The sequence below is a fragment of the Salmo trutta genome, chromosome 35, assembly GCF_901001165.1.
Source record: "Salmo trutta chromosome 35, fSalTru1.1, whole genome shotgun sequence".
Lineage (NCBI taxonomy): Eukaryota > Metazoa > Chordata > Actinopteri > Salmoniformes > Salmonidae > Salmo > Salmo trutta.
Window position 1 is genome coordinate 7,250,300 of NC_042991.1, and position 60,948 is coordinate 7,311,247.

Consider the following 60,948-nt stretch of genomic DNA (forward strand, 5'->3'; position numbering starts at 1 on the left):
GGGTCTGAAGACTTTCCGAATGCACTGTATTTAGTAAACTCACCATTAAAAAGTACCATATTGAGTGTCCGTATAGCTAATACTGAGATGCACTGTCAATAATATTATGCTCCCAGCAGGTCCAGTTATTTTTTCTCGTAAGCTTACCTCCCCTTCGATTAGCTATTCCTCGCACGCCTAGAACACTTTAATAGCCTATAGATTTGTCGTTTTATTGTATTAGGCCTTTTCCTGTCTACCCAGACTCCTTGCTCCTACAACCAAGCCTAGTATAAGGTATGGAGGGATGTATTTTCTGTTTGTCGAGATTGACATTAGCCTAGTCTATTTGAATGTTGAAAACACAAACCATGATGTTGAAGTGCCCAAAGAAACCTGTTGGTGAAAGATTCGTTGCATATATTTTATATAACTATAAATATAACATAGAAATGAGTGCCCCCCTTTTGAAAAAAAAAAGACCCCCAGCTGATTATTGTCTGGTGCTGGGTCTGCATGTACGTGCTGATGTATCACCACGCAGGCTACAAGAACAAACGTCTCGAACATGGTGGAATGTGAATATGCCTCAGCCAATGAAAACGTGCGGTGGGCAGGGCCACAACCATCTCCACCCCGTTCCATGTGTGGCTGTGAGAGGTACTTGAGGCAACCAGCTGCAATAACATTTGAGTTTGCTCATCATTTGGGCAAATTTACCTACCCAACATAAATTCTCAAGTTTAATTGTATGTTCACTCAACCTTTCTACCTTATTTGCGTACTTATTTGCCTATTATTTGCATATTTCACATTGTGCCTTGCTTTTTGAGTGAATTGGAGTTACCACCCATGACGGAGACATAGTTGTTGTATTCAATGAATTTCAGTCGTGTAGGGTACACCAAGTGAGTGTTGAAATTAATAAGTTATCTTTAAAATGAAGCTCATTGTGACAGTACATTACATAGATCATAAGGCTGTTCGATGAGGGCTTAGTTACACCTTAACACAGTGGTCTGAAACTTGTCGCTTACAGACCACATCAAGCCTGCAAGTCACATTATGCTGAATTGCAAAGTGGTGTAATTCCTATTCGAATCCCGCCAGAGTGAGGATATCCAACAATTGAAACTTTTAATCGCCCGCAACCTGCATTGAGAATGACTCCCGGTTAGGGAAGGCTGATTATTGCATACGTGAATTTGTAATTTTACTCAACAAGCTTTTACAAATGCAGCTCACTTCGGGCGGAGTTTGTTGAGTAAACAAACTTTAACACATTAACTCAAATTCTTGTCCTTTGGAAGTCCACTTGATTAAGCAATTGGTTAAGTTGGCAATTTTACAGTGCATGAGAGTTATGTATTTGATTTATTAGTATGTTTGTGTATAAACTGCCACAGTATCACCAGCATTCGCGTCCTACTGTATGACATCTATCACCAGTAAAATAAGGAATATGGGTATTTAGGAAATTAGGAATTTTCTTCTGATAATTTGGTTTTCTGGACACGACATTGGTTTTGAACAGTGAGAATGCCTGTTTCAATTCTGCAATTGCATGCAAACATTCCAATATGCCCTCTTGCAGTGTGACGAATGCACTCCTTTGACCAGACCTACCCTAAACCAGAGATATACACAGTAGATTGAAAGTACCTCAATACACATCTCCCTCCCTCCCCAAACACACCCAATTACCAGTTCTGACTGATTAGGCGGCCGATATATTGTGTCTCTCTAAGTGAATTTGTCACCTCGTTAAAAGGCCCTCACGCATTCGTCCAAAGCCATAAACTCAAAACATATTACTTTACAAACATTTACAAGACCTTTGAGAATTTTTTGAAACGTCATGTTCCAATGTTATGTTCCAAATCCTGTGCTGAAATGGATACAAAATTGTGCAAGGTGGGTTAGGGACGGTTGTTTCTCTTCATTGTCTGTTTGAGTGTTGAAGCAGGGGTGCTGTGCTGTACTGTCCTGGCATGTGCATGCAGCTTCATGAGGGGCCAGTAGTGGGGGTTAAAACACCCCTGACCTGCTCTTCTCTCCCAGGTGCTGTCCTCGTTTGTCCCCTGCATTGGAACAGTTGGAACAGCACCACATGGAGCAGAGGGCAGAACGGGAAGAGAGCTGTAACAGTGGGGAGGGAACATACACACACAAACCTAACCTCAACCCTGACCCTCCATAGAGGGCGGAGCGGGCTACTTACTAGGTTTTTTTTTATCTCTCCTCTCAGGCAATGCAAGGTGAACAACCTATGCTACTTAACACACAAGCGTGCGGATGCACGCACGCATGTACACACACACACACACACACACACATACACACACACACACACACACCAACTCTGCCCCACAGATTTGCATTTATTTACCTTCCTGTGAATGATTGACAGGTGTCACATCATTACATCATCAGTGTCAGAAGCTGCCAGAGGTCAGGGGACAGCGAGTCAATACATGTCATACTACTGTAGAACAGAGCCACTCATATGGAATCTACCATCAGAACTAATGACCAGGGCCTCGAGTGACGACTAGGTCAAGAGTTTTTCCTGACCACATTTTTGCTGACCGCATTCACTAATCACCAAGTCTTAGTTTGGTTAGTTCAGTCAGGCATGTTAGTGCTGGGTTAGAACAAAACATGTGCACACCGTGGGGGATTAAGAAGCACTGGTTTACAAGACAACCCCCCCCCCCCCCCGCCTCATCCAGCTGTATGGTGAGTCAGTCATTGTGTCCTCTTTATGATGTTATTGATGATTAACCCATATAACTAGTGCCAAGAATTGCGCAACCCAATGACAGCTCCTATAGAGTTTACTGTGGGAGAAGAAACAGGGACAGAATGTGATGAACAGACTGAGACGTAACGTTGTTACTATAACTACTGTTCCCTGACGGAGTGCAATGAAGTACAACACATCTATGGGGAGTCGCACTCTCGCAAATTTGACTGAAGAACTAAAATCATGCCTGATAAGGTCAATGAAATATGCACCTCGCTGGAAGCCCTGCCTTCCACAGGTGATAAGCCCGAGGCTTGGATTCATTCCTTCAATTCAGTACCGCTCTTCACCGAGCCCAGAATTGGGCGGTGCAGAGCCAAACAGATGTTTTACCTCGTTTCCCTCCTTCAGGGAACTGTATAGTCATAACGTTACGTTCCCTTTCAGTCAGTATTCGCGGTGCAACTGAGAGTAATGAAATCCCACCTCAAGCCGGCCCTAACGGATACGAAAAGAAATGGCCCATGGCAGACCACCCAGCTCTCCACCCGTCAAGATGGAGCTGTCCCAGCTGTAAGCACACTGTGGGCTACACTGGGAGCAGTGACATCCAAGCGATAAAGCTGTAAAGCTTGTACACACACACACGCACGCACACACACACACACACACACCACACACACACACACACACACACAGGGCATGCAACCTCGAAAAGAAAAATAGCTCAAAAGCTAAAGACCCGTAAGACACAACCATGACAAAGGCCGCATTCGGACGCAATGTCCCCTTTCAGAGTCGCCTGGGGCAAACTTAGTATAGGAAAGGTGTTTCGGATAACGATTGGAATGGGCTCAACTGGTTTAGAAAGCGGTCGGAAACGGCGCACACCTTTTCAGGAACCGCACCGCCAGATGGCGCCATCAATTCCCACATGACACCCTGAAATATATATGCACTTTCAAAGTGGAGAATGAACGACTATGCTCGACAAGCTCCTGTAAAGACATTAAAATGTCCGCCTGAGCACTCTGGAAAAGAATAATTCATTTATTTTAGTAGCAGAGCTCCAACACCTGCCACTTATATGTGTCCAGCCTCCCATGGAGGGTGTGCTTGAGGACAAATAGTAGCAATCATGTTCGATGGTAAACATCTCACTGCAAGATTGGACCTCTCAGGGGACAAGTGCCACAGGACACCACCCAATAGGCAGATGATCTCTGTGAACCAAGGTTGATTGGGCCAACAGGGAGCCACATAAATCAACAAGCCCTTCAGGTATTTTTTATCTTACCATTACTTAACTAGGCAAGTCAGTTAAGAACAAATTCTTATTTTCAATGACAGCCTAGGAACAGAACAACAGATTTTTACCTTGTCAGCTCAGGGATTTGATCTTGCAACCTATTGGTTACTAGTCCAACACTCTAACCACTAGGCTACCTGCCTCCCCGTATATCTTCCCCAACGTGGGCTGAAGCAGCTCCATGGGGGAAATGCATAAAGGAGGGTCAGAGGCCACTGGTGCGCCAGGGCGTCCACTCCCAATGGAGTGCTTGGGTCCCTCAGATGACAATGCACGTTTTCTTGCAAAGTGCAAAGATCTACATCGCGCCTGCCGAACATTTCCCATTCCTGGAAAACCACTCAAGGGTCTAGCCTCCACTCCTGAGAGAAATTGCCCCACCTGGATAGAGAGCGAGCCAAGGTTAGGAGGGAGAGAGACAGTCTCTCCCCATCAGTTGATTGCCAACCTGGCAAAAGCAGGAGGAGGTGCCTGAGCGCCAGATACACTGTTAGAAGAACCAGGTAATTGATATGCAGTGCCCACCGTACCACTATCCATACCCCCCAAATCAAGTTGTTGTCGTACCTACTCCCACCACCCTCGGGGTGATGTCTGTCATGATTACCTTCCAGGATACAACTCAGCCCATGGGAGCACCCTGACAATAGCAGAGTGTCCCACCACTGTGTGACCCAGATGACATTTGGCTAAGCAAACAAATTGTAGCCCGTACCCCAACGTCACTGTTTGCATGATCCAGTGTGGCACTGCGCATGTGCGCCATTGGTCGGAGCAGCAAGTGAGTCTCCCTTGAAGTGCTCTCTGAATGGGGCGAGACGCCACCTTGTGGACTGGGAGAGACTGATTATTTTTCCATTTCCACGGCTCTTGACAACCGTGTCTGAACGTGGAGAAGGGACACTTTTAATTGAACTCACATGCGGAAGATGCAACACTTTTGACACCTGTGAACACTGTGGAACTAGAGGGTGAAAAAAACCGGTGTTTATGTGCCAAGGTTTGCCTAAAGCCCGGCCCATTCTGTGGTACAAGGGGTCCAGCGATCAGTGACGTATCCTGATTGGCAGTGCCACTTGAGGGTACTGTTGTCACAATGAGACTCACTCGGTTTAGGCGGTAAGATGTGTTCCGGTAACCGGCTGGCAACCAGCGCTGGACCAGACGCATTCAAAATAGACCCAGTGGGAGAAAAAAATATTATGGAGGTTACCCTACCGACCCGTCATAGTTACTGGCGACAAAGCTCCTTGTAACCTAGCTGGGAATGGGACAGACAACTCTGAAAAACAGACCCTTTATGTGGACAAGGGCAATTTGTAATTGAATCTATACTGAAGAAAAATATAAACGCAACATGTAAAGTGTTGGTCGTTTCATAAGCTGACATAAAAGATTCTAGATATTATCCATATGCACAAAAAGCTTATTTCTGTAAAATGTTGTGCACAAATTTGTTTACATCACTGCTAATGAGCATTTCTCCTTTACCAAGATAATCCATCCACCTGATAGGTGTGGCATATCAAGAAGCTGATTAAAGTGCATGATCACTACACAGGCGCACCTTGTGCTGGGGACAATAAAAGGGCACTCTAAAATGTGGAGTTTTGTCACACACAACACAATGCCACAGATGTCTGAAGTTTTGAGGGAGCGTGCAATTGGAATGCTGACAGCAGGAATGTCCACCAGAGCTGTTGCCAGTTAATTTAATGTTAATTTCTCTACCATAAGCCGCTTCCAACGTCGTTTTAGAGAATTTGGCAGTACGTCCAACCAGCCTCACAACCGCAGACCACTTGTAACCACGCCAGCCCAGGACCTCCACATCTGGCTTCTTCACCTACGGGATCGTCTGAGACCTGCCACCCGGACAGCTGATGAAACTGAGGAGTATTTATGTCTGTAATAAAGCCCTTTTGTGGGGAAAAACTCCTTCTGATCGGTGGGTGGGCCTGGATCCCAACTGGGTTGGTCTTTGCCCTACCAGGCTGCACCCTGGCCCAGTCAGGAGAAATTCATAGATTAGAGCCTAATGAATTAATTTCAATTGACTGATTTCCTTATATGAACTGTAACTCAGTAAAAAAAAAAATCATATGAACCACAAAGAGACTGTGTGTGGGATAATAGCATGGTCGTGTCTAACCCTGCTCATTCCCTTGACTCCACTACCAACAACCAATCACCTACAGAGCCCATAACCTGTATCACTAGACACCTCATAGGTACTAGTGAGCTACAGGCAGGCATCAACAATGAATCCCAGTAATGAGCCACCTATGAGGGAGGGGGTGGCCCCTTAAGGACAGAGAGCAAATCGGACAATTTCTTAGTCTGATATACTGTACGCTTTGAACCCTGTGAACACCATGGCCATAACCAAATGTGGGGGCACTGTTGTCACAGTAATGTTTTTGTGGAGGGGCGCACTGGTCACTTAGACCCGTACTATGGCCCCTCACTCTGGGGGTTACCTAAGCCTGTCACACCCTGATCGGTTTCACCTGTCTTTGTGCTTGTCTCTACCCCCCTCCAGGAATCGCCCATCTTCCCCATTATCCCCTGAGCATTTATACCTGTGTTGTCTGTTTGTCTGTTGCCAGTTCGTCTTGTCTTGTCAGGTCTTACCAGCGTGCTTTCCCGCTTTCCTGTTTCTCAAGTGTTTGTTTCTTAGTTTTCCTGGTTCTGACCATTCTGCCTGCTCTGACCCCGAGCCTGCCTGTCGTCTTGTACCTGCCTGACTCTGACCTGATTACAAACCTCTGCCTGTCCTCGACCTGCCCTTTGCCCCATGTTATAATAAATTATTGAGAACTCTACTATCCGCCTCCTGTGGCTGCATCTGGGTCATATCCTGAGATGTGATAGTACGAACTGGCTATGACTGACCCAGCAGACTCAGACCAGCTCCACAATGCTGTCTGCCAGCAAGAAGCCACTATTGGAAGTCACAAGGAGTTACTGCAATGCCTTATGGAGGGACTCCATACCCTGGCAGAACATCATGACCATGCGTTTGATACAATGCTGGAGCAATTCCAGGATTCCCTACAAGGCAGCAAGCCACCCCAGTAATTCCCCAGACTCTCAGCAACCCCGCAACCAGCGGCGTTTCTTCCCAGGCAGCCCCGGAACGTCTTCCAGCGGGCTTGAGAGAAGCCTCGGATCTCTCCGCCATTCCCGCGGAGTACCTGGACCTCCGGGAAGTCTTCAACAAGGCCTGCGCTACGTCTCTCCCTCCGCTTCGACCCTTCGACTGCGCCATTGACCTTCTCCTGGGCACTACACCCCCTCTGGGGTGGCTTTACTCCCTGTCGGGTCCGGAGACCAAGACTATTGAAAAGTATCACCGCTGCGCTTTCCTCTCCCATCATCTTACCCCTGCTGAGAGGAACTATGATGTGGGAAATCGAGAACTCGCCATCAAGATTGCGTTGGAAGAGTGGAGGCATTGGTTGGAACACCCATTCTTAGTGTGGACTGACCATAAGAATCTGGAATATCTCTGCATCGCCAAGCGCCTCAACTCTAGGCAGGCTTGTTGGTCCCTGTTATTCACCCATTTAAATTTCACTCTCTCCTACCGCCCGGGGTCTAAGAACGTGAAGCCTGATGCACTCTTGTATTGCCCCACTGCTACTCCGTCTGACCCCGAGACCATCCTCCCTACCTCCTGTCTAGCGGCTGCAGTTGTCTGGGGTATAGAGAGCCCAAGGGGTGTCCGGCTAACCGGATGTTTGTCCCGGACTCTGCATGCTCCCCGGTCATGGAATGGGCACATTCCTCGAGACTGACCTGCCATCCAGGCTCCCATCAAACCCTGGCTTTCGTCCGACGATGCTTTTGGTGGCCTTCCATGGTCCCGGATGTCTCCGCATTCATTGCCACCTGCACTGTGTGTGCACAAAATAAGACTCTGCGGCAAGCCCTGGCTGGCCTTCTTCAACCACTCCCTGTTCCTCACCGCCGCTGGTCCCATATATCCATGGACTTTATTACTGGGCTTCCCCCGTCAGACTGCAACACTACTATCCTGACGGTGGTGGACAGGTTTTCTAAAGCCGCCCATTTTATTCCCCTTCCCAAGTTACCAAGGAGACGGCTCAGCTCATGGTGCAGCACATCTCATCCTGGTTATATAAGGCGTTCTGCACCCTCTTTAGGTTGTCAGTCAGCTTGTCCTCGGGTTTCCACCCCCAATCTAACGGCCAGTCAGAGTGAGCAAATCAGGACCTGGAGATGGCCCTTCATTGCCTCATCTCCGCCAACCCCACCACCTGGAGCCAGCAACTCGTGTGGGTGGAATACGCCCGTAACACCCTTCCCTGCTCGGCCACTGGTCTCTTGCCCTTCGAGTGTTCCTTGGGATATCAGCCCCCGCTCTTCCCTGAGCAAGAAGAATAAGTCAGTATACCCTCTGCCCAGATGTTCATCCGCCGCTGTCGCCGTACCTGAAAGAGAGCCCGGACCTCTCTTTTGAAGACCACATCCAGGTATCGGTGACAAGCAGATCGTCACCGGACCCCTGCTCCCCGCTATCAGCTCGGGCAGTGGTTATGGCTTTCCAGTCCCGCAAACTTTCCCCCCGTTTCAATCGGCCCTTTCCCCATCTCTAAAATCCTTAGCCCCTCTGCTGTTCGTCTTCTGTTGCTCCGCACCCTCTGTATCCATCCTATGTTTCATGAGTCCAAGATAAAACCTGTGTCTCACTGTCCTTTGTCTTCTGTTTCCATGACCGCGAGCCTGCCTGCCGTCCTGTACTGCCTGTCTCTGACCTGATTACGAACCTCTGCCTGCCCTGACCCCAAGCCTGCCTGCCATCCTGTACCTGCCTGTCTCTGACCTGATTACGAACCTCTGCCTGTCCTCGACCTGCCCTTTTTTGCCCCGTGTTATAATAAATTATTGAGAACTGTAATATCCGCCTCCTGTGTCTGCATCTGAGTCATATCCTGAGACGTGATAGAGCCAAGTGCTCAAGTGCTGCTGCCTCATCGGAGGTGCACGCAAGATCCGCTTCCTCTACTCCCTCCAACTCTGGGAATTTGAAATAGGAATGGGGTTGCTATAACGCCGGGGGAAAGTTAGTAAGTTTCATTCACCGGAAGTTATGCATGCTAACCGACATTAGCCAGGAGGCTTTATAGTCTAAGCTAGGCTAGCTAACCTCTTTGTTCGCGGCATGTTCCATTTAGAAAAACCAAGTGACTTAACGCTACATATACTAAACAAGAGAGCTACCCAAGCAACTCCACTGTGGGGAGGCAGGAATAGCTAGTAGTATCTAGCTCACCTTGGCGAGTTAGCTAACTTGGCTAGCATACTATGGAGCGCTTGTTTAGCTAGCCTGGTCTCGGACATCTAGATAGGACCGGATCACCAAGGTGGGACCAGACCCTTCATTGACAAGTCTGGGAAGAGAGGCAAGCGGTGGCAGACACAGGCGGCAGGGGTTACCCACCTACCTGAATGCCCTCTCTTTTTGAGTAGCCTCCCATAACCTGTGACAGAGCGCACAGGTGTCGGGTTGAGCAGCTTCCACTTACATCATGTCCAGGCAGACAAGACATTTGCTCCGACCAAAAACCTGGGTGCATATAAATCTCTAGTCCAACATTTGGTTGATATATGCTAAATGTCATTCCTCTACCTCTCGTGTGGTGTGGTGTGTGTGTGTGTGTGTGTGTGTGTGTGTGTGTGTGTGTGTGTGTGTGTGTGTGTGTGTGTGTGTGTGTGTGTGTGTGTGTGTGTGTGTGCGTGCAGGCCTGCATGCATGCATGCATGTCTGTGTGTGTGTGTGTGCAAAGCTACATTCATGCTCTCTGATCTGTGAGTAGCCGACCTGAGCTGAACCCTCTACCATAGCGCAGCGTTTCCTCTCTACTCTTCTCTCTCTCCCTCGCTCTTTCTCTCTCTCTTTCTCTCCATATTTTCTCTCCCTATCTCTGTCCTCTCCTGTACCAGAGCTGTGGCCTGTCAGAGTGAGTGGGCGATCACAGATACCAACATCAAGGCTGCCGAGACATGCTCTCAGCACAGCGTGACAGACCCAGCCTCTCTCTCTCTTTATCCACTCTCTCTCTATCCACTCTATCTTTGCTCTACTCCCTCTCTTTTTCTCCACTCTGTTCTCATTATCCTCCCTCACACAAATGTCTCTATATCACTCTCCCCTCTCTCCCTCTCTTTAACTCTCCCTCTTTCTCTCACCCCCCCCCCCACACACACTTCTCTCTTTCTCTTAGCCTCTACCCAGGGGCCCTCAGGGCTCGTTGCTGTTGCAGCTGACGTTAGGAGCAATGAGCTCCCCACTGAGACACTGGATCTGCCGGAGAGGAACATTCATATTTACTGTTAATGTTAATATTTGGAGGTAATATTATTAAAATATTTGCTTTGAGGATATCAAGTGGAAGCCACGAGACTGACTGCTTATGCAACTGCCTCCTTAGATACATGTATAGTATACTCCAGGCTCTTACATCTAGCAGATTCAGTACCACCACGGATGGATGGATTTATCCAAGTGCTCCATTAGAGTTGTTGCTTTGTGTTCCTCCTAATCACGACACGGTAATAATGAACCAATCAATAAATCAATCAATCAAAGTGATTTGGAGTGTGTTTCTGGACTCCCTATACAATTCGCTACAAAAAATGTAAAAAGAAAGGAAGAGAAGAGAAAGGTATACATAGACACCGGATGAAAAATATATGATGTGAAGCTCTTCTGATTTGCCTTCCTTGATACGGGTCCGATATGGTTGTCTGTACATCTTGCTCTCTTTTCGTTGGCCCCACACGTTCAGCCCAGGCTAGCCTCTGTTATGCATTTAGCATGTCTCTCATGTGCTTAGACAGCTATAGAAACGATAGAAAACCAGAGACAGCATCTTATCCTCTGCAGAGCCCCAGCCTCCCAATCAGGCAGACAATTGTCAGCCTCCTCCTCTTTTTCGGCTTTCTCTCCTCTCCCCTAATCTCCTCTCTCCTCTCCAACATTTTCTCCTCTCCACCCCATCCCCCTCTGCTAGCTGTCATTTGCTCAGTGTATAGCATCTTCTCTTCTCTATTCTCTCCTATATTCTCTCTCCCTCATCCCTCTCTCCTGACTGTTATTCTCTCAGTGTCATCTGAGGTAAGAGGCCGGGGAGGTCGGAGCTGCAGATTTACCCAGCAGCACACGTCACCACCAGGGAAGCGCAGAGCGCCCAAAATAGCCCAAACAGCACAGGGTGAATGGGGACCTAAGTGGCGGTTACCGAGGACTGATTTTGACAACAAAATTTTACTTTTCAGAACGGATGTGAACAAGTGTCTGTCTCTCACCCCAGCCCCTTCAAATTATAACATATGTTCTATTGTGATGTGAGACAGCCAGCGATGTGACTGCACTGCAGAGGGAGGACCAATACGAAAAGTATGAAAATGTATGCACTCACTCCTGTTAGTCGCTCTGGATAAAAGTGTCTGCTACATGACTAAAATGTAAAAATGGAGGAGCGGAGAGGTGGTGTTCGGAAGAAATTACTGTATGAGTGTATTTAGTTGTATTTATTTATCAGTTTACAGAAATGTTGTCCAACCCTGAACAACATAAGTATTGTTGAATATAAATCGAAGATACATTCATGGGTGTGTTTATTTGAGCCCATGTATCACACTCTGCTGTTTAAAACAATGTCATACTATTGCAAGCAGGAACTTGTACACACTATTAGCTTAGTGCTGGGGTGTCAAACTCATTTTGCCCCGAGGGCTTCAACGAGGTCCAGAAGGCACACTGAATTTATTTATATATTCCTTACTGTCAAAATGTGACAAAAAATTGTCCTCTATTCATAGTTTATGACATTTTCGATGCTCCCTGATTGTCTAGTGATTATTAACGAGCTGGAAAGTCAAGAAACTGTATCCTGGATCCACTCAATGTGCACAGTGATTATTTGCAGACTGGACAATCAAGACACTGTATGAATATCGGTCCATGATCATTTCTACACAGTTTCGATTTGGTTTTTGTCATTTGAAAGTACACTATACATACAAAAGTATGTGGACACGCCTTCAAATTAGTAGATTCGACTATTTCAGCCACACCCGTTGCTGACAGGTGTATTAAATCGAGCACACAGCCATGCAATCGCCATAGTCAAACATTGGCAGTAGAATGGCCTTACTGAGGAGCTCAGTGACTTTCAATGTGACATTGTCATAGAATGCCACCTTTCCAACAACTCAATTCGTAAAATGTCTGCCCTGCTAGAGCTGCCCCGGTCAAATGTAAGTACTGTTATTGTGAAGTCAAAATGTCAGTGGCAATTTTAGCATGTAAATCTTGGTGGAGCAAATAACTTTTTTTATCCATGCCACTACACAACACAGCACTATACAATACATGTCACGACTTCCGCCGAAGTCGTCCCTTCTCCTTGTTCGGGCGGCGTTCGGCGGTCGACGTCACCGGCTTACTAGTCGCCACCGATCTATGTTTCCCTGTTCGTTTGGTTTTGTCTTAATTGTACACACCTGTTTATGATTCCCTGATTATGTTCATTATTTAACCCTCTGGCTTTCCTGTTTGTCTTGTCCGTGATTGTTTCCTGTTTTGTGGTTGTTGGAGGTGTTTCTCCCAACCATGTATTATTGCTGTGGGAGAAGTTTTATTATGGTTTTGAGTAAACACGTTTTGTTTGCACTCACCCCTGTGTCCTGCGCCTGACTCCGCTACTTCTCTAACGAAATCATTACAATAGATTAATTTCACTATAACGCATAAAGCTGTCCCAACAGCAGAGCTTTCTTTTCAGCACCATGGAGTCAATCCTTACCACTGCCATACCTGGCTATCAGCGGTGTCACGACTTCCGCCAAAGTCGGTCCCTCTCCTTGTTCGGGCGATGGTCGACGTCACCGGTCTTCTAGCCATCGCCGATCCACCTTTCATTTTCCATTTGTTTTGTCTTTGTTTTCTACACACCTGGTTTCATTCCCCAATTACATGTTAATGTATTTTACCCTCTGTTTCCCCCATGTTTTTGTGCGTGATTGTTTCTATGTTCATTCGGTAAGTTATGGCTGGTTTTCGACGGGTGCTGTTTTCACCCGTGCGTAATTGATTACCGTTTATTGTTGGTCAAGTGTATTGTTACCCTGTACTTTACTCAAAATAAAGGTATGTTGCTCACTCATTCTGCTCTTCTGCGCCTGACTTCATGCACCAGCTACACCCACCTTCTGACAAGCGGAGCCTTCTCTGGCAGTGAAACAGTTCATTCAGCCTCATTTACTGCCTTTTATAAAACCTAGCTGATATGGCTGACTTGCTTAAACAAATTTGGTTTCTACTGACAATTGAAATGTACAAACTATGGCATAAGGGGACGATGAGTGGATAAGAGGCAATACGTAATTTTGATTAAGACATTAATGAGCGAGATAGGCCGGACGTACTCAAAATAACTATTTGTTCATTACTTTTGAAATGTACAGCGACAGAATTCAGAACATGGGCCGTTCTTACAGTATTCTCCCCCCTGTACACCAAGTCAGAACTGTAGGATAAATAAAGGGGGCATATAAGCGGATAATGAAAGCTCTTATAATATTCGATAATCACATTTCTCTAAAACAGACTATATGTGCACCACCAAGTCAGAACAGTAGGCTAAGTTATGAGGGTGGACATGGACCAAATTATTAGGGTGAGGCACATGGGCTTACTACACAACATACACTTTATATTACATTCTTAGGCACAGTATACATATCTCCCTTGCTTTAAGGGTCCTGTGTGTAGCTGGGCAGCACCCCGTAGTGCTGGAAGACGTGTGTGAACAGGGCCTCCGCAGTCTGTAGGGCCGTAGGGAGACCGGGCAAAGGAAGGAGACGGCAGGACTTAGAAAACCGATCCACAATGACCAGGATTGTGGTGTTGCCTTGTGAGGGAGGAAGATCCGTCAGGAAGTCCACCAACAGGTGCGGCCACGGCCATTGTGGCACGGGTAGGGGTTGTAATTTCCCTCTGGGCAGGTGCCTGGGAGCCTTGCACTGGGCGCACACCGAGCAGGAGGAAACATAAACCCTCATGTCCTTGGCCAAGGTGGGCCACCAGTACTTCCCACTAAGGCAACGCACCGTCCGACCGATGCCAGGATGACCAGAGAAGGGTGACGTATGGGCCCAATAGATCAAACGGTTGCAGACAGCAGAAGGAACGTACAAGCGCCCAGCTGGACACTGGGGGGGAGTGGGCTCTGTGCGTAACGCCTGCTCGATGTTCGCGTCCAGCTCCCACACCACCGGTGCCACCAGGAAAGAGGCCAGAAGTATGGGAGTGTGATCCATGGACCGCTCCTCTGTGTCATACATCCGGGACAGTGCGTCTGCCTTAGCGTTCTGGGAACCTGGTCTGTAGGATAGAGTGAAAACAAACAGGTAAAGAACATAGCCCACCTTGCCGGGTGAGGGTTCAGTCTCCTCGCCGCCGGATGTACTCCAGATTGTGGTGGTCAGTCCAGATGAGAAAAGGGTGTTTAGCCCCCTCAAGCCAATGTCTCCACGCCTTCAGAGCCTTGACAACAGCCAACAGCTCCCGGTCCCCCACATCATAGTTTCGCTCCGCCGGGCTGAGTTTCTTCGAAAAGAAAGCCCAGGGGCGGAGCTTCCGTGGCGTGCCCGAGCGCTGAGAGAGCCCGGCTCCACACACCTTCCTGAGCCCTCTCGTGACCACCCCATGACAGCCTTCTGTTGCCACGAAATAGTGGGGTCATGACAGGCCAACCAGGGTTAGCCCAGCACCACGGGAAACGCGGGAGAATCAATAAGGAAGAGACTGATTCTCTCCTTATGACCCTCCTGCATAACCATGTCTAGTGGTGCGGTGGCCTCCCTAATCAGCCCTGACCCTAATGGTTGACTATCTAGGGCTTGCACAGGGAAGGGCATATCCACAGGAACAATGGGGATCCCTAAACTATGAGAAAAGGAACGGTCAATAAAATTCCCAGCTGCGCCTGAATCTACGAGCTCCTTATGCTGGGAATGCGGGGAAAACTCAGGAAATGAAATAAACACATACATGTGAGCAACAGTGGGCTCTGGGTGAGCCTGGTGCCGACTCACCTGGGGTGACACGATAGTGCCCTGTCTGCTGCCTCGACTCCCTGAGGAACCCCCCCAGCACCGACCAGCAGTGTGCCCTCTGCGGCCACAGATGGTGCAGGGAATGGCCCCTCCTCCGGTCGCCCTAACTGCAGCACCTCCTAGCTCCATGGGCGTCGGAGCGGAGGTGCTGGGGGATGGAACTGACAGGCCCCGATCCGGACGTCCGCGGGCAGTCAGCAGGTTGTCCAGCCGGATGGACAGGTCCACCAGCTGGTCCAATGTGAGGGTGGTGTCTCGGCAGGCCAACTCCCGACGGATGTGCTCGCGCAGACTGCACCGGTAGTGATTGATCAGGGCCCTGTCTTCCATCCCGCGCTGGCGGCCAGGGTCCGGAAGTCCAAGGCGAAATCCTGCGCGCTCCTCGTCCCCTGCCTCAGGTGGAACAGTTGTTCACCCGCCGCTTGACCCTCAGGCGGGTAGTCGAACACTGCCCGAAAGCGGCGGGTGAACTCTGCGTAATGGTCCAACGCCACGTCTCCCTCACTCCATACGGCGTTGGCCCACTCCAGGGCTTTGCCTGAGAGGCAGGAGACGAGGGCGGACACGCTCTCACGCCCCAAAGGAGCCGGGTGGACGGTCGCCAGGTAGAGCTCCAGCTGGAGTAGAAACCCCTGGCATCCGTCAGCCGTCCCATCATATTTCCTCGGGAGCGCGAGTTGAATCCCGCTGGGACCGGGTGAAGGAGGGGTGGACAGTGGGACCGGCTGTAGTGGGGCTGGTGGAGGTTCTGGAAAACCTCCTCCACTCTCCCAACGATCCATCGTCTGCAGCACGCAATCCATGGCGGTGCCCAGACGTTGCAACATGGTTGCGTGCTGCTGAACGCGCTCCTCCACTGCAACAGGGAGGGCGTCTGACCCTGCTGACTCCATTCTTCAGGTGAGTGATTCTGTAAGGGTCCTGTGTGTAGCTGGTGTAGAGAGTCAGGCGCAGGACAGCAGATATGAACTTTACTTCACTTTACTCAAAAAGACAAATTTACAAAGTAACATCACGAGCCCACAAAGACGGACCGAATTACAATAAACAATCACTCACAAACACAACATGGGGAACAGAGGGTTAAATAATAAACAAGTAATTGGTTGAGTGAAGCCAGGTCTGTAAGACAAAGACAGAACAAATGGAAAATGAAAAGTGGATAGGTGGTGGCTAGAAAGCTGGTGACGTCGACCGCCGAACGCTGCCCAAACAAGGAGAGGGACCGACTTCGGCGGAAGTCGTGACACTTGCATATTACATAATTTATGCAGCAGCATACAATATCTTCAGGTCGGAGCTCTAGAAAGAGGCCTGAGTTCCGGACATGGAATTCCGAGTTGGATGACCATTCAAAATGTATTTTCCCAGTAGGAGCTTGTTTTCTTCCGAGTTCCCAGTTGTCTTGAACGTGGCAGAAGTCATGCTGGATTGCCAGTATGGCTAATGTATTCAACTTTTTCTGGCCCATGGTGTTGAATGTTTATCCACCCACTCTACTGAATAGCAGGCTAGTGATTGCTTTGCAACACTTGCAGTTAGCCACTGATTCCTTCCAAACCACTCATAAATGAATTTGCGATTTCCAACTTGTTGTGTAATGTTTATGTCCATTGGCCAACGAGCACTGAAACATTTTATCTATAATTTCTCTTCATATGATAAGGATGAAAAGGATTTGTCAGTAGATTGTTAATGTGATCCATGATGATGACTGCTTGTCTAGCTTGCTTGCTAAGGTTTAGAAAGTAGGATGTTGACATGATCAGTCCAATCAAAGCTACAGTAGATATAATGTGATTTGACGTAATTTTTTATGTGGCCAATGACCTTGAGCTTTCTTGGAGGGGCACTTCTAATATAACTCTATGGCAGGACCCAAGGGGCTTGAATTTTCGAGCTCTCCCCATAGATTCTGAAGTGACGCTGTGTCCCCATGAGTGACAGAACACTTAGCCAATCACAGTGCAACTAGAGAACATTACCAACCCTTTCACTTTGTCCCACCTGCACTGAATGACGGGACGCAACTGGGAAAAGTCTAGGAGCAACAATGGCTCAGCCGAGAACTGATAGGCCACACAGGCTCACAGAACAAGACTGCCGAGTGCTGAAAAGCGTAGTGCATAAAAATAATTTGTCCTCGGTTGCAACACTCACTAACGACTTCCAAACAGCCTCTGGAAGCCATGTCAGCACAAGAACTGTTCGTCGGGAGCCTCATGAAATGGGTTTCCATGGCCAAGCAGCCGCATACAAGCCTAAGATCACCATGTGCCAAGAATCGTCTGGAGTGATGTAACTCTCGTTGCCATTGGACTAGGAAATGCATTCTCTGGAGTGATGAATCACACTTCACCATCTGGCAGTCTGACGGACAAATCTGGGTTTGGCAGATGCCAGGAGAACGCTACAGTGTCAGCTCCAATACATAGTGCCAACTGTAAAGCTTGGTGGAGGAGGAATAATGGTCTGGGTCTGTTTTTCATAGTTCGGGCTAGGTCCCTTAGTTCCAGTGAAGGGAAATCTTAACGCTACAGCATACAATTACATTCTAGACGATTCCGACTTTGTGCTTCCGACTTTGTGGCATCAGATTGGGAAAGGCCCTTTCCTGTTTCATCATGACAATGCCCCCGTGCACAAAGCAAGGTAAATACAGAAATGGTTTGTTGCGATCGGTGTGGATGAACTTGACTGGCCTGCACAGAGACCTGACCTCAACCCCATCGAATACCTTTGAGATGAATTGCCCGACCTCACTAATGCTCTTGTGGCTGAATGGAAGGAAGTCCCCGCAGCATTTTTCCAACATCTAGTGCAAAGCATTCCCAGAAGAGTGGGGGCTGTTATAGCAGCAAAGGGGGGACCAACTACATATTAATGCTCATGATTTTGGAATGAGATGTGCGCACATAAACTCAGCAAGAAAAGAAACGTCCTCTCACTGTCAGCTGTGTTTATTTTCAGCAAACATGTAAATATTTGTATGAACATAACACGATTCAACAACTGAGACATAAACTGAACAAGTTCCACAGACATGTGACTAACATAAATGGAATAATGTGTCCCTGAACAAAAGGGGGGTCCAAATCAAAAGTAACAGTCAGTATCTGGTGTGGCCACCAGCTGCATTAAGTACCTTAGTGCATCTCCTCCTCATGGACTGCACTAGATTTGCCAGTTCTTGCTGTGAGATGTTACCCCACTCTTCCACCAAGGCACCTGCAAGTTCCCGAACATTTCTGGGGGGGAATGGCCCTAGCCCTCACCCTCCGATCCAACAGGTCCCAGACGTGCTCAATGGGATTGAGATCCGGGCTCTTGGCTGGCCATGGCAGAACACTGACACTCCTGTCTTGCAGGAAATCACACACAGAACGAGCAGTATGGCTGGTGGCATTGTCATGCTGGAGGGTCATGTCAGGATGAGCCTGCAGAAAGGGTACCACATGAGGGAGGAGGATGTCTTCCCTGTAACGCACAGCGTTGAGATTACCTGCAATGACAACAAGCTCAGTCTGATGATGCTGTGACACACCGCCCCAGACCATGACGGACCCCCCACCTCCAAATCGATCCCACTCCAGAGTGCAGGCTTCATTACTTCGATGATAAATGCGAATCCGACCATCACCCCTGGTGAGACAAAATCGCTACTCGTCAGAGAAGAGCACTTTTTGCCAGTCCTGTCTGGTCCAGCGACGGTGAGTTTGTGCCGATAGGCGACGTTGTTGCCGGTGATGTCTGGTGAGGAACTGCCTTACAACAAGCCTACAAGCCCTCAGTCCAGCCTCTCTCTGGACAGTCTGAGCACTGATGGAGGGATTGTGCTTTCCTGGTGTAACTCGGGCAGTTGTTGTTTCCATCCTGTACCTGTCCCGCAGGTGTGATATTCGGATGTACCGATCCTGTGCAGATGTTGTTACACGTGGTCTGCCACTGCGAGGACGATCAGCTGTCCGTCCTGTCTCCCTGTAGTGCTGTCTTAGGCGTCTCACAGTACGGACATTGCAATTTATTGCCCTGGCCACATCAGCAGTCCTCATGACTCCTTGCAGCATGCCTAAGGCATGTTCACACAGATGAGCAGGGACCCTGGGCATCTTTCTTTTGGTGTTTTTCAGTCAGTAGAAAGGCCTATTTAGTTTCCTAAGTTTTCCTAACTGTGACCTTAATTGCCTACCGTCTGTAAGCTGTTAGTGTCTTAACGACCGGTCCACAGGTGCATGTTCCTTAATTCATTTATGGTTCATTGAACAAGCATGGGAACAGTGTTCAAACCCTTTACAATGAAGATCTGTGTAGTTATTTGGATTTTTACGAAATGACTTTGAAAGACAGGGTCCTGAAAAACCGAAGTTTCTTTTTTTGCTGAGTTTACATTTAGTGAGTTATCCCCCACATTTTTGATTGTTTTTTACTCAAACCACTCATGGGCCGGATTGGACCCCCTCGCGGGCCAGATGTTTGACCCCCCTGACTTAGTGAAAGAGATCTTAACCTTGGGCCAATATGCTGACCAAACTGAGATGTTTCATGTGATTATTCTATCTGTCAAAGATATCTGTAGCATTTTCTCATCGCTCTGTTCTATAGTGGCCTGACATGTTCTGACATGATCTGAGAGCAGGCAACTAAAGATTCTATCTTACTATGTAAATGACATTTACTTACTATCATTGATGAGTTTGAGTATCAGTGTGAAGAAGAACAGGGTTCTGTGCAATGGTGGAAAAAGTACCCAAATGTCTTACTTGAGTAAAAGTAAAGATACCTTAATAGAAAATGACTGAAGTAAAAGTGAAAGTCACCCAGTAAAATATTACTTGAGTGAAAGTCTAAAAGTATTTGGTTTCATATATATGTAAGTAAAAGTATAAATCATTTCAAATACCCTATATTAAGCAAACCAGAAGGCACAAGTTTTCATGTTTTATTTATTTACAGATAGCCAGGGGCACACTCCAACACTCAGACATAATATACAAACGAAGCATGTGTGTTTAGTGAGTCCGCCAGATCAGAGGCAGCAGGGATGACCAGGGATGTTCTTTTGATAAATGTGTGAATAGGACCATTTTTCCTGTCCTGCTAAGCATTCAAAATGTAAGAAGTACTTTTGGGTGTCAGGGAAAATGTATGAAGTGTAATGAAGTAAAAGTGAAAATGTAAATAAGTAAAAGTAAAAGTTGTAAAAAAAAATAGTAAAGTAAAATACAGAAAATGATCTAAGTAGTACTTTAAAGTATTTTTACTTAAGTACTTTTCACCACTGGTTCTGTGAACCATGCTTGCATGATGAGTAACATTGCCTGATGTATATCTGAAGACTTGCAAGTAGCCTATGCTGGACTAGCATACAAACTATGTTCGATATACAGTGAGTGAGTAGCAATGTTTTCTAATCGTGAGCAGGAGATGGTACTTATCATAGTGATTCGATAATATTTCAGTCTCTACGTAGACTTTTATCGTTTAGTGCTTTATCAATTAGGACACTAGTTATCGTTGCACAGCTAATGAGAATGCTGAATTAATGCATATTTTCAGTGATAGCCTACATTTTACATGTCATCCCAATCACATTAGTTAAAGTCGCGCACTAGCGACTCCTGTGGCGGGCCGGGCGCAGTGCACGCTGACACAGTCACCAGGTGTATGGTGTTTCCTCCGACACATTGGTGCGGCTGGCTTCCGTGTTAAATGGGCATTGTGTCAAGAAGCAGTGCTCTCGACCTTCGCCTCTCCCGAGTCCGTACGGGAGTTGCAGCCATGAGATACGACTGTACCTTCCAAATTGGATACCACGAAATTGTGGAGAAAAAAATATTGTAAAAAAATACAATATTTAAAAGAAAATGTTTTTAAACAAGTGGCTTGTGGCGGTCCCACCTCAAATGTGACTTGGAAGTCACTTTGATTAGTTCACTTATGTAGCTGCACTTTTGAGTATCTGTGTTCAATAGTGCATACTGTTGCATGAGTCACACTATTAACATACATTTTACGGTATCATTTCAGTCGACGTAGTTATATTTACTTCATTCTTTTTTGCAGCAGTAGGTTTAGGCTCTGTTTTTTAGCATGTCTAATCTTGTGTCATGCATTTTACATAGGTGGTCTTCCCTGTCAGTCATCTTGTGTTCTAGTAGTATTTTTCTAGTGACTGGTCTTCTATCATACTTCATGTTGCATTTTGTTATTTTTTATGGCATTCTATACACAGTATGCATAATAGCATGGCTGCCAATATTGCATTGTGGGAGCAAGTGCTGTTTATGCTCCATACAGTTGAAGTCGGAAGTTTACATACACTTAGGTTGGAGTCATTAAAACTCATTTTTCAACCACTCCACAAATTTCTTGTTAACAAACTATAGTTTTGGCAAGTAGGTTAGGACCTCTACTTTGTGCATGACACAAGTCATTTTTCCGACAATTGTTTACAGACAGATTATTTCACATATAATTCACTGTATCACAATTCCTGTGGGTCAGAGGTTTACATACACTAAGTTGACTGTGCCTTTAAACAGCTTGGAAAATTCCAGAAAATGATGTCTTTACTTTAGAAGCTTCTGAAAGGCTAATTAACATAATTTCAGTCAATTGGAGGTGTACCTGTGGATGTTTTTCAAGGCCTACCTTCAAACTCAGTGCCTCTTTGCTTGACATCATGGGGAAATCAAAATAAATCAGCCAAGACCTCTGAAAAAAAATTGTAGACCTCCACAAGTCTGGTTCATCCTTTGGAGCAATTTCCAAATGCCTGAAGATACCATATTCATCTGTAAAAACAACAGTATGCAAGTATAAACACCATGGGACCACGCAGCCGTCATACCGCTCAGGAAGGTGACGCGTTCTGTCTCCTAGAGATAAACGTACTTTGGTGCGAAAAGTCCAGTTCAATCCCAGAACAACAACAAAGGACCTGGTGAATATGCTGGAGGAAACAGGTACAAAAGTATCCATATCCACAGTAAAACGAGTCCTATATCGCCATAACCTGAAAGGCCGCTCAGCAAGTAAGAAGCCACTGCTCCAAAACCGCCATAAAAAAGCCAGACTACGGTTTGCAACTGCACATGGGGACAAAGATCGTACTTTTTGGAGAAATGAAACAACAAAAATATAACTGTTTGGCCATAATGACCATCGTTATGTTTGGAGGAGAAAGGGGGAGGCTTGCAAGCCGAAGAACACCATCCCAACCGTGAAGCACGGCGGTGGCAGCCTGATGTTGTGGGGATGCTTTGCTGCAGGATGGACTGGTGCACTTCACAAAATAGATGGCATCATGAGGCAGGAAAATTACGTGGATATATTAAAGCAACATCTCAAGACATCAGTCAGGAAGTTTAAGCTTGGTCGCAAATGGGTCTTCCAAATGGACAATGATACAAGCATACTTCCAAAGTTGTGGCAAAATGGCTTAAGGACAACAAAGGCAAGGTATTGGAGTGGCCATCACAAAGCCCTGACCTCAATCCCATAGGAAATTTGTGGCAGAACTGAAAAAGCGTGTGTGAGCAAGGAGGCCTACAAACCTGACTCAGTTACACCAGCACTGTCAGGAGGAATGGGACAAAATTCACCCAATTTATTGTGGGAAGCTTGTGGAAGGCTACCTGAAACGTTTGACCCAAGTTAAACAATTTAAAGGTAATGCTACCAAATACTAATTGAGTGTATGTAAACTTCTGACCCACTGGGAATGTGATGAAAGAAATAAAAGCTGAAAGAAATCATTCTCTCTACTATTATTCTGACATTTCACATTCTTAAAATAAAGTGGTGATCCTAACTGACCTAAGCCAGGGAATTTTTACTAGGATTAAATGTCAGGTATTGTGAAAAACTGAGTTTAAATTAATTTGGCTAAGGTGTATGTACACTTCCCACTTCAACTGTATATATCACCTAGGTGAATGTTGTGCTTATTCGTGCATCGGCTGTTATGCTCTGTGTCATCTGCACAAAGTCGCTATAGCATGGTTTCTATTATAGCTATTGCAAGAGCACACAGTGAGGTTGTGGTGACTTAGAGGGCAACGCTAGCTATTCCTTCCACAGCATCTGCTGGAGCATTGCAGTACGATGGCACATCATTTTAGGATGGTAGTAAGCCCGTTTCTGTGCATTATCATGCATGCGTGTGCAAAGTGCATATGCAGTCATCTTATACCCTGATGCAGCTCACTGAGCGTGACTCATATCTACCAAAACTGTTGGTGCTACATGAACTGTTCAGCAGTCGAGCAGCGTGATATCTTGTGCTATTCGAATGGCGTTAGTCTGTCATCGGCTAAACAATACTGAGTCTTTTTATCACTAAACATATATTCACAGGAGTACAGCATCATTTTAAATTGCTACTTCTGCCTAACCCTAACCTTTCTTCCTCAAATTCTAAGTTATCACCCTGGACCTTAGCGGGGAAGCTGACGCCGTATAGCTGTGCGAATACTAATCAAGGTGTGCTATAGCTCCAACCGCGTTGAAAGGGCTGTTGATCTGCTGTAGCATTATCTATCATGTGGTGCGCTTGCTTAACACACAAATGGCGATCAGAGTTGGCAATCAAAGCGTTCATTGCCCCTTATGGGAAGGTCTGTTAGAGCTTTTTCTAACACTCTTATAGGCAGGCTTATTTCTAGTAATCTATGGGGTCTATTTCTCTCTTTATCAGATCATTTCTTTTTCTCTCTTGGCTTATCGGTTATATCGTTAGACATTGCCTTCAACTGAGTTAGATTATTTGTAGGTTTTGATTTTGAGCTCACTGTCACTGTGCATGCTGCGGATGCATCAGCTTCTGCTGAGTAATTCCAGAAGGCCATTAGGCTATTTAGAAAAGGTGGGTACGTAGCTAACGTTTATTTGTTGTTTTGGGGGTTTGTTAGTAATACTGTGTTTTATGATATGTGATAGTACTGTACTGTATATCATGGGTGAGCTGTGCGCTCTGCAGTAGTCTACTGTATGGTCTTCTCTCTGTACAATGTCTTCTGTTATATAACCACAAACGTCTTTTCTATTCCAAATTCAGTCAGGCATTTCAAAGAGTAGAGAGTCTCCTCTGTCAGTAGGAAAAGTTTGAGTTCCCATTAAGGCAATGGTGTTGAGTTTACATTATGCTTTTCCAGAGGCAGTCCATATGATGGCTTCAGGGGTTCTTCAGTCTGAATACACAAAATGTTCCTTCCCTTTAATTTTGCATGATCTCTTAAGTTCTGCTTGCAATATGGACTCTTGCATGTGGAACAATGTTGTCATCACCACAACTAACACCGCTTTGTCCTCTCTTTCATGTTATGCTGCCTGCATGCTGAGCACAGGCAGCACCAGGGGAACCTCTGTTCAACATTGATACTGGCAACCAATGACAAATCCTGGAACTAATTACGGCTCTGGTTCCTTCATCAGCGCTTAGGGCTAGCTCTGAGCTATTGGCGCCCAATTCTGCATCGGCGCTGCTACTGCTTCTCAACTGTTCCTGGCTTCACTCTGATCCTTTGATGCTACAATCTTACAATTGATTCATTCTGAGATTGTGAAACCTACCTGAGTTCTTGCAGTCTCGCAATGCCAAAGGTTACCTATCACCCTCACTCTATACAAAAACTGGATTCACGTTAAGGAAAGGGTGTTCGGCTCGTACAAGGATTTTTATTAGAGGCTGTTGTCTTATTGCTTTCTACAGGTTTTTACAGGTTTTTGAATCATTGCATGATCTCCCGATTTTTGGGGGATTTAACAATTATGGACACACATGTTCACCGTGTTGGTTAAGCATTCCCAGTCTGATAGGGAGAGTAAAGGTTTGCAGGTATCATATTGCTCAAACTAACACTGCTTTCTGTCCTCTCTTTCATGTTACGCTACCTGCAATGACGACCACTGGCCACGCCGGGCAATCCATTATTCATTACTGATGCTGGCAAACCAATGACGAGATACTGGTTTTTCATCACGGCTCCGTCTCCTCTGCCAATGCTGCAGGCTATCTCCTGAGCTGTATGCAGCCCATTCATTTCACATTGGCGCTGCTTTAATGGCTTCTCTATCTGTCCCTGCATCCACACTGGAGATCATGGGCATTCCTTCGAACTCTGTTAAATTAAACACCAAGGAGATTTTTGATGCTACAAGTGATGAGTTCATCTGAGAGTCCCATGCCTTATATAGGTCGCTATGTCGGCGTTCAGACCACAGTCGATAGCATTGCTTTGGTGGTTATTGTAATAAAGTTCAGTGGGTATTAGCACAGGTGGTTGGCTGGGTGCACATTGCTTAGCTTGTGTGTTAGATGGTAGATATTTAATGTAGACCCACAGATGATCGGGCTACTCATATAGGTCAGTGAGAGCACCCGGCGGTGCATCTCTAGGGCGACTGGGTTCACACTGCTACGATGGCAAGAAGCTCATCTTGCCTAAAGCGAGGGTACCCGGCGGCACGTTACGAGGAATAGGAGTCATATGTTGCCATAATGCCACACATGGTTAACATTCCCACATAGTATTAATTCTTGCAATGGCAGGTTTACTTTAACTGGTCTACTGGTTATATCTAACCGGCGCTCTGGCATAACTACACACAGTTGGCCATTGTAGGGTTCTGCTGTTTTAGGGGATTGGTAGAGCTTCCCACGCTCACTGCCTATAGGATATTTTATATTAATGTTTGCTTGGGCAGTGAGCTACCCTGAAGGAGCAAAGCCTACAAGGCAACAAAGGAGTCTCTCACTGTTCAAATAAACCTACCATTAAAATGATCATTGTTGTTCTCGAGCCACTCCTTTGTTGCCTTGGCCGTGTGTTTTGGGCAATTGTCATGCTGGAATACCCATCCACGACACATTTTCAATGCCCTGGCTGAGGGAAGGAGGTTCTCACCCAAGATTTGACGGTACATGACCCCGTCCATCGTCCCTTTGATGCGGTGAAGTTGTCCTGTCCCCTTAGCAGAAAAACACCCCCAAAGCATAATGTTTCCACCTCCATGTTTGACGGTGGGCGAGTTGAGTTGATGCCAAAGAGCTCCATTTTGGTCTCATCTGACCATAACACTTTCACCCAGTTGTCCTCTGAATCATTCAGATGTTCATTGGCAAACTTCAGACGGGCATGTATATGTGCTTTCTTGAGCAGGGGGACCTCGCGGGCGCTGCAGGATTTCTGTCCTTCACGGCGTAGTGTGTTACCAATTGTTTTCTTGGTGACTTTGGTCCCAGCTGCCTTGAGATCATTGACAAGATCCTCCCGTGTAGTTCTGGGCTGATTCCTCACCGTTCTCATGATCATTGCAACTCCACGAGGTGAGATCTTGCATGGAGCCCCAGGCCGAGGGAGATTGACAGTTCTTTTGTGTTTCTTCCATTTGCGAATAATCGCACCAAAAGTTGTCACCTTCTCACCAAGCTGCTTGGCGATGGTCTTGTAGCCCATTCCAGCATTGTGTAGGTCTACAATCTTGTCCCTGACATCCTTGGAGAGCTCTTTGGTCTTGGCCATGGTGGAGAGTTTGGAATCTGATTGATTGCTTCTGCGGACAGGTGTCTTTTATACAGGTAACAAACTGAGATTAGGAGCGCTCCCTTTACGAGTGTGCCCCTAATCTCAGCTCGTTACCTGTATAAAAGACACCTGGGAGCCAGAAATCTTTCTGACTGAGAGGGGGTCAAATACTTATTTCCCTCATTAAAATGCAAATCAATTTATAACATTTTTGACATGCGTTTTTCTGGATTTTTTTGTTGTTATTCTGTCTCTCACTGTTCAAATAAACCTACCATTAAAATTATAGACCGATCATTTCTTTGTCAGTGGGCAAACGTACAAAATCAGCAGGGGATCAAATACTTTTTTCCCTCACTGTATACGCCAAGACTTGCATTATTCATTGCTTAATAAATTGTTAAACATATTTCTACGTGGCATTTTCTTTCTGAAATTAGCTGAGCCTGTTCAGAAGGGAAACCCGAGCGCCCCGCCTCAGGCTGACGCATCAGCTGAGATGACACCAACTAGAGGCTAGTTACAATCACACCTACCTTATTGGTGGTCTATTTAAGATGACAGGGTCTGCTCACTCATCCTACTGCCGCTTGCTGCTACTGCTACTATGTGCTGAATTTGTGCTCCCACCACCACCCCAGCCTCTACCTGTTAGGTTCTGTGTTCCTGTCGTGGGGATTGGTATTGCTTGCAGGGCTCACTGCCTGTAGGCTATTTTAAATTGATGCTTTGCTTGGGCGAATAGCTACCCTGAAGGAGCAGAGCCTATACTTTCGAACTGACTCTAACACAGTCTTGTGGCACTCAGAAGCCCATGGCCCTGCATGGCATCAACTACGCCACAAAAGCACAAGGGTCGCTACAGTTATCACAAAGTCAATCCAGGCAGATCCACTAATACATACATACACAGAGTAGCCAATGTACACCAAGAAAGGTGTTGCCACAGATTACTCCTCCCTCTTCAAACCCGGCCTGTTCAAGCCCAATGTATGCATACACAACAGGCTGTGACTGGAATGTACACTGAACAAAAATAGAAACGCAACATGCAACAATATCAAAGATTTTACTGAGTTTATCTGAGTAAGGAAATCAGTCAATTGAAATAAATTCATTGTGCCCTAATCTATGGATTTCACATGACTAGGAATACAGGTACCTTAATAAAAAGGTAGGGGCGTGGATCAGAAAACCAGTCAGTGTCTGGTGTGACCACCATTTGCCTCATGCAGCGCAACACGTCTCCTTCGCATAGAGTTGATCAAGCTTTTGATTGTGGCCTGTGGAATGTTGCCCCACTTGTCTTTAATGGCTGTGCGAAGTTGCTGGATATTTGCGGGAATTGGAACACGTTGTCGTACACGTGGTCTGCGGTTGTGAGGCCGGTTGGACGTACTGCCAAATTCTCTACAATTATTTTGGAAGTGGCTTATGGTAGAGAAATTAACATTAAATTCTCTGGCAACAGCTCTGGTGGACATTTCTGCAGTCAGCATGCCAATTGCACGCTCCCTCAAAACTTGAGACATCTGTGGCATTGTGTTGCTTGACACAACTGCACATTTTAGAGTGGTCCTTTCTTGGCCCCAGCACAAGTTGCACCTGTATAATGATCATGCTGTTTAATCAGCTTCTTGATATGCCACACCTCTCATGTGGATGGATTATCTTGGCAAAGGAGAAATGCTCACTAACAGGTATGTAAATAACTTTGCACGTTTTTTAAGAAATAAGCTTTTTGTGCGTATGGAAAATGTTTTGGGATCTTTTATTTCAGCTCATGACACATGGGACCAACACTTTACATGTTGCGTTTATATTTTTGTTCAGTGTAGATGACAGACTTATGAATGTCCACATTCAGACATGTACTCGTCAGTCTTCAATCTTCAATCTTCAAACCTCTTCAATCAGCCCAGTCGACATTCACCAGGTGAACTAGTGGTAATTGAGCTACCAGTATACCTGCACCAAGCACAACAATGGCCTCTCATAAGGTCACTCTTCTCCTCTAATGTGGCTTCCTGCCTTTGGCCTTAGCAACAGGGGATGCAAGTGGAGACTTGAACATTAACACATTTTCAAAAGGTTCTAAGATAATGAAAGATACCCCCCACCCCCTATCCTCCTCTAAAAGTAGTGTGGTGATAGTTAGCCAGCTTGTAACTTAGCTCAGTGAGATCTTTAGAAGCCTGCATAATTGCACACTGCTTTTGTTGCATAAGGGGAAAAGACATGCAGGGTTTAATTATGAGCAGAGAACAAAGGAAACATTGAGGGTTTTTCTTGTTTCACAGTACACTGTCGGTAATTCCTAGAATTTCAGCAACTATGTCTTTGTAAGGAAGCCCAGTTTCCAGGAGAAGCACTTAATCCCCAATGTGCACAGATCTTTATGGTGATTGGTGTCTAGTTGGTTGCTGGAACAAAAACATCCAGATTTAGCTTTGTCCCCCTGGTGTAATGTATAGCTCATTCCACTGGCCGTACATGCCTCTCTGGGTCTCGCCTCAGATGACCTCCATTCATTCTGTTTGTTTATTCCTCCATTATCCCTCTTTTTTTTCATATTACTGACAGTTTAGAGGGGTCCCACTTTTGACCTTAAGTAAGGATGTAATTCCTATACTTTCAGCAACTATGTCTTTGTATGAAAGCCCAGATTCCAGGAGAAGCCCATATACACCAATGTGTGTACATGATTTTTATGGTGACTGGCATGTAGTTGGTCATTGGAACTCAGGACAGGATAGAGGGGATTCATGCTTTTACCTGAGGTACTGTCCTTCAAGTTCAAAGCGCTCATTGATGTGTGAGTTGTGTGTGTGTCTGTGTACATGTTTTTGTGTGTGCAAAGGCATGCATGTATGTGTGTGTGTGTGTATGTGTGTGTGATCACACTCATTTTTATTCAGCATGTTTGTGGGATTCAAACAAGCCGAGAAACTTGATTCGGAGGGTTATCCCTCTTCACACCAGTTGTGGATAATATGATTTTATTAGATTAGTCTACTAAGCAATAGATAGAAAGCAGTGAGGATGGAGAGAGAGTTGGCTGCAGGCTGCAGGATTTGAAGCATTGTGTGTGAATATAATATTGAGTGAATAGTGAGGTGGGTTGGTGTATGGCTCAGTTCCATATGTGGCCAGTAGAGAGAGGCAGTGTACCATCTGCAGCATAACAGCAGGGTCTTATTCATAAATGCAATTTGTAAAATGTTTTGCAACAGCAAACAAAAACAAGCATTTCTTATTGGAAAACTATTGGTAGTTCCCTCCCTGTTTGTCTGTTTTCTTCCGTTTGGCTCCCAGTGAATAAGACCCAGGAATCTGTGGTAATTAGTGGCAATCAACCCCCTGAGACTGTCCTACTGGATTTATAATGGTAGCCAACCTAAAAATCAGCCTCATGCCCCAGGCTTCTACACTCTCCTACAGTCTTTAGACCAACATGTTCAACTCTGGTTCATTCTTTGCCACGTGGTTAAATGTCTTGTTGAAGCTTCAAAATGTCAAATGGCCCTTTGAAATACTTTTCTCACATCTGATATGGGACTCATGGGAGGGTAGTGTGTGTGTGTGTGTGTGTGTTGTCTGCGTGCATGTTTGTGTGTTAGAGAGACTGAGGTGTGTTTGTATGCCAGAGAGAGTGGCGTATGTGTGTGTGTGCTCTGCTAAATGCCCAGAGGACCAGATCAGTCAAATATAATTCTGCATCACCTCAGAAGTGTCCCAGTGGGGTGATGAACACGGACAACCCTGTTGATGCAGTGTCTCTTCTGTCCACTAGAGGACTCTGAAGTTCTATTCTAAAACAATGGCTCTGTTACACTTGTTGAAACTTCAGGCTACATAACTTTTATTATAACATTGTCATAACAGATGTAATATACAGTTATGACAGCTGTTCTATTCTGCCATTGAGAGAGCGAGCACATCCGCCAGTCCATTATTTGGTACATTTCAAACACATTTTGGCCATAATACACATCCCAAAATAAAATGTACTACTTTTGGTTTCAGCACAAATATCTCAAATATATATATATATACAGTACCAGTCAAAAGTTTGGACACACTGACTAATTCAAGGGTTTTTCTTTATTTTTTACTATTTTCTACATTGTAGAATAATAGTGAAGACATCAAAACTATGAAATTGTCATGGTTCCTCCTGGCACCAGAGGGCGGTAGAGACAATCCTAGAGACTTTTATTGGACTCGGGTGTGTCTTATTATTTCATGATTGTGTCCCTGTTAAAATAGGTGTGTTTTCTATGGTCCTTTGCAGAAGCTTGAATTGTTTACTGGGTGCGGTCCTTTCCTGACTGAGTTTGAGACTTAGTGTTTGTTTTTTCAAGTGTACTGTGATCCTGTGGCTACCGTATCTCTGTAAATTATTATGTTTCTCCTTAACCACTGATTCCTTGTCTGGTCTCTTCTCTGCACCTGGGTCCAACCTTACCACGTCACAGAAATGTGGAATAATGTAGTAACCAAAAAAGTGTTAAACAAATCAAAATATATTTTATATTTGAGATTCTTCAAAGTAGCCACCCTTTGCCTTGATAACAGCTCTGCACACTCTTGAGCTTCACCTATAATTATTTTCCAACAGTTTAAAAGGAGTTCTCACATATGCTGAGCACTTGTTGGGTGCTTTTCCTTCACTCTGTGGTCCAAATCATCCCAAACCATCTCAATTGGGTTGAGATCAGGTGATTGTGGAGGCCAGGTCATCTAATGCAGCACTCCGTCACTCTACTTCTTGGTCACATAGCCCTTACATAGCCTGGAGGTGTGTTTTGGGTCATTGTCCTGTTGAAAAACAAATTATAGTCCCACTAAGTGCAAACCAGATGGGATGGCGTATTGCTGCAGAATGCTGTGGTTAAGTGTGCCTTGAATTCTAAATAAATCACTGACAGTGTCACGAGCAAAGCATCCCCTCACCATCACACCTCCTTCATGCTTCAAGGTGGGAACCACACATGTGGAGATCATCTGTTCACCTACCCTGCGTCTCACAAAGACATAGCGGTTGGAACCAAAAACCTCAAATTTGGACTCTTCAGACCAAAGGACAGATTTATACCAGGCCCATGCAAGTCTCTTCTTCTTATTCATGTCATTTAGTTGTGTTTTTTTGCAGCAATTCAACCATGAAGCCCTGATTCACGCAGTCTGCTTTGAACAGTTGATGTTGACATGTGTCTGTTACTTGAACTCTGAAACATTTATTTGGGCTTCAATCTGAGGTGCATTTAATTGCCGATTTGTGAGGCTGCTAACTCGAATGAACTTTTCCTCTGCAGCAGAGGTAACTCTGGGTCTTCCTTTCCTGTGGTGGTCCTCATGAGAGCCAGTTTCATTATAGCGCTTGATGGTTTTTGTGACTGCACTTGATGAAACGTTCAAAGTTGTTGAAACTTTCCGGATTGACTGACCTTCATGTCTAAAAGTAATGATGGACTGTCGTTTCTCTTTGCTAATTTGAGCTGTTCTTGACATAATATGCACTTTGTATTTTACCAAATAGCGCTATCTTCTGTATACCAACACTACCTTGTCACAACACAACTGATTGGCTCAAACGCATTAAGATGGAAAGAAATTACACAAATTAACTTTTTAGCAAGGCACACCTTTTAACTGAAATGCATTCCAGGTGACTACCTCATGAAGCTGGTTGAGAGAATGCCAAGAGTGTGCAAAGCTGTCATCAAATTAAAGGGTGACTACTTTTAAGAATATCAAATATAAAAAATATTTTGATTTGTTTAACACTTTTTTTGGTTACTATATGATTCCATATATGTAATTTCATAGTTTTGATGTCTTCACTATTATTCTACAATGTAGAAAATTTGTAAAAATAAAGATACACCCTTGAATGAGTAGGTGTGTCCAAACTTTTGACTGGTAATGTACGTTAGCAACATAGTTAGATAAGTTGTAAGCTTGTGTAGTGGTGCTTTGTAAACAAAAAGGGAGTAATGAATTGATCTACGGGACTTTAATGACGACCAGCCAACCTTTTGATACAGGATGCAGTGGTGAGTAATAAAACTGTCACCAATGATAAAACATTTTGGTAGACAGCATCCAAAGGTTTAAAGAGTAGTTGTTGCTGAAATTTGCTAAATGGGTTCACCATAATCAAGAACTGACAGGAAAGTTGACGGTACAATCTGATTCCTGCTATTTAGGGAGAGGCTAGATGTATTTCTAATAAAGAAACCCACTTTAAACCTTAGCTTTTTAACTAGCTCATATGTATGTTTTTTAAACATTAAGTCATGTTTTAAAGCCAAAAAATGTCAATAGGGACCAAGTTTGGATAAGATGGCATTGTAAGATGGCTTGTCCAAGCTTTAACTTCCTGACTGATGTCTTGAGATGTTGCTTCAATATATACACATAATTTTCCTGCCTCATGATGCCATCTATTTTGTGAAGTGCACCAGTCCCTCCTGCAGCAAAGCATCCCCACAACATGATGATGCCACCCCCATGCTTCACGGTTGGGATGGTGTTCTTCGGCTTGCAAGCCTCCCCCTATTTCCTCCAAACATAACGATGGTCATTATGGCCAAACAGTTCTATTTTTGTTTCATCAGACCAGAGGACATTTCTCCAAAAAGTACAATATTTGTCCACATGTGCAGTTGCAAACCGTAGTCTGGCTATTTTATGGCAGTTTTGGAGCAGTGGCTACATCCTTTCATGTTATGTTGATTTTGGACTCGTTTTACTGTGGATATAGATACTTTTGTACCTGTTTCCTCCAGCATCTTCACAAGGTCCTTTGCTGTTGTTCTGGGATTGATTTGCACTTTTCACACCAAAGTACGTTCATCTCTAGGAGACAGAACACGTTTCCTTCCTGAGCGGTATGACGGCTGCGTGGTCCCATGGTGGTTATACATGCGTACTATTGTTTGTACAGATGAACATGGTACCTTCAGGCATTTGGAAATTGCTCATAAGGATGAACCAGACTTGTGGAGGTTTACAATTTTATTTTCTGATTTCTTTTGATTTCCCCATGATGTCAAGCAAAGATGCACTGAGTTTGAAGGTAGGCCTTGAAATACATCCACAGGAACACCTCCAATTGACTCAAATTATGTCAATTAGACTATCAGAAGCTTCTAAAGCCATGACATAATTTTCTGGAATTTTCTAAGCTGTTTAAAGGCACAGTCAACTTAGTGTACGTGAACATCTGACCCACTGGAATTGTGATACAGTGAATTATATGTGAAATAATCTGTCTGTAAACAATTGTTGGAAAAATTATAGTTTGTTAATGGAATAGTGTTCCTGGAAGGCCAGTATCCCGGAGTCGCCTCTTCACTGTTGACGTTAAGACTGGTGTTTTGCGGGTACTATTTTAGTGCTTCTTTAATCAGAAGAGTTTTCAGCTGTGCTAACATAATTGCAAAAGGGTTTTCTAATGATCGATTAGCTTTTTAAAATGATAAACTTGGATTAGCTAACCCAACATGCCATTGGAACACAGGAGTGATGGTTGCTGATAATGGGCCTCTGTACACCTATGTAGATATTCCATTAAATATCTGCCATTTCCAGCTACAATAGTCATTTACAACATTAACAATGTCTACACTGTATTTCTGATCAAGTTGATGTTTTTTGTAATGTACAAAAAATGTGCTTTTCTTTTAAAAACAAGGACTTTTCTAAGTGACCCCAAACTTTTGAATAGTAGTGTACATGTAAGCAGACTACCATTGTCCCTGTGCCCAAGAAAGCGAAGGTAACCTGCCTAAATGACTACCGCCTCGTAGCACTCAAGTTGGTAGCTATGAAGTGCTTTGAAAGGCTGGTTGTGGCTCACATCAACACCATCATCCCGGAAACCCTAGTCCCACTCCAATTGGCATACCGCCCCAACAGGTCCACAGATGACGCAATCTCAATCTCACTCCACACTGCCCTTTCCCACCTGGACAAAAGGAACACCTATGTGAGAATGCTGTTCATTAACTACAGCTCAGTGATCAACACGATAGTGCCCACAAAGCTCATCACTAAGCTAATGACCCTGGGCCTAAACACGTCCCTCTGCAACTGGATCCTGGACTTCCTGATGGGCCTCCCCCAGGTGGTGAGGGTAGGCAACAACCTATCTGCCACACTGATCCTCAGCACTGGGGCCCCTCAGGGTTGCATGTGTCATAATCTTCATCGTCTGAAGAGGAGAAATCCTCGGACCAATATGCAGCGGTTATATTGCTCATCTTCATATTTATTGAAGGTAAACACACTTAAACAAAAATAACGACGACAACAGCCCAGTAAGGTGCACAGACTATACGAGGAACAACCACCCACAAACACAAGTGAAAACATACACAACTAAATATGGCCTCCAATCAGAGATAACAACAAACAGCTGCCTCTGATTGGAGGTCATTGATAAAACTAACATAGAAATAGAAAAACTAGAACATAAACCAAAAACCCCGAAACACACAAACCAAACACCCCCTGCCACGCCCTGACTAAACTACAATAACAAATAACCCCTTTACTGGTCAGGACGTGACAGCATGCTTAGGTCCCTCCTGTACTCTCTGTCCACCCACGACTGCGTGGCCAAGCATGACTCCAACACCATCGTTAAGTTTGCTGATGACACAACCTTGTAATAAATCATGTGGAAATTGAGAAAGTTGAGATGACTAAACTGCTTGGAATAACCCTAAACTGTCATGGTCAAAACATATTGATGCAGTAGTAGCTAAGATGGGGAGAAGTCTGTCTTATAATAAAGCGATGCGCTGCCTTCTTAACAACACTATCAACAAGGCAGGTCCTAAAGGCCCTAGTTTTGTCGCACCTTGACCACTGTTCAGTCGTGTGGTCAGGTGCCACAAAAAAGGACTGAGCCAAATTGCAATTGGCTCAGAACAGGGCAGCACGGCTGGCCCTTGGATGTACACAGAGAGCTAATATTAATAATATGCATGTCAATCTCTCCTTGCTGAAAGTGGAGGAGAGATTGACTTCATCACTACTTTTATTTATGAGAGGTATTGACATGTTGAATGCACCGAGCTGTCTGTCTAAACTACTGGCACACAGCTCAGACACCCATGCATTCCCCACAAGACATGCCACAAGAGGTCTCTTCATAGTCCAGAACAGACTATGGGAGGCACACAGTACTACATAGAGCCATGACTACATGGATCTTTATTCCACATCAAGTAACTGACACAAGCTGTAAAATTAGATTTAAAAAAACAGATAAAAAACACCTTATGGAACAGCGGGGACTGTGAAGCAACACAAACATTGGCACAGACACATGCATACACACACACACACACACATACAATACATACACACATATGATACATACATATGGATTTAGTACTGTAGATATGTGGTAGTGGTGGAGTAGGGACCTGAGGGCACACAGTGTGTTGTGAAATCTGTGAATGTATTGTAATGTTTTAACATTTTATAAACTGCCTTAATTTTGCTGGACCCCAGGAAGAGTAGCTGCAGCTTTGGCAGCAGCTAATGGGGATCCATAATAAATACAAATACAAACAGTGGTAGGCCTGATCACCGACAACAATGAGACAGCCTATAGGGAGGAGATCATAGACCTGTCAGTGTGGTGCAAGCAACAACCTCTCCCTCAATGTGAGTAAGACAAAGGAGCTGATTGTGGACTACGGGAAAAGGAGGGCCGAACAAGCCACTATTAACATTAACTGGGCTGTAACGGAGCGGGTCGAGACTTTCAAGTTCCTTGATGTTCACATCACCAAAAAACAAACTATCATGGTCCAAACACACCAAGACAGCCGTGAAGAGGGCACGACAACACCTTTTCCATGACAGGAGACTGAAAAGATTTGGCATGGGTCCCCAGATCCTCAAAAAGTTATACAACTGCACCATCGAGAGCATCTTGACCGGTTGCATCACCGCCTGGTATGGCAACTGCTCGGCATCCACCGTAAGGCGCTACAGAGGGTAGTGTGTACGGCCCAGTACATCACTGGGGCCAAGCTTCCTGCCATCCAGGACCTATATACTAGGCGGTGTCAGAGGAAGGCCCAAAAAATGGTCAAAGACTCCAGTCACCCAAGTCAAACACTGTTCTCTCTGATACTGCACGGCAAGCGGTACCGGAGCGCCAAGTCTAGGTACAAAAGGTTCCTTAACGGCTTCTACCCTAAGCCATAAGACTGCTGTATAATTAATCAAATCGCCACCCATACTATTTACATTGACACCCCCCCTTTGTATTTACACTAGTGCTACTCTCTGTTTATTATCTATGCATAGTCACTTTACCCCTACCTACATGTACAAAATACCTCGACTCACCTATTTAATTGTGTTACTTCTTATTTTATTTTTTACTTTAGTTTACAAAGTAAATATATTCTTAACTCTATTTCTTGAACTCCATTGTTGGTTAAGGGCTTGTAAGTAAGCATTTCACGGTAAGGTCTACACCTGTTGTATTCGGCGCACTTGACAAATACAATTTGATTTGATTTGACTATGAATTTGAGAGGTAAACATTTCTCGAACCTCATTCTTCAGCATTGTGTGTCAGGGCTACCATTATGTTACATTATGACTAAGGAGTGTACTACTAAGTTGAAACATTATTATGTTACACAATATCAGATGCGTAACTTCCTGTACAGCAATTATTCAGAGACACCCTTCCACTTATCACAGCGTTCCTTGCTGATGGATCACTAAGAGTTCCCAGCCTGAGAGTGAAAATGAAATTTCAGTTAGGATTTCAGACCCTTCTTACTATTTCTTGTTATGTCTACCTTTTTTTGGACTAAATTATATTTTAAATTGGTTCCAATTTGCAATCACTGTAGACCTGTGTGAACCAATTAGCCTGGCATTTAACCTGGCTAGCATGATTATGTAAATACTTAGTGTCACATCCTGACCAGTAAAAGATGTTATTTGTTATTGTAGTTTGGTCAGGACGTGGCAGGGGTGTGTTTGTTTTGTGTTGTCGGGGTTTTTGGGTTGTGTTCTGTTTTGTAATTCTATCTTCTATTTTTTCTATTTCTATGTCTAGTTTATTGTTTTGACCTTCAATTGGAGGCAGCTGTTCCTCGTTGCCTCTAATTGAAGGTCCTATTTAGTAGGGGTGTTTTTTCTATGGGATTTGTGGGTAGTTGTTTCCTGTTTAGTGTTTGTTGCACCTGACAGGACTGTTTCTCGTCGATGTTTGTTGTTTTAAGTATTTACATTTTCCTTCATTAAAGAAGATGAGTATTCACATTCCCGCTGCGTTTTGGTCCAATTCCTACGACGGCCGTGACACTTAGATTAATCACTGTGGTGCTGAATTTTGAAAGGAGGCCGACAGATAGTTTCATGGTATTTACTTGAAGTACATGTAACCAGCAAAGCAATAGTGCAGACTGTAGGATAACTGATTTGATTGTCTTTTGATGTCACGGTCAACCATCACACAACTATAAGACAAAAACATGAATGAAATAAAATAGTACTGTCATAGTTCCTCCGGGTACCAGAGGGCGGAAGAGACCACCCTATAGACTTTCTTCATTACTCTGGTGTTACTTATCATTTCATTATGATGTCCCTTTTAAAAGGGTTTTTTCTCTAATCTTTGTTTGCAGAAGCTTGATTTTGGTTGCCTGAGTAAGTGGTCGTTGGTTTTTCTGTATTACTGTGATCCTTCTGTTACCTTATTTTCAGTGAAGTATTTACGTTTATCCTAAACCATTGATTCCTCGCTTGGTCCATTCTCTGCACCTGGGTCCAACCCCACCACGTCACAAGTACATACCATCATTGATTGATGAATGACTACAATTAAGGTCAAGTAGCAGTCTTGACACCATTCATATTGATAGACAAAATATTTGCTCATGACACAGCCTACAAGGCAGCATCCTGACTTATGACCTCTTGCCTAGTTAAATAAAGGTTAAATAATTGTTTTTAAAGCCTCTTAGGCTGCTATTGAATCTGATCAGCCTGGCAAGAATAGAGCTCACGCTCTGGATCATATCCATCAACCTATAAGGCACTTTGACTGCTAACATGCCTGCATGGAACTTTGCTCATTAAACAGCCTACAAGGCAGCATCCTGACTTATGAGCCTCTGAGGCTGCAATTGAATCTGATCATGCTCTGAGGTTGAAAGCTAATCTGATCAGCCTGTCAGGAATGGAGCTCTATAAATGGTAATATTACCCACAAATCAAGTGTCCCTTATAAGTATACACATATCAGTTATACAAGCTAACAATCAGCATAGATACAGTGTTGTGAAAAACTATTTGCCCCCTTTCAAATTCTCTACTTTTGCATATTTTTTTATGCTGAAATTTGTCAGATCTTCAACCAAAACCTCATATTAGATAAAGGGAACCTGAATGAACAAATAACACAACAAACGTATTTCATTTATTTCATAAACAAAGTTATGCAACATTATGACCCTTTACAAAAAAGTAAATGCCCCCTTACACTCAATAACTGGTTGTGCCACCTTTAGCTGCAATGACTCCAACCAAACACTTCCTGTAGTTGTTGATCAGTCTCTAATGTCGCTGTGGAGAAATTCTGGCCCACTCTTCCATGCAGAACGTTTTACACTCAGCAACATTTGTGGTTTTCAAGCTTGAACTGCTCGTTTCAAGTCCTGCCACAACATCTCAATTGGGATTAGGTCTGGACTTTGACTAGGCCATTCCAAAACTTCAAATGTGTTGCTTTATAGCCATTTTCATGTAGACTTGATTGTGTGTTTTGGATCGTTGTCTTTCTGTATGACCCAGCTGCGTTTCAGCTCACAGACTGATGACCTGACATTCTCCTGTAGAATTCTCTGCTACAGAGCAGAATTCATGGTTTGTTCTATTAAGGCAAGTCGTCCAGTTCACGAGGCAGCAAAGCCTCCCCAAACCGTCACACTACCACCACCATGCTTGACCCTTGGTATAAGGTTATTACTGTGAAATGGAGTGTTTGGTTTTCGCCAGGCATAATGGGACCCATGTCATCCAAAAAGTTATACTTTCGGCTCATATGTCCATAGAACGTTATTCCGAGAGTCATGATTATCATCCAGGTGATTCCAGGTGTTTTTAGGTTAACTGAGTCAACTTTTTGGATGAGATGGGTCCCATTATGCATCTCTGCACCCCACACATACAAATAAATGTAAGGTCCCTCAGTCAAGCAATGAATTTCAGAGAACAGCAGCTATTGGTAGAACACACAAAAAATAAAACTATCCCTTTGAGAATGGAGAAGTTATTAATTACACTTTGGATGGTATATCAATACACCCAGTCACTATAAAGATACAGACATCCTTCCTTCTGAACTCAGTTCCCGGAGAGGAAGGAAACCGCTTAGGGATTTCACCATGAGGCCAATGGTAACTTTAAAACAGTTACAGAGTTTAATGGCTATGATAGGAGAAAGCTGAGGATGGATCAACAACATAGTAGTTACTCCACAATACTAACCTAATTGACAGAGTGAAAAGAAGGAAGCCTGTACTGAATACAAATATGCCAAAACATGCATCCTGTTTGCAACAAGGCACTAAAGTTGGTCCGAATGCAAAGTGTTATGTTTGGGGCAAACCCAATACAACACATTACTGAGTACCACTCTCCATATGTTCAAGCATAGTGGTCGCTGCATCATGTTATGGGTATGTTTGTAATCGCTAAGGACTATGGAGTTTTTCAGGATCAAAAATTTTACGGAATAGAGCTAAGCATAGGCTAAATCCTAAAGGAAATCCTGGTTCAGTCTGCTTACAACCAGACACAGGGAGATGAATTCACCTTTCAGTAGGACAATAAGGAGCATCAAACTCATCATTGTGCACTTTCACCACCTCATATCATTTATTTAATCTGTAGCCTAATAAACTGCATGGCTTCCCGAGTCGTAGTGGGAGGACCACGCACCATATCATCGCGTGACTCCACGTTGACTTTGGTGGTTATTATATCAATATTTGTGCATTTCTCGCATAATTCATTTTGCCGACACAAGATCCCACAATGTCGAACGAACAAATTATCTGTCGGCATTTATTACATTTTACCTAAACTTCCTGTTTCCATCAAAACTGTCATTTCTTTTTTATATACGGTATGACTTTACTGACATAAAAACTGTGGATGGAAACGTGGGTATTGACCCAGAACATCGCACCTTGAAAGTGGAAGTATTTCAAGCGATGTGAAGTTCGCGAACTATTCGTTCTTTTTGAACGACTCTTTCACTGACTCGAGAGTCACGATTCGTTTTTCTGAGTGACTCGTTCATTTTAGTATTTTGTTTGGCCTGTTGGTGCTGGCCACAATACATCGTAAAGCAAGATTACACGCCCCTCCGGCTCAGCGGCTCCAGAGACATGCAACTGAATGTCATATACGCGCAGAAAAATGTATCATGAGCATAGAGAAGAAAAATACATGTTAAAACTGATAATTAATTGATCGCATGGTGCAAGAATGACTGCAATTAATTAATTAATTATTGAATGTTATGGACACTGCTTTGTAGAATCAAAACATACACAGCCTCTGCTCAACAAACTCGATAACTAATCGTGCAGTTCGCGAACGAATGCTTATCACCTTGCCTGGCTACCCACGGACGTGAGTTATTTTCCGCAATGAGAAGTATGTAGCAAACGCCTGAGCAGCGGAAAATGTAGTGCGAGTTGTCTGGCCACTTATCACCCTCACAGCAGTCAAGCAATACGTTCCTCCAAGAGTCGTTCGCAATCTAGTCCGGTTCCGGCAACAACTAGACCTCGTTCAAAATGTATCAAGAAGTAATCTTATTTGTATGCCAAGCAATCAACAAATGTATATTGTTGAAAGCACACGCTTACAAGTCTCAGTCACAAATGATAGCTCCAATAAGCCTTCTATGGTGAACGAAAGGCTCGTAGAATCATGACTCACGAGTTTTACGTTCATCGTTCGCTGGTACATGTATGGCGTCCTGCGTGCCCTGGTCATTACTTACTTAAATGAGTCGAAAAGATCCGAGTCAGTAAAAAGAGCCTGATTTCCCATTACTAGTATTTTCGTGCACAACCAATACGCGTTTGTGGTAAAAATCAAAAAAGAGGGATTGCGGCTTCGGGACTGTAATGTGATTGGATACGACGTTAACCCGAAGTACGGGTGTATTCATTACGGATACCGTTTACCATTGAATAACCAAACGGAAGCAAACATAGAAAAACTAGAATATCCATAGGACAAATGCAGGTATGCCCCGCCCCGTTTTTCCCGCTTGCTTCCGCCAAAAGAAACGCTTTGCAACGTCATCGGTGTATTTAAAATGTCCAAGGTGGTAAACACCTTCAATGACATCTGTCAAAAACGTTGGTCAGACAGCTAGGACATCTCATTGAAGTCGTGTAGCTAGCTAACTCCTATTCTAACGGCCGTAGATATCTCCACACACACACATATATATATATTAGCAAGTTTATATCACATTTGCCTAACTAGGACTAGACAAAATCTTGACTTTAGCCAGCTACAGTATAACTAGCTAGGTGGTAAGCGACGTAGCTAGCTGACTAGCTACAGTAGTTAGCTGGCTTCCCGCGCTAGTTGTATCAAGCTGTGTCTGTGTCAAAAAGTAGCTAATAATAGTTACTTGACAGATCACTGCACCCTGAATCGCAAACTTGTGCTGAAGACTGGTGATGGACTTTCTTGCTGGCTGCATTGGAGGTAAGTCTGATTTGAAACACACATCGCTTTCTAGCTAACTACTAGTACTGCAGCCAATGTTGGAAGACTAACTAACACATTCCATGTCTGTCTGGATAGTGGGTAAAGTAGCCGATTAAACTCAACCCCATGAACGAGTTTAGTCGATAAGTGATGTCTGTAGCCATACCCACACCCGCTAGGCACTGCGCCAACAGCTGTCGCCTTACTGTAACTATGTCATCTAGGGGTGGGTATAATTTGTGGAACGTCCCAACAGGAATCTGTTCCAAAAAACGTAAAGTAAAAGGTTGCCAACCAACAACGCATACAAAGTAGCAACGCATACAAACCTAGATAACTAGCTGCCGAATAGGCATCATCTCACCACGTACCTTATTCTTAATGTTTGTCCATAGGCAACCAGAGTGAGGACAGACATTTTTCGGAATAAACGTGATGAGTGAAAAACGCAATGAAATAGAACACTCACTACCCGGTATTTTATTCTGCCGCTCTACAACTTTGTATGCGTTGTTTTTTGGCAACCTTGTTATTTACGAAGTTTTTGGAACATATTCCTGTTGGAACGTTTCACAAATTATACCCACCCGTCATCTAGCCATCATAACACCTACCAATCACACATATACTTGGCCTAAAACCGAAAGTGCTATTTGAGAAATGAATTCTTACATACTGTAACGACCCTGGGTTTATAAGCGCGGAAATCGACTCTGCCGCTCGAGCATGCATTTGCGGCACAGTCGATAGCGCGCCGGACTTCGGGCTTGAAGGTCGAGGGTTCGAAACCTGCTCTCTGCTGTTTCATTACATTACTGTAGCTTAGACAATGTTGACATTGTGAAACTCTCGACTTGTTCACCTCACCCGGCTTACGAGCATTGTGTGACGCAATCCGATTCCGTGATATCAACCACACTTCTGTTCATGGCGGAAGTCGGCACACAAGCCTAGGAACATTATCCAAATTCTATCTAGCAATGGAAAACACGTGACGTCATTATAGCTGTCTGGAACTATTCAGACAATGCATTGAAAACAATCACTCCGTGTCTTATTGTAACATCATCAGTGCGTGACTTGCACTGAACTAGGTGTCAGTACTCATTTTGGGTGCTGGTACGGTTTATATTTAGGTGCAGGAGCGCCACAATACTTTTGAGCGAATCATATTCTATAAGAGGAACAGGAGCTCAAGCAGCATAACATTTTAGGTACACAGCTCCAGTGAGCTCCTTCCCAAGTCAATCACTGAACAGCATAACTGAAATAGCTAACAATATCAATGTAAAACCTGAAGATATTGTACCCTAGCCTGCTTGCCATTCCTGTTCAGCTATTACATTCCACTCCTGTCATTTGATGTTGAATTTTAGCTAAAACGAATGTAGGCTCCAGTTAGTCTGGGTACCAGTCTGTGAGTAGTTGGCAGGCATGACAATTGTTGTATTGTAGATATATTTGGAAGTCAGGTTGGTGCAAGTCATGTCGAGTCTGCTATCTGGTGTCAGAACAAAGTAGCTCCTTATGCTATGTCAGAAAAGCTGAGTATGTTGGGTTATGGGTATTTCATAGTTAGCCCTTATTCGGGTATCTGATTCCAGTGGTCTTCAATGTAGCCTTGGTACTATTCTTTTAAATTAGATTATTTTATAGGTGGTCAGATCATAAAATAAGTGGATGGCCCTGCTCACCAGGAAGACCACGTTTATGTTGTTGAAAGCAAAAAGTATATTTCTTCCCTGGTGAAAGGATTTATGATGAATGACACATCTGTGGTTTCAGTTACTGCTCCAGCAACAGACAAATTTAAGAGAGATCTACTGTAAAAAGGAGAGGCATCCACACACACTCCTCTTCACAGACCAATCACACTCTCCCTCCCACTGTCTCGAATCTGCTGTGGAGTGGCTTGGTGTACTTGTGAACCCATAGGGGAGGGACCCACATGCTCAACGTGAGTGGAATGCCAGGAAAAGCCTGACTCAACTCAGAGGGAAACTTTAGTATTACATGAAAGTGTTGGCCTATTAGTGTGACCATTTTACTCGCATATGCGCCTAAATATTTTGCTGCGCAACCTGGATTTTTTATTTATTTAGTAGCACCAGCAAACCTAGAAAAAATATTTTGTTGTGCTCCTAAATTTCTTTGTGTGCGCCTACATTTTTCAACTTAGGCGCACACATGCTCCTCGTAAAAAAAGGTCAGCATAGAGCCCTGATAGGGAAAGGAATAACTTACTTTGTTACCTTGTACCAGGAAGACACAGACCTTTGCATAATACTGTACCACTGCAAATTCTAAGTAGAAACAAAAAGTGAAAGAAAAGAAAAAAATAGCTAAACTTTGCAAACTTCCCAGGTACTGGTAGTTTGTTCCACTGTAGATACTGTGGTATTAATACCTAAGGTATTACAAAATATTACCATAATTGTCCCTTGCCTGCCTGTTCACAAAGACACAAATCATGGTTGTAGTTTCGCTGAGGTCAGTGTGTTGACTTGTGATCCCCTTGTAACCAACATATGCCTACTGCTGTTTTTTTGAACTGGTTTACAGAAGTGGCCAGTAACCTGGCTCTTATTGGCTGGCTGGGCCCAGGCCTCCCACTGTGACACAGCAGTTGCTGCTTAGTTAGCATTAGCCTAGCTGTTGTAGCCAGTCCAGAGAGGCACAGACAGATGGAGAGATGGCCAGTAACCAGAGCTCTGCAAACTGTTTGGGTTGTGGCTTTCTCATGGGGCCACGCTGGTCCACAAGACATTTCATTTCAGAATGTTATTGTTTAGGAACGTTATTGTTCAGCCCTGCCAAACTCTGTAGGCCTATATCAAGGCCTGGGGAGGAGAGTGCTTGTATTAGGTAAGGTTGCACCAAAATACCAGAGTCAGTAGTGAGAGGTCTCAAACTGGTATCGGAACAAGGGTAGGATTGGGGACTCCTAAACACCTGTTATGTAGGCTAACTTGTAGAGCAGTCATCCGGACTATTCCTGAAGAGTCACGCTCTCCCCAGTGGCCTTGCCAGTTATTAGTCAGCACTTTCTAGATCCATATAGCGTCACTGTCTCAGACCTGGGTTCAGATACTATTTGAATTCATTTCAAATACTTTACTGGTGCCTAATTTAGCCTGTCTGGCTTAATAATTGACCAATATAATCGTCTCAACTGCTAATCCTGCCCATCTGGCTCGGAAAGCAGATTTCAAATACTATTTGAACCCAGGTCTGCTATTTGTTGACGGTTGCAGGTTGTTGTTAATGGCGACAGGGTTTACATTTCCTTCTCAGAAGAATTGCAGTTTGTATTTTGGCACTCTGATGTGACATCCTCTATGTGAGGTGATAGCCAACATGAAAGGTATATGTTTTCAATCTCTGACCTTGTGATCTGAATAGCGGACACAGCTATTTATTTGGTTTCTGTAAGGCATGTCAAAAATCTGTAGTTTAGATTTATTCCCCCTACCAGAATACAACTTCTCAAACTGTCTGAATAGTATAGTAAGTATAGCGTTGGCTTTAGGCTATCCTGTCTATAATGGCTCTCTCGTTCTTCTCTTCAGGTGCTGCCGGAGTCTTAGTAGGACACCCTTTTGACACGGTTAAGGTATGTTTTCTTTTTCTTTTTTTTCTCCTTCTATGCAAATAAAGCTTGCAGTCAAAGTTCAATAGAGTTGCTGCTTATCTCAGACCAACCACAAAAGCAGCAATACGGTATGGTAAGGGTAAAGGGGTGATCTCTACACTATAACAGATGCTATTTGTATGTATGTTGCTGATTTTGTACACATCCTTAGCTTACATAGGCTTAATAATTGTGGGAGATTTTCTTGTTACCTGTAACAGGGACTTTCTTCATTTCACAGAAAAAGTCTTACAGTGTTAGTAGATACTTCTTCACAACAGTACACTGTAGTAAGTACAGCAAAGGTCAAGCCATCCACCCGTCTGTCTCACTTTGACTGTCTTGGTTTTGTTGAACCACAACAAGAATAGGACCCTTCCCCATCCCCTATCAACATGTCTGACTTAATGTGGTTCACCAAGTTGTGTCAGAAAAAAACATGTTTGTACACTTCATTGCAGTACATATATTTGTGTGTAATGGCATCATACTCCGTATTCCCTCCCTTTTGTTCCTATGATTTGATAGCGTTATCAGAAATTGTTTGTTGGTTCAGGAGGGATGCTGATTGGCCATCCAGGTTCTATTTTACCTTTGACACAAACCTGTGTTTGTATTGCAGGTGAGACTACAGGTCCAGAATGTGGACAAGCCTCTTTACCGCGGGACCTACCACTGTTTCCAGTCCATCGTACGGCAGGAGTCAGTAAGTCCTACATACATCTTTATCATTTAGTGGAAACTGTCTCCGATTTTATATTTCAATAGGTGATTATCACCCATGTCAAGTTATTTGGTAGATTGTAACAGTTTTGTTTGACACTTTGGACACTCTCCTATCAGCACAAGCACATTGAGGTATGCTCTACTTGAGTTATTCAGAGGTTATGGCTCATTGGGTCTCTTGGCCTAAAGATGTTTTGGCATTTGTTGTGGTGTTATTGAGAGCAGTGTGTCCTGGGGGCTGATCCTGAACCTGCCTGTCAGATGAACCGGTCTGGTCTTGTGACTGAGTGGGATGCCATTGCTATGGGCCAGCTGAAATACTCAGAGGGGTGGAATAGAAGAGGCACTGGTAAGGGGTATTGTTAGGAGTATTGGTAGGGGTATTGGGGAGTAAGTACTTTGGTTTGTTTTCTCTTATAGATGGCTTATAACAGGTGTAATTAAAAAAAAATAATAATACATTATCTGCTTCAATATAATTGTCTGCATCAGTTTGAATCCCATATTTTATGTATTTAGAATTATGTGGCTCCCTTTTCATGCTACATAAGAGTCCATAGCCTTGAACAGTCTTTTTCTAATGTCTCTACTTTTACTTTTCTATGTCTCTACCTGCCCCATCTCACCATCCTTCACCCTCCATCTCCCCTTCCCTTTCGCCTTCCCACCCCTTTCCCCCTCCCTACCCAGATGTTTGGGCTGTACAAAGGCATCGGCTCCCCCATGATGGGCTTAACCTTTGTCAATGCCATAGTGTTTGGAGTGCAGGGCAACACCATGCGTTACCTGGGCCATGACACCCCTATGAACCAGTTCCTGGCTGGGGCCGCAGCTGGGGCAATACAGTGTGTCATCTGCTGCCCTATGGAGTTGGCCAAGACACGCATGCAGATGCAAGGTAGGGATTACCAAAATAATGGGCTTTTACATAGAAAGAGTGGCGACAACTACCATTCTCTCCAACTGCTTAAAGGTCCAATGCAGCTGTTTTGATCTCAATATCAAATCATTTCTGGGTAACAATGAAAGTACCTTACTGTGATTATTTTTTACCATTTTCATTTAAAACAAACAAAAATAGCTTCTTAGCTAAGAGCAATTTCTCCAGCAAGCATTTAGCTAGGACTTTCTGGGAGTGGAGAGGAGAGAACTGAAAACTAGCTGTTATTGGCAGAGATGTTTGGAACTCTTTCTTATTGGCCAATACTCCATCCCACCATGAACACAAGTGTTAATCACTGTTATAGTTGGCAATAATGTCATGTGTTTTGTTTTTTGTGTTTTACTGAATAATGTGCAGTATGGTGTTTTACTTGTGTGTAAATGTGAGCTTAATTTTACTTTACTCTATAAATATCGCAAATACTAGAGTGAGGATTTTTGTTTGTAATGTTAGTTTCATGTATGTTTGCTCAGTATCAGAATGTTGTTATTATTAGTTGAGCCTGAATGCTACTATCGTTGCTGTTAACTAATCTAATTGTTCACTTGGACTGATAAGCCATTGGCTCTCCTCATCCTGTATTCTTTAGTATATCTGTTACTGTTAACTCCTGGCCATTAGAGGATTTGTAATGGGCGTTGATATATTTTGTTACTGGTTTGTGAGCAACTGAGTAGTATTTCCACATTTTGGCAGATCTCTCTCCTATATGTAGGATGGTAACATTTGTAAGTTCTTGTGAGGGTATTCATATAGTAGGCTATATACAGTACCTGTCACAAGTTTGGACACCAACTCATTCAAGGGTTTTTCTTTATTTTTACAATTTTCTACATTGTAGAATAATAGTTGTCTTCGCTATGAAATAACACATGGAATCATGTAGTAATCAAAATGTTATTTTAGATTCTTCAAAGTAGCCACCCTTTGCCTTGATGATAGCTTTGCACACTCTTTGCATTCTCTCAACCAGCTTCATGAGGTAGTCACCTGGAATGCATTTCAATTAACAAGTGTGCCTTGTTAAAAGTACATTTGTGGAATTTCTTTCCTTTTTAATGCATTTGAGCCAATCCGTTGTGTTGTGACAAGGTAAGGGTGGTATACAGAAGATAGCCCTATTTGGTAAAAGACCAAGTCCATATTATGGCAAGAACAGCTCAAATAAGCAAAGAGAAACGACAGTCCATCATTACTTTAAGACATGAAGGTCAGTCAATCTGGAAAATTCAGAGGTCTTTGAAAGTTTCTTCAAGTGCAGTGCAAAAACCATCAAGTGCTATGGGTAAACTGGCTTTCATGAGGACCGCCACAGGAAAGGAAGACCCAGAGTTACTTTTGCTGCAGAGGATGAGTTCATTAGCTGCACCTCAGATTGCATCAACTGTTCCGAGGTGACTGTGTGAATCAGCCCTTTATGGTCAATTTGCTGCAAAGAAACCACTAAAGAACACCAATAATAAGAAGAGACTTGCTTGGGCCAAGAAACGTGAGCAATGGACATTAGACCGGTGGAAATCTGTCCTTTGGTCTGATGAGGCCAAATTTGAGATTTTTGGTTCCAACTGCCATGCTTTTGTGCGACGCAGAGTAGGTGAACAGATGCCCTCCGCATGTGTGGTTCCCACCGTGAAGCATGGAGGAGGAGGTATGATTTTGTGGGGGGTGCTTTGCTGGTAACACTGATTTATTTAGAAGTCAAGGCGCACTTAACCAGCATGGCTACCACAGCATTCTGCAGCGATACGCCATCCCATCTGGTTTGCACTTAGTCCCACTATAATTTGTTTTTCAACAGGACGTGCATGGAAACCTGGTTTATGACATAACGGAAGGCTCTAAAACTGCCACTATGACATAATGGCATTAGCCGCATCTCTCTGGCCACTACGACATAATGACATTCCCCGCACCTCTGATTCATTTGGGTTAAATGCGGAAGACACATTTTGGTTGAATGCATTGTTGTGCAGCTGACTACATATTCCCTTTCCCTAAAATGGCCGCAATGACATAATGACATTCTCTTAAAGAGCCACTATGACATCATAATGACTGTCTCTAACATACTGGTATCCACTATGACATCATAATGACTGTCTCTAACATACCAGTATCCACTATGACATCATAATGACTGTCTCTAACATACTGGTATCCACTATGACATCATAATGACTGTCTCTAACATACCGGTATCCACTATGACATCATAATGACTGTCTCTAACATACTGGTATCCACTATGACATCATAATGACTGTCTCTAACATACCGGTATCCACTATGACATCATAATGACTGTCTCTAACATACCGGTATCCACTATGACATCGTACTGAATTGTTGAATGTAACAATATTCTGGTTGGTTAGGGGTTGTTTGCTGCTTGGATAAAACAGCCACAACCCTTGTAATGCTGCTGTCCTGCAGTCTCCTGAATTGTGGTTGTGGAGTAATGGGGGAAAGAAATATTGAGTGGAATTCAGTATGCCAATCAGACTTTCCAGCGCTCATTTCAACCTCTTTTATATACTGTCTCATGTCATGTGTTTATGTAACCATAATGTTTTATTGTATTCATTTTAATATTCTCATACTCCTTCAGTCCTAGACTCAACCGAGGCTAAAGTTAACAACTAGCAATTGCAAATAAATTGGACTCTAGCTTTGTGGCAAGATGCAATATGTACTAGTTATGTCTGATAGATCATTTAAAAAGTGGAAGGAACATTTTTCAATCTCAATTTGTTTTGGTGTCCTCAATGTTTGAGTCTCTTATCTTGTGTGTTTAGGTTTGCTGTTACAAAGATGAGCTTGAAAATAGAAAACTTAAAAGATGGAGACAGATATTTTTGTAACAAACTAATGGTTGATAGACATGGTAGCCCCACTCCTTTACTTTGAACTGCAGCATTGATTTGATTTTGAACAGGTTTAAAACCAAGGCTGGTGATTTACTGCCACTTGCAGTTCTGGAATGTTTGCTCACGAGTATAATTCATTGTCTTTTCCCTTTGGATGACCTGGATGGACTCGTGATCCTTCCTTAACCCATAGGAAGTCATACCAAGTTGACTACTTCAGTGGCGAAAGTCGTCAATGGCACTGTCCATGCTAAAACTGGCTTTTGGGCACTAGAGTCCTCTATCGCTATATCAGTGCCACCATGATGCGACTGCTTGGCAACTCCTCAACCTTACTACTACCTGGACAATGAGACAGCTGTTTGGGCAGTACAAAAGCATCGGCTCTCCCATGATGGGCCGAACCTTCATCAACAACATAGTGTTTGGAATGCGTATATTGGCATTCCATGACACCCCTATGAACCAGTTCCTGGTCGGGTTTTCACCCGGGGCCATCCAGTGTGTCAACTGCTGCCCCGTGGAGCTGGCCAAGATACTGTACCTTGTATCTGCATGAGTGTATCACCTGAATAAAGTGCTTTACTGGCCCAGATACACATACAGATGCAAGGTATCACCATAACACAGAGCTTTTACGCACTAGGAAAAAAGACTACTACCATGCTCTCTGACAGCTTAAAAACAGTCTGAAGGAGAAAATGGTCATCCATTGTGCACATTTGTATGGCTAGGGTGACACCAGGTCATCACCTAAGGTACCACTCTGGGCAGATGGAGGCTAAAGATGGTGAGAAGGAGTTCTGGAAGACATTTGGAGGAGCTGTAAGAAGAGGCCTCTGGTGAAGGTGGTCTTCTGACCATACAAGATGGGCAGAGGAAGGGAGATGCTGTCTTGGTATCATAATCATCTCCGTCTTTTGCTACACGATCTTTGTTAAACTGTAAAGGCTAAAGAAGAGCGCAAGAGCGTGAAGGCGAGCTGAACCAGTGTGCGTCGCGAGCTACACTGCTTCCTGACTTTTTATACTGAACTAACACTGCATTTACACAGGCAGCCCAATTGTGTTTTTTTTTTTTCTTCACTAAAGATCAGAATTGGTGTGCCTGTGAAATTGAAAGTGTCATATTACCTGAAGTTGACATTTGCTTGTTGTCTATGTTCAGTGTTTTTTTTTGGCATGTTGGAACCACATTTGACCCTTTTAAAATTAGTGGGAGATGGTTGAGTGTGGCTGGAGTTTTAATCGCGGTTGATCGCTTCAAAACTGTTTGAGGGTAGAGAATGGTTAGCACTGAGGGGGGTTTCCATAGGAGGCGGCATCATTTGATTATAAAAGGGAGGATGATAAATTATTCCTTCTTCTTTTGGATGCTGAAGATCGGCTAGACTTGTGGTCACTGAATGGGTTAATGAGCATGAAAACAATGTAAACCATATGCCGTGGCCGTCTCAGTCACCAGATCTCAACCCAATTGAACACATATGGGAGATTCTGGAGGGGTGCCTGAGAATGTTTTCCACCACCATCAACAAAACTCCAAATTATGGAATTTAGCATCCCTCCAATTGAGTTCCAGAAACTTGTAGAGTCTATACCCAGTTGGATTGAATCAGTTCTCGCTCATGCTGGCCCAATGCTCTATTAAAACAGTTTGTTGGTGTTTCCTTTATTTTGGCAGTTACCTGTTTATGAATGCCAAAACAGGTCAAATACTTGTTCATGAAATCTTCACCTACTAAACTTTATTTTTCTACTGTGTTACTAAGGCACTGGGGAGAAGAAGTCCAAGAGGAAGCTGTACAAGAATTCCCTGGACTGTCTAGCACATATCTACAAGCGGGAGGGGCTGTTGGGCGTGAACCGCGGCATGGTCACCACGTTGATCCGAGAGACCCCCTGCTTTGGAGTCTACTTCCTGACCTACGACATCCTGACCCGCTCCATCGGCTGCGAGCCCGGCGACCGTTACATGATCCCCAAGCTGCTATTTGCCGGTGGGATGTCCGGGGTCACCTGCTGGCTGTCCACCTATCCTGTGGACGTGATTAAGTCCCGCCTCCAGGCGGACGGGGTGGGCGGAGTCTACCAGTACAGCAGCATCGCTGACTGCGTGCGGCAGAGTGTGAAGAGGGAGGGGCTCATAGTGTTCACGAGAGGTCTCACCTCCACCCTGCTCAGGGCGTTTCCCGTCAACGCTGTCACCTTTGCCACAGTCACTCTGGTGCTGATGTACGCACGGGGGGTGGAGGAGGGGCCCAAGGACAGTGAACCCGCGACCCCCGTCACAGCTCACCACACACAGCTGCAGCAGCAGGCCCAAGCCACCAGCCTGTGACCTGAGTCTGGAGGTGTTACACCCACTTGAGCTGCTCTACTGTGGGGTGGGGGAGGGAGGGAAACCCATAGGGCCAAATACACTTTGAATCTGAGTATGGAAGTACACAGACTCCTGATTCAGCTGTATGTATATCTATAGATATGCAGTGTCTCCACTTGACTTGTAAATATAATTTACTCAAAGCACTGATATCATTGGAAGATGAGATAAAGAAAGAAAATTTAATGTAGTGAGACAGATGTTGAACCCAAAGCTTGATATGCCCCTAATATTTCTTCCAAAAACCAAAATAGTTATGTTTAGGTCGCTGGTACTAACTGTTTACGACCACAAGTCCACTAAGTAGGACTATAATCCAATCAAATTTTATGTGTCACATACTTTGTAGACAACAGGTGAAATGCTTACTTACGGGTCCTTTCCCAACAATGCAGTTAAAGATAAGATATATTTTTTAAATAAAGAATGAAAATAGGGACATGGGAATAAATACACAGTAAATAAGAATAATGATTCAAAATAACATGGCAGTATACAAACGATGTGCAGGGGTACTAGGTAATTGAGGTACAGTTGAAGTCGGAAGTTTACATACACCTTAGCCAAATACATCTAAACTCAGTTTCACAATTCCTGACAATTTAATCCTAGTAAAAATTCCCTGTCTTAGGTCAGTTAGGATCACCACTTTATTTTAAGAATGTGACATGTCAGAATAAAAGTAACAATGGTCATTATGGCCAAACAGTTTTATTTTTGTTTCATCAGACCAGAGGACATTTCTCCAAAAAGTACGATATTTGTCCCCATGTGCAGTTTCAAACCGTAGTCTGGCTTTTTTATGGCAGTATTGGAGCTGTGGCTTCTTCCTTGCTGAGTGGCCTTTCAGGTTATGTCGATATAGGACTCGTTTTACTGTGGATATAGATACTTTTGTACCTGTTTCCTCCAGCATCTTCACAAGGTCCTTTGCTGCTGTTCTGGGATTGATTTGCACTTTTCGCACCAAAGTACGTTCATCTCTAGGAGACAGAAGGCGTCTCCTTCCTGAGCGGTATGACGGCTACATGGTCCCATGGTGTTTATACTTGCGTACTATTGTTTGGACAGATGAACGTGGTACCTTCAGGCGTTTGGAAATTGCTCCCAAGGATGAACCAGACTTGTGGAGGTCTACAATTTTTTTCTGAGGTCTTGGCTGAGTTGTTTTGATTTTCCCATGATGTCAAGCAAAGAGGCACTGAGTTTGAAGGTAGGCCTTGAAATACATCCACAGGTGCACCTCCAGTTGACTCAAATGATGTCAATTAACCTAACAGAAGCTTCTAAAGCCATGGCATCATTTTCTGGAATTTTCCAAGCTGTTTAAAGGCACAGTCAACTTAGTATGTAAACTTCTGACCCACTGGAATTGTGATACAGTGAAATAATCTGTTTGTAAACAATTGTTGGAAAAATTACTTGTCATGCACAAAGTATATCTCCTAACCGACTTGCCAAAACTATAGTTTGTTAACAAGAAATTTGTGGAGGGGTTGAAAAACGAGTTTTAATGACTCCAACCTAAGTGTATGTAAACTTCCGACTTCAACTGTAGCTATGTAGTGTACATATAGATAGGGGTAAAGTGACAAGGCCTCAGGATAGATAATATACAGTAGTAGCAGCAGCGTGTGTGTGTTCGTTTTAACTATACTTGTGGGGACCAGAACTTCCCTCAAGAAAAGTAAACTAACAAAAAAAATTGACATTTGTTGGGGCCCACAAGGTCAAATGCTATTTCTAGGGGGTTTAGCGTTAAAAATTAGGGTTAGGAGCTAGGGTTAAGGTTAGGTTTTCGGGTTAGCAAGAATAGGATTTTGAATTGGACTGAATTGTGTGTCCCCACATGGTTAGTTGTACAAGACTGTGTGGGGCTCCTGTGTTGAGTGTCAGCGTGGTGAATGTGGTGTTGCCTACCTTCACCACCTGGGGGAGGCCCATCAGGAAGTCCAGAATCCAGTTGCAGAGGGAAAGGGGGATACCTAGTCAGTTGTACAACTGAAATGTCTCTTCCATATTTAACCAAACCCCTCTGAATCAGAGGACGTGTTCAGTTCCAGGGACCTTAGCTTAGTGCCCTCGAAGCTCATCACTATGGTGTTGAACGCCGAGCTGTAGTTAATGAACAGCATTCTCACGTAGGTGCTCCTTTTGTCGAAGTGGGAAAGTACAGTGTGGAGTGCAATAGAGATTGTTTCATCAATGGATCTGTTTGGACGGTATGCGATTTGGAGTGGGTCCTGGGTGTCTGGGATGATGGTGTTGATGTGAGCCATGACCAGCATTGCATGGTTACAGATGTGAGTACTACGGGGTGATAGTCATTTAAACATGTTACCTTGGCTTTCTTGGGCACAGGAATATGGTGGTCTGCTTGAAACATGTACTCTACCGTTCAAAAGTTTGGAGTCACTTAGAAATATCCTTGTTTTTTTTAAAGAAAAGCAAAAAAAATATCCATTAAAATAACATCAAATTGGCGCCTCACAAGTCCTCCACTGGCAGCTTCATTAAATAGTACCCGCAAAACACCAGTCTCAACGTCAACAGTGAAGAGGCGACTCCGGGATGCTGGCCTTCTAGGCAGAGTTCCTCTATCCAGTGTCTGTTCTTTTGCCCTGTTCTGCTTTTCATAATCTTTTATTTTTATTGGCCAGTCTGAGATATGGCTATTTCTTTGCATCTCTGCCTAGAAGGCCATCATCCCGGAGTCGCCTCTTCACTGTTGACCTTGAGACTGGTGTTTTGCGGGTACTATTTAATGAAGCTGACAGTTGAGAACTTGTGAGGTGTCTGTTTCTCAAACTAGACACTAATGTACTTGTCCTCTTGCTCACTTGTGCACCGGGGCCTCCCACTCCTCTTTCTAGCCTGGTTAGAGCCAGTTTGCTCTGTTCTGTGAAGGGAGTAGTACACAGCGTTGTACAAGATCTTCAGTTTCTTGGCAATTTCTCGCATGGAATAGCCTTAATTTCTCAGAACAAGAATAGACTGACGAGTTTCAGAAGAAAGTCCTTTGATTCTGGCCATTTTTGAGCCTGTAATCGAACCCACAAATGCTGATGCTCCAGATACTCAACTAGTCTAAAGGCCAGTTTTATTGCTTCTTTGATTCAGAACAACAGTTTTCAGCTGTGCTAACATAAATGCAAGGTTTTTCTAATGATAAAATAGCCTTTTAAAAAGAAACTTGGATTAGCTAACACCAACGTGCCATTGGAACACAGGAGTGATGGTTGCTGATAATGGCCTCTACGCATATGTAGATATTATTAAAAATCAGCCGTTTCCAGCTACAATAGTCATTTACAACATTAACAATGTCTACACTGTATTTCTTATCAATTTGATGTTATTTTAATGGACAATACATTAGATTTTCTTTCAAAAACAAGGACATTTCCAAGTGACTCAACTTTTGAACTGTAGTGTAGGTATTACGGACTGGATCAGGGAGAGGTAGAAAGTGTCAGTGAAGAAGACACTTGCCAGCTGCTCAGCAGATGCTCTTGCATTGTTCAGTGTTGCTTGCCTCGAAAGCGAGCATAGAAGGCATTTGGCTCGTCTGGTAGGCTCGTGTCACTGGGCAGCTCGTGATTGGGTTTCTTTTTGTAATCTGTGATAGTTTGGCGTTGCCACATCCGACGAACGTAAGAGCCGGTTTAGTAAGATTCGATCTTAGTCCTGTATTGACACTTTGCCTGTTTGGTGGTTCATCGGAAGATGTAGCGGGACTTCCGGATTAGTGTCCCGCTCCTTGAAAGCAGAAGCTTTAGCCCAGTGCGGATGTTGCCTGTAATCTATGGCTTCTGGTTGGGATATGTATGTACGGTCACTGTGGGGACGTGTCACAGAAGTTGTCACATGGAGAGAAGAGGACCAAGGCGCAGCAGGATTGTGGACACTCATGTTTATTAAATAAAACACGTAAAGCATCCACTTGAAAAAACCAATAAACAGTACTTGCAACAGTCTTGCAGGCACATACAATGCAGTGCAAGGACAACCACCCACAATGAGGAGATTGTCAGGGGAGAAAGAAAGAATGTCCACTTGGGAGAGATGAGGATTCCAGTGCCACCACCCCGCTGGCCAGATGCTCTCGGGGTATGCGAGAACACGTGGGCAGACGAGGAGAGAGCAGTAGGAGTAGCAGTGTTATCTGTGGTAATCCATGTTTCCGTCAGCGCCAGGAAGTCGAGGGACTGGAGGGTAGCATAGGCTGAGATGAACTCAGCCTTGTTGGCCGCAGACCGGCAGTTCCAGAGGCTGCCGGAGACCTGGAACTCCACGTGGGTCGTGCGCGCTGGGACCACCAGGTTAGAGTGGCAGCGGCCACGCGGTGTGAAGCGTTTGTATGGCCTGTGCAGAGGGGAGAGAACAGGGATAGACAGACACATAGTTGACAGGCTACGCTAATGCAAAGGAGATTGGAATGACAAGTGGACTACACGTCTCGAATGTTCAGAAAGTTAAGCTTACGTTGCAAAAATCTTATTGACTAAAATGACAAATGATACAGTACTGCTAGCTGGTGAAGTAGGCTAGCTAGCAGTGGCTGCGTTGTTGACTTTGTTTGAACGTGTAGCTGGCTAGGTAACCTCGATAGTTTCAGTACTACACCTTATCATGATACAAAAGCAACTATGTAGCTAGCTAACATAGCACTAATCAAGACGTTCCTTTGTAATGTATTTAGTTTCTACAATGCTGCTCGTCGGTAATAGTTGGCTAGGTTTGGGAAAATGGCGTCGCGGGGGACAAAATAGCTGGCTAGCTAACCTCGATAATTACTCTAAACTACACAATTATCAAACTATGACAAAGACAACTATGTAGCTAGCTAACACTGCACTAGTCAAATCGTTCCGTTGTAATGTATTAGTTTCTACAGCGCTGCTAGTCGGTAACGGTTGGCTAGCTAGCAGTGGGTTTGATGATGACTAAGTCTGGACAATGGCGTCGCGTCGCGGCTGGCTAGCTTTCCTCGATAATTTGTCTAAACTACACAATTATCTTAGATACAAAGACAGCAAAGACAACTATGTAGCTAGCTAACACTACACTAATCAAGTCGTTCCGTTGTAATGTTATAGTTTATACAGTGCTGCTAGTCGGTAGAAGTTGGCTAGTTGGCTAGCTAGCAGTGTTGACTACGTTAGGAGGACGAAAATAGCTGGCTAGCTAACCTCGATAATTACTCTAATTACTCTAAACTACACAATTATCTTTGATACAAAGACGGCTATGTAGCTAGCTAAGAAAAATTGCTCAGATCAAACAAATCAAACCGTTGTAATGTAATGAAGTGTAATATTACCTGTGGAGCGAAGCGAAGTGCGACTACTAAACCTTAATATTAGAAATTGCGCACCAGCTAGTTGTTAAAGGTCTGGTTATGCAGTTTATCCTTGTATAGCTCTGTCCTCCTTGCACAGTAGCTATTCAGTAGTCTACTTTGGCCTCTAAGTAGACTATATGTAGAGTAGTAGTTGAACTGAAGCACTTCTCATGTCTGAGCTGAAACACAACATACAGTAAGTATACTGTATCTGAGGGATATCTGAAGGCTGAAGGAAAGCCCAAGATGTGATGTTTTGTTTGAAACATGAATCAGAGTTGGTAATAATTTGATATCTTATTGTATGTTTTGTTTTTAGATGGGATTTGTTTTGTCTTTGATGTTATACTTGTGTATAAATGTGAAATTAATTATATTTTTGCTTTTAAAGCTGTGATTGGCAATTTCTCTGTAAAAATATTGCAAATGCTGGAGTGAGGATTTTTGTATGTGTAGCTTTATGCATGTTTGGTCAGTATCAGATCTTTATTATTATTATTAGTTGAGCCTGAATGTTACTGCCATTGCTGTTACCTAATCTAGTTGCTTCTTGGACTGATAACCCATTGGCTCTCCTCATCCTGTGTTCTTTAGTGTATCTGTTACTGTTAACTCCTGGCCATTTAGAGGGTTTGTAATTGGGTGTCAATGTCTATTTTTTTTTTACTGGTTTGTGAGCAACTGAGTAGTATTTCCACAGATTGGCAGATTTCTCTCCTATATGTATGATAGGAACATTTGTATGTTCTTGAATGAGGGTATTCATATAGTAGGCTATACACATCTATGGACCTATGATAGCCTTGATACACAATATCCATGTGTCTGTAAGGGGTTATGTAAAGTTGCAAAAATGTCTAAACCTGTTTTTGATTTGTCATTATGGGGTATTGTGTATAGATTTGATAAGAGGGGAAGAAACTATTGAATCCTTTTTAGAATAAGGCTGTAACGTAACAAAATGTTGAAAAAGTCAAGGGGTCAGAATACTTTCCAAATGTACTGAATTGTTGAATGTAGCAATGTTTTCCCACAAAATGCGCTCTGACTTTAACCAGGAGGATAATAAACATGTACTATAGACCTGTAACGACCAGAGCTGCTATTCTATGCATTTTGGTTGGTTGGGGGTTATTTGCTGCTTGGATAAAACAGCCACAACTCTTATAATACTGCTGTCCTGCAGTCTACTGAATTGGGATTATGGTTGGGGGGGAATATTGCTGAGTGACATTGTTTGCAAATCAGATTTGCCAGTGCTAATTGTTCCTTTAACCTATTTTCTGTTCATTTTAACCTCTTGTATGTTTTATTGTGCTTAATTGTATTAATTTCAATGTTCTCATATTCCTTCAGTCCTCGACATAACGGAGGCTAAAGTTAACAGACAATTACAAATCATTTAGACTCTAGCTTTGTGGGAAGATAGAACTTGTACATATTGCATCTGATAGCTCATTTTAAAAAAGGAAAATGTAAATAAAACCTATATTTTTCAGTTAGTAAGTAGTGGTGTCTTCAATATTTGTTTTGAAGGTCTCTTTCTCTTCTGAAGTTCGCTGTTACGAACTCAAAAGATGGAGACAGTGATATTTTTGTAACAAACTAATGAAGCTTAGCCAGCTTTGGTTCATCGAGGTGACTTGTAGAAAATGCAAAAATCAATAAACGATAAAACAAGTGTTTCATTTTCATACTGCATCTTACTAACTAGTAGCAAGGCAACAATAAACATATTGTCCTCCATGAATGATGCAGCGCCCTCCCTTGGACCAGTTGAGATATTGTATGTGACTAACACATTTCTGTTAATTACTATAGCTCCCAACTTGGGCCAATCAGTCATTTTGTAAATGCCAGATCTCTATGGCAAGACGCATCATTCACCCAAGTTTCGTCAAAATCGTGCCAGTGCTTTATGCAGATATCGCATGTGATGAAGTACGGACGCAGACAGATCCACAGTCCCCTCCCTGATTTCATTGTTGGGGACAGTGTTACAGTACCAGACTGGTCTCATAGACTAGATGTAACATAGTAAACTTAAATCCAGGACACTCACATTAGTATGTTATGTTTGGAATGGTTAGATAGGATACTTAAGTCAAGAACGAGAACGTCAAGCAACCCAAAGGTTGCGTGTTCTGACAACTTAAAAATGTTAGTTAATTAGAAATTTTGCGACTACTTAGTTTTCAGTTACTTTTCAACTAATTTGCATGTTAGCTAACCTTAACCCTTTAACTTAACTCCTAACCTTAACCCTAACCCTTTGCCTAGCTAATGTTAGCAAAAGCCACCTAGCTAACGTTAGCCACCTAGCTAGAATTCGTAACATATATCATACGTTTTGCTATTTCGTAACATATAAATCAAAATGGGTGATGGACATACACAAATTAGTACATATGAAATGTAACATATCATACTAAACAGGGCTGGCATTATGTGTGAGCCCTAGGGGGGCTGGCCTGCCCTACAGTACCACCTTGCCCATCCAAATAAAATTGATCATTTATTTGACCAAGACGTGGGTTAACAGAAAGG

At 43.8% G+C, this 60,948-nt stretch overlaps 1 protein-coding gene across 3 annotated transcripts; it reads left to right on the top strand.

The window, feature by feature from the left end:
• Nucleotides 1-42,084: 42,084 nt before the first annotated feature.
• Nucleotides 42,085-53,229, top strand: LOC115174528 (mitochondrial basic amino acids transporter). Of its 3 annotated transcripts, none has more exons than XM_029733137.1 (5): nt 42,085-42,505; nt 46,078-46,121; nt 46,762-46,845; nt 47,556-47,763; nt 52,447-53,229. In XM_029733137.1, the coding sequence occupies exons 1-5, from the start codon at nt 42,478-42,480 to the stop codon at nt 53,013-53,015; spliced, it is 933 nt and encodes a 310-aa protein (XP_029588997.1). In that variant the 5' UTR covers nt 42,085-42,477; the 3' UTR covers nt 53,016-53,229. The 3 variants fall into 3 exon arrangements, with proteins under 3 accessions (XP_029588997.1, XP_029588998.1, XP_029588999.1); XM_029733138.1 differs by lacking the exon at nt 42,085-42,505 and adding an exon at nt 45,774-45,872; XM_029733139.1 differs by lacking the exon at nt 42,085-42,505 and adding an exon at nt 46,381-46,429.
• Nucleotides 53,230-60,948: the final 7,719 nt, after the last annotated feature.

Excerpts from the sequence above, each read along its gene's own strand:
- LOC115174528 (XM_029733137.1), top strand. The coding sequence starts at position 42,478 with ATGGACTTTCTTGCTGGCTGCATTGGAG. Across the intron at positions 46,846-47,555 it reads CCATCGTACGGCAGGAGTCA|ATGTTTGGGCTGTACAAAGG; the intron begins GTAAGTCCTACA and ends CTCCCTACCCAG. Across the intron at positions 47,764-52,446 it reads GACACGCATGCAGATGCAAG|GCACTGGGGAGAAGAAGTCC; the intron begins GTAGGGATTACC and ends TGTGTTACTAAG.